This window comes from Chenopodium quinoa, unplaced genomic scaffold (genome assembly GCF_001683475.1).
Source record: "Chenopodium quinoa cultivar QQ74 unplaced genomic scaffold, ASM168347v1, whole genome shotgun sequence".
Lineage (NCBI taxonomy): Eukaryota > Viridiplantae > Streptophyta > Magnoliopsida > Caryophyllales > Amaranthaceae > Chenopodium > Chenopodium quinoa.
The window spans coordinates 1,686,496-1,758,584 of NW_018744745.1; the positions used below are offsets into that span (position 1 = coordinate 1,686,496).

The following is a 72,089-nucleotide window of genomic DNA, read 5'->3' on the forward strand; positions in this document are numbered from 1 at the left end:
GTAACCTTAACTGTAGAGTATCTTTAACAGCCGATTCTTGGGATAGTGGTTATAAATATCACTATTTATGTGTGACTTGCCATTGGGTAGATGATCAATGGATGTTACAAAAAAGAATAATACATTTCAAAATGCTGGAATACCCACACACCGGCATTAACATTGCTCACCATTTAATGCAAGCAATAGACGAATACAACCTTCGAGATAAAATGATGTCTATGACTTTTGATAATGCAACCTCTATGACATACACAGCTAATCTTATCAAACAAAACTTAACCGATGTACTATTAGACGGTGAAGCTCTTCATACTAGATGTGTTTGCCATGTACTTAACTTATGTGTACAGGATGGAGTTCGGGCAATTGGCCCATACTACAGCAAAATCAGAGATGCTATTATGTCTATTAATAACTCTAACATGAGATACCAAGAATGGAAGAGTTTTCTAAAACAACAAAAGATAAGGGTAATAAAAATTAGAACCGATTGCCCAACTAGGTGGAATTCCACCTATGACATGTTAACAAAGGCAATTGAGTACAAGGGCCCGTTAACATTATTTTACAACCAAAAATTTCCACAAAATGCTTTGTATGATGATGATTGGAAAAACTGTGAAAGATATATGCAATTTTTACAGTTATTATATAACATGACGTATTGTTTTTATACTGTTTACAATCCTTGTGCTCAAAACTTTCTTTCTAATGCATGCTTACTCGCCCAACTTTTCGCTGATCATCGCGATCAAAGTGATTATGATCAGTATCTTCCAGCAATGGAAAAAAAGTGGCGTAAATATTATAGTGAGATTCCTTTGATTTATATTTTTGCTTCCATATTAGATCCTAGGCAAAAGTATGAAAACACATTTATGTTAGTTGACATTTACTTTCAATGCATGTTTCTTGACGATGATGTAGAAAACTATAAGACTAATGTGAAGGATCAGTTTTTTTGCTTTATATAGAGTCTATGAAGCCAAATATGGCACCGTTCCTCGCTCAGGGCCTTCCCAACCATCCAAAAACGTAAGTAAGAAGGCCAAACATTTATTTTCACAAGCTACTAACTTGATTTCAAGGTTTTCAGGTGATTCATCAATCAGGAGAACGCAAAGCGACGTCTCGGAGTTGCAGATGTACCTGAGTTACGACTTCACCAAAGGCATGGACGACGATGAGATAAACAGCCTCGACCTCCTTGCATGGTGGAAACAACAAAGCTCGAAGCATCCAACTTTGGCGGCAATGGCACGAGACATTCTTGCTATCCAAGTTTCCTCCGTCGCCTCCGAACGAGCTTTCAGCGCATCCGGAAGGGTTTTAGACGATAGAAGAACAAGTCTAAAACCCGAAACACTAGAAATGTGCGTGTGTTTCAAAGATTGGTTGGATGCGGAAAATCGCTCACAAGACCGTTCTTACGACCACAACGACAACGAAGAAGGAACCTCCGCTTCCGGTTCGGGTTCGGCTAGTTCCCAATCTATGCAACTAGCCGATGACCTTGAAGGCGAAGGCGAAGACGAAGACGAAGACGAAGACGAGCAAGAAGAAGGAGAAGAAGAATAGACAATTATTGTATATTGTACGATTTTAAAAATATCAATTTTATCATTTTCCAATTTTTGTTTAATACCATCATTGTATGATTTTTATCATTGTTATCATTGTACAATTTTCTCAACTCAAGTAATAATAATATAAAGTACGCATTATTCACATCCAAAGTCCAATTTGACTTTTTTCCCCGTTTTGTTACAATTTGTAAATTCATATTAAAAAAAAAATAAAATTATACCAATTACTAATAAATCATAAACATTAAATTTTAAAGTAATAGTATAAAGTAAATATATAAATATAAATATTGAATATACAAATTATAAAACATAAATATTCAACTTATAATTATAAAATTCATAACTTAATAACTTATAACTTATAAGTTATAAACTTATAAGTTACCTTATAAAACTTATTATTATAATTTTATAACTTATATACATTATAAACTTATTAATTTATAATGTTGTCATAAAAAAAAAAAAAAAAAAAAAAAAAAAAAAAAATTGAAAACTGCACCAGCCCGCAGGCCGGCACGTGGCCGGCACGGCACGAGCCCGCCAGGCACGAGGGCCGTGCCGTGCCGTGGGCTGGCCTGTGAAAATGGCCGGCACGGCACGGCACAAAATCCTGGGCCCGCCGGCACGACCGGCACGGCACGAACCAGCCCGTGGCCCGCCAGGCACGGCCCGCGGCGGCCCGGCACGGCACGGTGCCCAGGATTAGTTGGCGCGAGTGGATGGGACACCGCGAGTATTAGAAAAAACTCGCTTCCATGGTTTGGTGAATTCAACATTCTCGGATGTACCCTTTGTTGCACGGAGCGTTCAATCAGGTAGATGGAGCATGAATTCCCAGAGGGTTATGTCCATATGTAGAACACATATGGGTTTTAGAAAAGTGAGAAAAAATTCAAAAAGGAAGTAGGATCGAGCAAACAATACGAAAAACTGGTCGAAATTAGAACGCATATTTCTGGCTCGGTATTGGGGGAGGTTGGCGCCAGCAATCAGAGACTGGCGCCAGTTTTTAACTATAGCGCCTGGCGCCAATACTGGCGTCTGGCGCTAAGGCTAAAAGTGTGGCGCCAAGCTCTGGCCCCTGGCGCTACTTCCCACATGCCTCAGCAACTGTCTGTGTTCGATAAAATTTTCCAGTTTCGCGCGGTGTTATTTCGGTCCTAGTTGTGAAAGATATTTCTCAAATTTCCTACGTGTAAAATCCTATGTTTTTAACTCATTACGGATGGTCTTTCCAATGAGATCTTTTTTATGCATATGACAATAATGTTAATCAAAATTACGCACATGAAATACTTAGAACGTTTCGAGTCTCATCCACTCATTCTAAATCATTGCCGAAACAAATTGAGGAATTAAAATAGAAATCCTCCCCAATAGAGTCGCCTAAAACTGTAGGGAATAATTTCAAGCATTAACCCCTAGCTTGAACCCCACTGTGATCATACACTAAAGTACAGTGGCGTTCAAAAGGGAAGAAGATAGAGCACAAGAGTCGCCAACAAGTTTTATGAACTTGTAAACCGTTCATAGGGTGAAGTTTACACCCCTTAACGATCCAAGAGATCGTCAACTCCATAAGGTCTAGAACCAAATAAGGGTTCGGGGATGAAGGTACAAATCCAACCTAAAAGAGATTGAACCTGCCCTAATAATAGGCCTCTACTTTATTCTGATCGTATTCATGTGCGCCTTCTGACTAACATGCAATCAATAGGATTACCCCTAAACCTGTTTATCTATGTTGGTTGCATTTGATGCACAAATAAATCTATTATTGGCGATCACTTGAATTATAATCAAATTAACCCTAAACAAGATTATTAATTATCTTATTAAGCGTGATTGCAAGTATTAATTCCCTTTAAACATGCATAAAAGGCGTGATCAAGCAATAAAAATAAATATATCAAGCAACATAATAATCATAATAATAATCATGAATAATAATTATAATAATCATAATTATCATAATCATAATAATAATAATAATAATAATAATAATAATAATAATAATAATAATAATAATAATAATAATAATAATAATAATAATAATAATAATATCATCATCATAGATAAAATAATCATCATCAAAATAATAATAATAATAATAATAATAATAATAATAATAATAATAATAATATTCATAATCATCATAAATTATAATCATTATAATCATAATCATGTTCATGTTAATATTAAAGCATAATAATAATAGCAAGATCCTAGGCATGATACTAACAAGATTAATAACAAACCCTAGCATGTCATTAAGCAATAAAAATCAAATCTTTAACCCTAACATGATACTCACAATCATAAATATTAGGAAGAACATAGGAAGCATCGCAGGAATCATAATAAGCATATTTGATATTATAACTTTTTCCCTAAACATGATACTAGGAATATCATAATAAGAATATAAACATGATTTCTACATAATAATATCAATCAAAACCATTAAAGTACTTACTTTGATGCCTCGTACCTCTTTCTAATAACAAAATACACACGTTAGTAACTTCAAGGAAATTAATAATCAAACAATTAAATTAAATAATTGAAATAGAGATTTAGGACCAAACCCTCAGATTTTAAACCTTTCACGTCTAGGGCGAAGGCAACTTCGAATATGGCTAGGTGTAGCTAGTTCTAATGTATGAGGAATTGTGTTTGAGAGAAATCTAGTTAAGAAGAGAGAGAGAGAGAGAGAGTAATCAAGAGAATCTTGATGAGAGTAAGTGAATTGAAATAAGAATTGATGAAATCTGGTTATCAAAAACGGAGTTTTAATACGTTATTTATAGAGAAAATCAACCAAAAATATAAAATTAACAAAACAGAGTCTGGCACACGCAAAACGAGATTGGCGCCAGCCATTGGCCATTGGCGCCAAGCGCCAATGTCAGCGCCAGGCGCCAATGCCTGGCGTGTGACGCCAATCCTGTTTTTGACGCGTTTTCCAAAATCAGATAAATTTTGTCGTACAGGAGGATAAAATCGTATCTTTTCCTCAAAAATGTTCTTTGATTTTAATTAAAACTTTGAAAAGTCAACAAAAGTCAATTTATCAATGCTAATTGAATTAGGAATGAAAAGAACCTTCTAGAAGAATCTAGAAGACTAAAACCATTTCTAATTGCATTAGGAATGATAAATCATATTAGGCCCTCCTCTAGATCATTGGGCCGCATATAAGGCTTAAACCAGGCCCAGTTTAGTAAATTGGCCATAACATCCAATATTCATCGGAATTGGGCTTATAATATATTGTTGGAAAGCTCTTGTCAAGCCCCATCCAACTACAATACTATTGGACCCATATCATGGACCAACCAAACTGGATTGGCTGTTTTCTTAAAATAAGTTTTTAAAAACAGAGAGAAGAGAAAAGAAATTAAAACTATCCGCAACACTAAATTTTCCACACTTTCGCTTCATTCGATTATGGTTTGACGCGAAAGGTACTCATCACCGGGTTTGGTTTTTGGGGAGACACAAATGGGTGTCTACAGTATGTTATCAATCGTATTATAACTCTTGTTGTTATATTAATTTAAAGTGCTTACGTAGTTGATGATTTGACTTCCAGTCCGTACCTTTGTATTAATTGGGTTTGCTTCCCCCAGCTATTATTGTTTTATTGAACCAATGGAGTGAATAAATTTCCTCTACCAAAGAATTGTACTTTTACATTTACCACAAGGGTGATATCACATTTACATTTTTGTTTGCATTTATCCAAACACATATCATAGCATCTAGCCAAATTTTTTTCCTTTCATTTCCTACGTATTTCACCATGGAAAACCAAAACAAAAACCCAAAAAACAATCACGGTTCATCATCTTCTTCCAAACCAAGACCTAAGAGACCCATGACCCGTCGATACACTTACGCTGAAAAGGGAAAGGCGAAAGTGGAAGACTTTGACGTATGCAAGGAACTTGAAAAACTGGGGAAATGGATGTGAAGAATACCATCGGCACAATTGTTCTCGAGAACCGATCAAAGAGTCTGATTCGGCCATATCAACTTGCCGTTTATAGTGGTAAAGGATCGGGTGCTATATGTGGTTTAAGATTTCATCCCGATTACCCTTACTTGTCACCACTACAACTAGGGCCACCTAGAGAGTTCAAGAAGGATGCATACTGTTTCTTATTTTACTTACTAGATGTGTACAATGTTGCTTTTATTTTATATGTGGTGAAATTGAAAAAAAATCCTTCCAAAATACATGCAAGAAAAACGTGCATATAAATGGATAGGTAAGTTCTTTGCCTTGTTTAAGCCAATATGAGGTTGGTTGGAAGATGTTCTTGAACATGTTGAGAACGATGTGCCGGAGTCGGGTAAGTGGGGTATGATAATTTTAGGTTGCAAATTCTCCAGAGAAAATGGAGTGGGTGTTCATGTTGCTGATAAGGTAAGCATCACTTATGAATGGGTGAACTTCTCCCACGACAATTTGAGGTACGAGCTTGCTTGAAAAAGACGAAGAGAACTTCCTCACGTTCAAAAACATGATGATGGAGGCTAACGGGATAGATGTCATGGAAAACATGGATATTCTACTCACTAATCCATACATGACCGATCTACACCCTCAAGATTATAAGAACCAGATGGATGTGGCGGTCAAGAAGCTTGCAGACCGGCTGTTTTGGGATATGGATTTAAGTTCAGATTCGGACTACACCACCACAGACGTTGACACGGATGGAAGTGAAGAGATCTGAAGCCGTAGTGTTGTGTGTTATTATTAACCCTAATTTAAGTACTCTAAACCATCCACCATAAAGATGGTATAGACTATAAAGAAAAAAAAACGTACTACCTTCTAGTGTGATGGTATCACTAGTCTTTCTACAGGTTCTTTTGGTTTTTTGGCTAACTTTTTAAGTATTTTCCTTGTAGTTCTCGTTGTTATGGTTAAGCCTTAGTGGTAGTAGGTAGTAATATGTTGTTATGGTTAAGACTTAGTAATAGTAGCTACTAATATTTGTTGTTTGAAATTAATTCGTTACATGCTAATTTTATGGCATGTTTTATGGATCCAATCAACAATATGCACACGTAATATAATTTAATAAACTCACGTAAAACTTATCAAAATCTAAGTAACAATCTAAAATGATGACACAGGCCAACAGGTTAGATGTCATGCAAAACATAGATATTTTACTCACCAATCCAAACATCACCGATCTCCACCCTCAGAATTACAAGAACCAGATGGATTTGGCGCTTAAGAACATTGTGGACCGGCTCTTATGGGATATGGATTTAAGTTCTAAATCGGAGTACACCACCACGGATCCTCACACGGATGGAGGTGAGGAGATATGACGGTGTTGTATTGAAGCCCTAGTTATAACCACTAATACCATTACTTAAAGGATGGTTGTACCATCCTAATTCGTATTGGTATAAGAAAATTCAAATTGATACCATTACATGTTTAAACAGGTACTGTCTATAGGCATTATGGTATCAGTAGTCTTGCTATGGATTGTGTGGTCATTTGGTTAACTTGTTGTCTTAAGTAAGTGAACTACCTGTCTTAAATACTTTATTGGTGTTAAGAGTAGGTTTGGTAGTTCTTAAATACTTTATTGGTGTTAAGAGTAGGTTCGGTAGTTGGTTGTTTATGTAGTTGTAGTCGTGTGTAGTAATAAGTAACTTGTTTGTTGACAACGTTAACTATGTATGAACTCCCGTTTAAGTGGTTATTTATGAAATTGTTTTATTAATAGTAATCGTAATTTGCGAATAATAACAATCTATCTAAAGACGATAAACATAACATCCGGCTTTATTAATATGCACCTAATTACAACCAACTACATAGTGCATGTAAATTTGCCCAAAAAAAATCACCAATTTAATAGTATATTGTCCTGTTGACAATTGGTATTAGTCAATTCGAAATGAATACCAACGGTCTTATGGCCAGTGTGTCTATTGAAACCGTGTAAAATACAAATAAATATGTAAATTACAACATTGGTATCTTTAACTTACAGACAGTCATTACACCTTACACCTAAATTTGTACTTTCAAATTCCCTTCATTTACTAGCTTTTACTCATCCCAGTTAGTTCTACTACTCTGCTTCCCTTTATTTATAAAATCCTTTGCTTCCCTTTTATCTAGTACTTGTACTACCAAGTTCTACTTTCCTTTCCTTTTTTCATAAACCCTAAAACTTCAAATAAACACTATAATAATAACCAACCATGGAAAATAAGAAAAACTTTGAAGGGGAATCTTCACATGGATTGCAAACAAGATCGATTTCTCGACGTTATACATACGCCGAAAAGGGAAAGGCAAAGATGGACGACTTTGATCTTTTTGAAGAATTGGATGAACCCGGTGAACGAGATGTTAAGGACACCATTGGCTCCTTAGCTCTCGAAATGAGATCAAAGAGTTTAATCATCCCATTTCAGCAAGCCCTTCTAAGTGGTAAGCGTTTGAGAGCCATTCACGGGATACGTTGGCATCCAACGTACCCGTATTTGACACTTCTTGAACTTGGGCCACCAAATGCGTTCAAAAAGGAGGCTTACTGCTTATTGTTTTACCTGCTAGATGTGTACAAGATGGCTTTCATCTTTGACATGGTGAAGTTGAAGGAAACACTTGTTAAATGCATGATATACAAGCGTCGGTACATATGGCTTAAAAATTTCTTCTGCATGTTTAAGTCATTAAAGGCTTGGTGGCAGGATGTAGATGGCCATCTTGAGACCATTGTCCCACAGTCAGGCCAATGGGGTATTCTCACTTTGGGCCGAAACTTCTCCGAAGAGAGTGGAATAGGGGTTCAAGTTGCCGACAAGGTGAACATCACATACGAATGGGTGAATTTCTCTCCATACAATGTGAGACATGATTTCGAGTGGCAGCTAGATGACGACAAATACCTCGAGTTCAAGGACATGATGATGGAGGCTAACGATGTTGATGTTATGACCAACATGGATATCCTCCTTACGAACCCGTACTTAATATCTCTACACCCCGAACAGTACAGGATTCGTTTGGATGATGCGGTGGCTAAATACCAACAGCGGCCATTCGGATACGGATTCAACAACCTCAGACACCAGCTTCTGCACAACCAGCGATACGGATGGTAGTGAAGATATATAACATGGTACCGTCATCTTCCCATGGTCCATTATGATAGTATCAATCGCAATTAATTTAGTATTGTAGCTGAGTGATATGTCGTATTTAATTTTTTAAAAAAAAATATCAGTTTATTCATGATTGTAATGATGCTAATCTTGTTCTTCTTTGTATGCTTTATTTCTGGATGTTTTAAACAATCTCATTTTCCATTCCTAATGATTCATTACATACCTCCAATACTACAACACATAAATCCAATACTACAATACATAACATAACTCCAATACTACAACACATAAATCCAATACTACACTACATAACATAACTCTAATACTACAACACATAAATCCAATACTACACTACATATCACTACTTCCATTAACAAGTAAAATAGTATCAACTGACACAATTTTAGTACCAACAAAGTCTAGCATTGGAAGCGTATCAAGATTCCAACCTCGTGCTTGTTATGCTGAATGGACACCGCCTGCCTTATAGTGACATGTTTGTACTCTTTAACACCGTCAATTCTCGATACCATGATTTTGTGTTAATGTCATACTGGTGGGAAATAAACATTTTGTTCCGAATCAAACTTTCCCACGAACTGCCAAGCGATGCCTTTATTTCTCCCCCCGAACTGTACGTGCTTAGGGCTTCCCGGCTACCGTTGTTGTCAAATACATCAATAGCCTCGTTAACCACTATAAACACAAGATTATACTTACTTGCTATTTCTTTAATTTTCCGTGCTACAGCCTGTAACATTCGTTTACGCTCCATAAAGCCATAATATGTGTTGTCGTGCTCATGCCTAAACAAATACGCTATTGAATAAAGAACAACAACCTTTGTGTTCCTACATCCTTCATGGGAGTTAATCACCATCAACTCCACTTGGTTAAGAACTAGAAATATCTGGTCAACATTATCAATTTTTTTAACGTGTACTAAGCTAAGTAGGTTTTCATCAATATTTTGGGAAGGACACAAATGCACACTAAGACTGTGTAGTCGTTGAGCCGGGAAAACCGGACATGCTTGTATGTATATCGATGATCCATAGAGACCACCATCCCCCGGATACAAAAGACACATCAACAGCATCTGCAAACAAATCTGAGTTTTGCCCACCCCGGATTCACCAAAAATTTCAGTGACTTCACCGGTACAAATTCCCCCTTCAAGCATAAAGTCTACTCTTTCACATTTGGTTCGACATTTTTGTTTCATTTTTTCAAAGATATAATCTTCTTTCAATGGAATAAGGTCCAATTTTATTTCATTGGCAATGAGTCCGTCAGTGTAAAAGCCCATTCAGTACGGTCTCATTTATTCCATTATTAGTCTTATTGATATATTGGTGGAACCCATAATGTCCCATCGTAACTGATATTGGGAGAACCCAAATCGACTGCTGGTACCATTGTACGTCTTAATGGTTTGCATTCAGGATATCATTCCCATTGGTAATGGTATCAAAATAAGATACCATATGATTCATTGGTATAAATGATAGCACAATGATACCATTCTGACACATATTGATACGTTAATATTCTACACAACACACAACTTTATATAACCAATTATATAGTACATCCAGCTATGTTTATTGTAAAAATTAATTAATAATTGAATGATTTAAATCCTGTTGCAAATGATGTACGGACATGTTAGTAGGGAACCCGCTGTTCAATACATGGCCGTGAAGGGGGAAATGTTGTTGCCCATGGTACGCATTGTTGGTGAAGTACCTAACTGCATCAGCGTACTCATTCATGTGAATTCCACCTACTAACATCCTTCCATTGAACGCTGACGGACCACTCCCATTACTTGCAACTGTATATTGGCCCTGTGAAAAAACACCCTACTATAAGGCTTGCAACTGTATTCAGAATACGAATACAGTAAACAATTAGTAGAAAGAATTACCTGCTGGTGATATACTTGATGTGGAAAATATTGACCACCAAACATATTAGGAGGAAATGGTACCTGCACCACAACCACAATCGCAGCAATAAGATAAGCAACCATACACTACTATAATCAGTACGCCCTAACCACACCAAAAATAGTACACTTACCTCGCTTTGCAAGCTCAATGTATGAACAGTCCCATTATCCACATCGGTCTCTTTTCCCATTACCCGTTTCTTCTTGCCTCCTCCTGTCTTGGCCTGCTTATTCGAACCCCCTTTTTCTATCGGTGACACAAACCGAGAGACTTTTGGTGTGCCTTTTCTATTATTCCCCCCTCCCCCCCCCCCCCGAGGTTCAGGATCTTTCACATTAGAATTCGGTGAATCATCTGGTTGAGTGCTGCCTTTGTTAACTGAGCAACTCGGAGTTTTTACAGTAGGAGGAACAGCCTATTGCACCATCTCAACAATTTCACCACTAGGCCTTTCATCACCGCCAGAACCTTGTCCTGAACCTTCAGCCAGCACTTTTAGTTCATCAAGCTTTATGTTCATAGACTGAATCATATCCATCAACAACTCAACAACTTCTTCAGATGTTGAACCTCGCATAATAATAGGTTCAACAACAAGCATCAAATTATCGTATCTCATCATATCTTCCGTTTTGGACGCATCATGGTAAGCAACTTTGGTAAGGGTATGTTTCCTAGTAATATCCTTTCTCCACCTATCTAGAATATACATGGGAGGGACCTCAGTAACACCATTCATGTCTAATACCTTAATGATGTGTCTACATACAATCCCATGACATTCAAATTGCTGACAATCACAATATGCCTCTTTTTTCTCCTTGTTGTACAACACTGTATACTCCTTCAACCTATTTTGGCCCAATTTTAGTAGGGGGACTTCTCTCCTCCTTTTCTTGCAATATATCCAAACAGGATTTGAAAAAATATTCTCTTCCTTAGTAGGTGACACCATCTTCTTTGGCCCAACATGGGTCACATACGCCACTCGGTTGCACTGATTTTGAACCTCCACAAACTTTGCATCAATATACACTTTTTGAAATTTACGTTCCAACCTGAATTCCGACAGCAAAGGCCTTACATATCGGGTTGATGCTGTTGATGCTTTCAACCCTTTGAGTTGTTTGCATTCCTGCCCAAAACACATCCTTCACAAACGCGGGAATCCACATCTCCCTTTCCTCAAACAGGCCTACAACAACAAATATTTGTATTTCAGAAAACTTAGAACAATGCAACATAACACTGAGTAAAATACAATACCTTACAGAACAGTTTGGTACCATCAAATTTAAATTAAGTACCAACTAATCCCAACATGGTTCAGTACTTTCTCTTTTGCATCATTTAAGAAGTACCATCCAACTCCATGATGGTACCATCAAATGCCATGATGGTACCATCCAATGCCATGGATGGTACTCCAATGCCAACATACAACATTGCCAGGAAGCATAATACATAAACCAGTACATCAGGCATTAGGCAGAATAGAGGTAGGAGAGAACATAACCAACAAAAATTAACCAATATAAGAAATAACAGCAAGCATGGACTATGAACATCAGTTATTAAAGTACCAAAACACTGACCTTCAAGCCTTTCATAACAATCATATTGTTCGAGCTTGAACTTTTTTATAACTTCCCACCAAGAATCAACAAACTCCTCCAGGGTAATGCTGTTGTAGATCACATTCTGCAACTCTTCTTTCACATCCGGATAGTTAGACAAACCACCAAGTTTCTGCCCAAACTTCTTCATGATATGCCACATACACCACCGATGGCGTGTTTGAGGCATGGGGAAAACAGCTCTAATCGCCTTCCTCATCGCTGCACACTGATCTGTCATGATCGCTGTCGGGGCCTTACCTCTCATGCAAGACATCCAAGTCTTGAATAACCACTCAAAGGTCTTCGCATTCTCATGAGAAACCAACGCACATCCAAGAAGAATAGTCTGACCATGGTGATTAACCCCAACAAAATTCGAAAATGGAAGTTTATACTCATTTGTTAGGTACGTCGAATCAAAACATACGACATCCCTAAAATAGTTTAATGCCTCCCTACTTCGAGCATCAACCCACATTATGTCTTTCAACCTCCCCTTTTCATCAACACGGTTCATGTGAAAAAAAATTTGATAATCGGCACTCATCCTATCAAAATAGTCCAACATAGCCGACGCATCACCATTTTTAAACTTCAACCTCCTCTTTCTATTCACCAAGTTGTGCATATCTTTTTTAGTGAATCCCATATTCCTAACACCATTTCTTTGGCTAGCCATATTGTTGTAAATCTGCCCAATTGGTGCACCAGAGCCATGATCATTTTCAATCCTATTCTCCAAGTGCTTTGTAATATTCTCCTTCCTATACATAGCTATGTGTTTGGTCAACTCGGGACTCACTAGATGATTATGCTCATTCACAACCTTCTTTACCAACCAACCACCTTCATCATTACCTTGCCCATACATCATAACCGGACAATCACATTTTTTAGTCTTCTTCTTCACCATTGGTTCTTCCTTAACCACAACCCTCTTACCATTAACCTTCCTTCGGTATGCTGTCTTCCCATAGCACTCACACTTCCATACATAAGTGCGATATGAAGTTGACTTCCCAGCATTATTAGAGGATGGCTTCCCACCACCTATACCCACAACACCAAACCCTTCTTGCCTCCCATACCCACGATAATACTTATTCATTTCATCCCAGGTACCAAAAACCATTCCCACTTCTGGTTGAGGTAATACACTACCTGTACCACTGTCTAACTCCCTCTCTAAACCAACATTACAATCTTCATTCAAGTTAATAAAGTCCCTATTGATAATAACATAATGAACACCCTCAGATGGAGGCTCCTTATTCAGGTCAAAAGCCTCCCATCCATCATCGTTCTCAACACTTTTAGGAAATTCATCACAGTCTGAGCTATCTAAACTACTATCTGAGCTATCACAATCATTCTGCTTAATATGGGAACAGAACCAGATCAGAAATTAGGGAGGGAATTACAAGAACTGGGAACAGAACCAGATTAGAAATTAGGGAGGGAATTACAAGAACTGGGAACAGATTCAAATCAGCAATTAGGGAGGAAAATACAAGAACTATATACATCACAAGGGCTCAACACATGAACAGATCCAAACACATTACACCACACGATAAGAATGCATAATAAATAACACATTACGCCACAATTTACACCACGCGATTTCTCCATTTCAATTGTGCCAAAACAGTAAACACAGATATACAGCAATTGCATGCCCAGTTTAACCAATTATTCTTCAATATTTTCAATTTTAAAATTAAATTAACTAAACACAATAACAAATGTGAATTAATACACCTAAAATTCTGAATTACTGAGATCTTACCTTAATTATTTCAATTTCTCTATTCACACAATCACCACCATCATCCCTTTTGTCGACAACCTACTAAGGGAGTGAAGTATAAGAGTGGGTACTTAACTTTGACAAAAGTTGCAGATTGAGTACTCAACTTTCATTTGTTGCAGATAGAGTACTAAACTTTGTAATCAACCTAATTGACTTGTTATAGCCGGTAATCAACAGCTAATAAATGCAAATATGAATATATTTTTTTTCATTCCCTTGAAGCCTGTGAAGCTGAATAATTGTCAGAGTACATATTTAAACCAGGAAAATGAGAAATGTAACTGTATTTCAAAAAATGTAGCCGTTACAAATGAAAGAGCTAAGGCTAAATAATATATAAGAGTACTTCTAAGCCTTAGTTTCTTCACAACTTGGTTTGTGAAATTTTTCCCCAAAAAATAGTGATGCTGCTGGGTGAATCTGCAAGTATTAGGAATAAGGGAAATCAGTCACCATGTCAAGATTAAGTTCAGGTTTTAGCTCAAGCCCAAGTAGGTGTCATTGTGGTTTGCTTGTGTCTAGGACAAGGGCTTGGACAAAGGATAACCCTGGAAGAAGATTTCTTGCATGTCCAGATTATGATGCAGACACTGAAAGAAGAGGGTGCAAGTTCTTCAAGTGGACAGATGTTGAAGCACCAACAGATTGGCAGACTGATGTTATATTGGGTTTGATGGAGGAGAAGGACAGGTTGAAACATGAGATGGTGGGCATGAGGAAGCAGCTTTGTGAAGCTAATGAATATGCAAGGAAGATGAAGGCAGAAAACACATTGATGAAATTCAAAAGGGGTGTTAGATTGAATTTGAGTTGGAAACTGTGGGGCTTTATAGTAGCTGCAGCATTGGGGATTTACTTTTATGTAAGGCATATTTAAAATTAAAATGTAAGCAGTTGTAGGTAGTATGTTACCTTAGTTGTTCTTGCTAGTTCTTCTCTTCTTTGCTAGGTCCTGTAAAAGTTCAAAATGTACTCAGATGATGCTATTTGGCAAAGGAAATGAATAAAAGTTTTTGTATTAACCCACCTATAGTGCTTGTGATGTTATAGTTGTTGGATCATGGTGGCTTTGTTGTGATGAAGGGGGGTATTCTTGACTGCAAGAATACACAGTCTGCTCCCCATCATAGTCAGAGTAAAATGTCCTTTGAACATGTTGTGTTGTTGGTGCAGGAACATGATTTTGGTGGTTTAAACTACCTTGCATCTAATTAAAAAAAAGGTTAACATTTGACTGTAATATTAGTGACAATAAAACTCAAATTTGTAAATTTCTTGCTGTTACAACTCTCTGAAACCCATTTGGGTAAGTGTAGATCCCCACTTCCCTCATATGCATGGGTAGTTGAGGTTCATGTGTTGCTGTTGTTGCAGAAGTGGAGTTTTCAGTGTTTCTGGTGTTGATGTTGCTTCTGTCTCCTGCAGCAACATTTTTGCAGCCCCTTGCATTATGGCCTTGGACACCACAAAGTCTGCAAGTGATTACACCACCTTTCCTCTTGAGCTTCCCTACTGCAGTTACTTCTGCTGCCAGCATTCTTCTCTTTGTTTTTGGCCTGTGATTAATTTTCTTGAGCTTTGGTGGCAAAACAAGGTCATTAGATAATGGCCATTCCTGAGGTCCATTTAAAGGCTCTAACAAGTGCTGATATGCTTTTAGGTAAGTGGATTTTGTGAAATATTCATTGACATATGGCTCAGGATGGTCTGACTTGTTCCACACTACAACTACAACATGTTTGCAGGGGATGCCACTAATTTGCCAAGCTCTGCAACTACAAGTTCTTTGAGAAAGGTTCACAACAAATTTTTCTCGAGTAGCACCTTCTCTGACCCCATAACAAAACCCACCATCCCAATATGCATTCCAACCCCTAGCCCAAACCTTGCATGTTTCCAACTTTTGTTGGATCCTAGGGCATAAAACCATTTCCTTGTTGGCAATCTGATCCCTTTTCTTATGAAGCCTCTCCATTACACCTTCCCTTATGTCTTCCAACATGGTGATTATTGGTTTATGCCTTGAGTTGAGAATGTAAGCATTAAACACCTCACTCATGTTGTTATCAACACTGTCACAACATGAGAGTGGGGTGTAAAATGCCCTGCACCATTTTTTGTAGTTTCTGTTCATGAGATCCTCAGCAGCATCTTCTGAAATAGCTCTCATTAACTCAATGTTTGCATTGAATTCATTCTCAGTTGTACTTTTGGCTATCTTCCAAAACTGCTTTCTGAATTCCACCCCCCCCCCCCAAAGACTGATCTGAAATTACAATATACATGTCTTGCACACACCCTAGTCTCAGCTTTAGGGAATGTGTTTGCAACAGCAGCAAGCAGACCCTTCTGTTGGTCTGACATAAATGTGTACCCTGCCCCACCATAAGTACCTAAATCAGAACCTAAAAGCTCTAAGAACTAAGTCCAAGAATCTGTACTCTCTACCTCCACTACTGACCATGCTATTGGGAACATTTGGTTGTTCCCATCCCTCCCTACAACAACTAATAGCTGACCACCAAAAGGCCCCTTCAAAAAGCATCCATCCAAGGAAATGATCCTCCTGCATCCATCAAGGAATCCCTTTTTAAGAGCTTCAAAACACAAGTAAATTCTTTCTAACACATTGGCATTCAATTTAAGCTTTACTGTATTTCACCTGTTACTTCTCAAAATTTCAGCTGCATATCTAGGAAGCAAACCAATTTGGTCCTCATACTCACCAACAATGAGTTTCTGTCCCAATTTTCTAGCTCTGAAAGCTAAGTACCTACTAACTTTCAACCCCTTTTCAAGCCATACAGTCTCTATGATATCATGCACCTTCATGTATGGGTTAACTTTGAATTTTCTTTGAAAAAACCTAGCTACCCATGAAGCTGTTACTCTCTTGCTTGTTGGTTCCCTACCACAAGTATGCTCACCAACATGAGTTTTAACCATGAAATTTCTTTTCCCTTTCTCCCAAGATGCCCATATCCTCCAAGGACAACCTTTGTCTTTGCTCTTGCAATGCCCACCAACCCCATTTTTGTCATTTCTACTGAAATGGATGTCTCTACCAGTCTGAATACAGTAGTCAGTAACAACTTTTTTGAATGTCACTGAATTATCAAATGACTGACCAACAAAAAACTTGCTAGAACTCCCTTCAGACCCTCCTTTTACAGTATTCTTTCTGTTACCCACAAGTTGTACCAGGTACCCATAGTCATCCTCATCAGATGACTCATAAGGGCTGTCTGTCCCACTTAGTCCATCAGAATCACATGCATATCTTGATGGATCTGTTCCCTTTGATTCTGCTAGCTTTCTCAGCATGACCAATTCATCCTCATATGATTGCTCTTTCTGTTTCTCTTCATTCAACCTTGTTCTAACATTCACAATCTCTGCATCATCCTCATCTGACCTCTCAGTATCATAGTCTATAAATGGATCAGTACTCCTAAGCACACCACTATTAAGAAGTTCAACAAAGGAGCCATGTCCACCTACTCCAATACCTATGTGTGGAGGTACATGTGCATGTTCATTTTCTGTATATACTTCAATAACCCTAAACTCCAACAACAGTGAAAGGCAGGGGTCACAGGAACTATTTTCAAACCCCAAAAACCTTATACCACATTGAAAATCCTTTCTGGGATCCAAGAAATGCACTTTGACTATATCTTTATACCCTAGACTGTCAATAACTTGTTTCACATACACAGAGTCAACATCTTCTGGTATGTCATCAAAGGTGTTGACTCTTCCCCCATTGTATATAAGTTGACCTTCATCTTGATCCCATTCCCCACCATGATGAACTATTATGCAAGGTTTCAAATGCATCTGTTCTGTTATACAAACATGGCCAAATTGTTCATCAGTTGATTGTCTTAATATGTCAATTGAGTATATGTATCCACATATATATATGTGCATACAACATAAATAAACTAAGTAAAGCTGCAAATATTGACACAAGTTCATACATAATTACTAATTTCATTCATTTCATAAAATATGTCCATTACATCCATACAAAAGGTAGGCTCACCTACATCCTACAATTAGCAATATTACTCCTCTGTCATGGCATAGTGTCAAGCAACATCTTATAACTTGTCACAAAAACCTACTTCATCCACAAAAACCTACATATGCCATGACAGAAGAAACATCTAAAACCACTACATCAGAACAAAGTTAATTTTTCTTACATCAGAAAAAAAAAAACACATAAAAGCTTATACAAGCAGCATCCCCCAAAAAAGCGTTAACATGCTGCACCTAAGACACCCCCGCCCTCTTGCAACTACTCCTCCTTGAACAAGAGTGGGAACCCGTCAAAGTAGACGGTCATGTCCTTGTTAACCCACGCATGGAGGTCGCGCCATCATTGAACAACACATCGTGGAGGTTCCAATCCTGAATTGAAGCCCTAGGGCCATGGGAAAGGGTAGATGAAGGCCATGTGACGAAGGCGCCACCAGACCCGCCACTTCTTGCAGGTCCTCTCCACACTTTCCTGGTCCTCCTAGAGCAGGCGGTTGAAGATGTGTGTCACCAACACATCCTGCTGGCTGAAGAGAGGGTGTGCATCAGCAAGGGCGTCCATACCTAAAGTCCAACATTTTTTTTACCAAAAGTTACTGAGGTGTACTTAAACTAAGCCTCTCTTCAACATACAACCCACAAACCTTACTTTCTCCATTTTTTAATAACAAATTCAACACTGTAATCAATATTCTAATCTTTGTTTAAGCTAAGTCACACTTTACAACAAAATAAGCAACAAAAAACATATGTTATTCATGCGAAAAAGACAAACATTCACTTTTAAGAGCAACAATACAACCAACAAGTACCAAATTCAATAACATAAAGACAAAGAATGAGAATATACCTTCTCCAGAGGTTCTTTTTGCAAGTTTCCTATCTCGTTCGTTCTTCAGCGAGATCAACGGCTGGCCAAGTCATTCGCTCCTAAAAATTGCAACTTTCTTCTTTTGGACTTCTTTTAATGGAGTAAATGATGAAGGTCCCCCCCCCCCCTTTCTACTTGCTTTTATAGGGAAAAGGGAGACAAAAGCTTGTCTGAAATAAGGAGGGAGGGGTAATCTTGGGAAGCTTGCCAAAGAAGCTTCGTGAAGAATAGTTTCCCGCCACAAGTTCCTCAGCTTTGATACAAGAGAAAGCATCTTCGCACATTTACCAACGAATGTCATCATTACTCTGTTTTTCAAAATTTACAAAAAAAAATAAAAAAAAAAAAAAAAATGCTAAACCGGTTGAAACCGGATACAACAAGTTACTCGCCGGAATATTCCCTCCGATTAGTACTCTCCCAAAGTTAAGTACCCAATTTTCCACTTTTGAAAGTTGAGTACCTTATTTGTAACTTTTGTCAAAATTGAGTACCCACTCTTATACTTCACTCCCTACTAAGGCTACTAAGCTCGCCACCAACTCGTCTCTTAATCAGGTCCAAGCTCTCCACCAACTCGTCTCTTTCAGCTGCAGATCAGGTCCAACCTCACTCCCCACCTTAACTCCCAGCAATCAGGTCTAAGCTTCAATTATTAAATTTGGGAAAATTTCGATCTTCTCTTAATTCAATTGCAGCGTAGGAATCAGTGTAAATGGGGAATAAAATTGCAATTACGATTATTATTGTGGAACAAAAATGGGGAAAAAAATTAAGCAATTATTGTTTGGTGTACAAAAATGGGAGGGAAAATTTTAATGAGATTTTGGGGAAAAATTTTGGTGAAAAAATTTTGGGGAAGATATTCTCCCCGTCATTAATTTAGGAAAATTGTTCATCCTCACACTAAAAAAATGAGTTTTAAATTAGGAAAATTGTTCATCCTCACCTCAAACTTTTTAAATGTGCTTTAGTGACTCATGAGGCCCACATGTACTACACACTCTTTATTGATTTCAGAAATATTAATTTTATTTTATTTTATTATTATTATTTTTTTTTTATCTTAGTTGAGGATGAGAATTTCTCCTAAATAAAGAGTATATCAGATCAATCATTGAATTTGGCACACTTGCGGATTCCATAGAAAACATAAATCCTATCTCCGATGCTGCCAGAATTATGGGAATTCTTATTTCCAGGCAACACCCAAATGTTTTAGCTCCCCAAAACAACGAACAAATAAACAAATGTACTAGTATTTACAATTCACTACTTTCTAATCAATCAACTTCAATCTAAATTTCAAATTTTACCACAATCAAATATCAACATCACCAAACCCAATTTCTCTGATTTTCATTTTTATCATCAAAATTGTGAATATGAATTATGTTGCCCACCAAATGTTCGATGAAATACCTCTTTGAGTAAATTCCCAATTCTTCAGTTTATTGCGAATTGTGTACCCTTTTTCATACTGTCGAATTAGGTAACATTGATATTTTTAGGCTAAATTAGAAAATAACACCTGTTAAAAGACCTAATTTTGTTTTTAACACCTTAAGATTTCAAAGTTTAATTATAACACCTGTTAAAAAATAAAAATTTTGCTTTCACCACCAGATAACAGAAACTGTGACGGAAATTTTTGGTGGGGCCCACATAGTCGTTTACCCTCCAAATTCCATCCCCTTCAATTCGAATTTATCTTCTCTGTCATTTATTACCACCCAACTAATTTTGCTTCATTGAATTTCGTCTGCAAATCTTGAACAACCAAAATTACTGCGAACATTCAAACCCTATACTGATTGTTGTGATTGAGAAATTGAGTTGGAAGAGGAGGTGTCAATATTGGAGCGAAACAAATCAGCGAGATTCCGTCAGCCATTTCCAACATCCAAAAAGCTTGGACTTTTTCGTGGATTCTGACAGCAACAGGAGTAAGATTCCAATATAGGTACCTTTCGAACCCTTTAAAGTAGTTTTCAACAAGTACTGTGTGCTGCATTATGCCATTTGTGTGGGTGTAGTAGGGTAATTTGGGAAAAAAAATTAGGAACCCTAAGAACAGTAAAATGGGTTAATTTGTAATTAAAGTTGAATTTGATTAAATTAAGTATGATTTGGTGTAATGTGTGAATTATTTAGTTTAAATCATTGATTTTATTGACTGTTGACTGGTTTGTCATTGTGTTGGTTTAAATATGTTTGATTTTGTTGATTAAAGTATTGCGGTTGACTGTGTAATGAGGTTAGCTATGTTGGGTTTTATTGATTTGCTATGCATTTGTTTATTAGGTAGAAAAATGGCCGACAACGAAGATGGATTAATTGATATATTATTTAGAGTAGGGGGTGCTTTTGTTACTAAACAAGTGTCAAAATCAAAGCATTTGCTTTGTTGGTGTGGTGGGTTATGTTATTGGAGGAGGGATGTGGTAGTGGATAAGATAGATTTGCATTATTTGAGGGTAGCTGCTGTGCATGGGTTTGTGAACTTTAATGTCCATGTCCCACCTAACTACAGACTTTGGTATAAAGAAAGAGGTAGGACCTTTAACACAGGGAGAAGGGAGTTAGTAAATGAAGAGGAAGTGAAGGGGCTGCTGGAGACAGTGAATGGGGAAGGGTATGTTGAAGTATTTGTGACTGCTAATGAAACATTAAGGCCCATACATGAGATCCAGGCCCAGTCCACTCCAGTAAAGGCTGAGAGAAAGGGGAAGAAAAGTTCAGGTAAGCCTGCTGTAGTTAGGAAGAGCCCAAGAATTAACAAAAATGAGCCTAAGGTGAGGGAGGGTGAAGAATCTCCTAAACCTAGATCTAGACAGGGGATAGAAAGGGTTGAAGGGGTTTCTGCTGAGATTAAGGGGGTTCCTGGTAAAGGGAAGTTGTTGAGTAAGGGGAAACAAAAGGGTAAAGCTAAGCTTGAAAGGGGTTCTGGCAGTGTGAAGGTGTTGGATAAGGGAAAGGGAAAAAAAATCTGTAGGCAAAGGATTGATTTTTTAGGATAGTAGTGAGGGCAGTGAGACTGGGAGGGAAGATGATTTTTCTTCAAGTGATGGGAGTGAGATTGACATAACTTGGGAGCCTGGAGAGGAGGAGTATGACAGTGGGGATGAGAGGTGGTTTGTGCAGAATTCTGAAGAAATTTTAGCTAAGGTAACAAGAAGTCTTGGGAAGCAGTTTGATGTACATGATGAGGGGGTTTCCAAGGATCCAAAGGCAAGGTTGACAGATAATTTGGATGTGAATGAGGTACAACTACAAGAAGAAATTGAGGGAGAATCAGATGACCTAAGGAGCTTGGATGGTTCATTTGATGAAGAGGACAAAAGTCCATGGTTTAATGACAAATCTGACTTCTCAAAGCCTGTTGTACTTGTTCATAGGCTTAGGTTTAGCAATGCTACAGTGTTGAGGAAAGCTTTAAGAGTGCATGCCATACAGAATAGGTATGAGTACTATTTTTTACACAATGATAGTACTAGGATTACTATTCAGTGTAGGAATAGGTGTGGGTGCAAGTTTGACACAAAGACAAGTAGGATGCCTTTGTGTATATGCAGGGGTGGAGTGAAGTGTAGTTTCAAGATCCATGCTACTAAGTTAAAAAGACAACAGACTTGGCAAATAAAAACCATGAAGTTGGAGCATAAATGTGTGAGAAGCAGGGAGAACAAGAAGGTCACAGCAGAGTTCATTGCTGAGAGGTATCTTGAGGAGTTCAGAACTAACCCATCATGGAAGGTTAAGCAAATCAAGGATAGGGTGCTTCATGACTTGGGGGTAGAGGTGACCTACTACAGGGCTTGGATGGCAAGATGTAGAGCTAAGTTGATCATTTTTGGTTCAGCAAGAGAGCAATATGCTAGGGTATGGGATTATGGGAAGGTTGTACTGAAATACAACCCTGGGTCTAGTTGTAATGTTGTGATTGATGGCATTGAAAAGCCTGAGCCTCCCTTGTTTATGAGGATGTTTATTTGTTTAAGGCCTTTGAAGGATGGGTTCTTGAAGGGTTGTAGGCCAATTATAGGGGTAGATGGTTGCCACTTGAAAGGAGGTTATCCAGGCCAGATTTTAGTTGCAGTCTCCAAGGATGGGAACAACAGCATTTACCCCATTGCTTGGGCAACTTGTGAGGTTGAAAACAGGGAGACTTGGGTATGGTTTCTGGAATCCTTGATGCAATGCATTGGAAGTGCAGATGGGGCAGGCTTCACCTTCATGTCAGACAGGCAGAAGGTAATATTTTGTTTTGATTATTGTAGTCTTATTTTCTGTCCTGTTCTTTATTGTTTGAAGTGTGACAAGTAATTGTTGATATGTTAAATAGGGACTGGTTGAAGCTCTGTCTGAAGTTGTGCCTAATGCAGAGACTAGGTTCTGTGTTAGGCACATTTGGGCAAATTTCAAGTTGAAGTTCACTGGATCAGTTTTCAAAGAGCTCTTTTGGAGTGCTGCAAGAGCAACAACATTTGTAAGTCTCTAGGTGACCTTAAATTATTTTGAATAAGTAAATGCATGATATTGTTCCTGTTCATGTACCTACTTCATGTAATAATGTTCCTGTTGTGTATAAAAGCAAAATAAGAGCAACAACAGCTGTGTATGTTATTCTTTCATGATAATGTTCCTGTTGTGGTTGTAGGTTGAGTTTCAGATAGCCATGCAACAGATTAGGGAGCTTGATGAGGATGCTTACAATTATTTGGAGAACATCCCCACTCATCACTGGTGCAGACATGCATTCAGTGACAGTTGCAGGTCCAACATGTTACTAAACAACATGTGTGAGACTTTCAACTCTGTTATCAGAGATGCAAGAGACAAACCTATCCTCACCCAAATGGAATGGATGAGGAGGTACATGATGAGGAGAAATAATGAGAAGTGGGAGGACTCCAAGGAAATCACAACCAAGATCACTCCATATGTGCATAAGCTATTTCAGAGGATGAGCTATGTGGCTAGGAATTGCATAATTGAAGCTGCCAGGGATGACACTTATGAAGTGCAGCTGAATGATGACCAGGTTCTAGTTGACTTGCCAAATTGGTCTTGTTCCTGCAATCACTGGCAATTAACAGGCATCCCATGTATTCATGCATTTGCATGCATAATGGATCAGAGGGTTGATGCTGAGCAGTTTGTCCACCCCTATTACACTATGGACACTTACAGAGCAGCATATGAGCCTACAATTCAACCTATGCCAGGCCCAAAGCATTGGGAGAGAGTGAACATGAGAGAGCCTCATCCACCAGCATTCAAACAGCAGCCTGGAAGACCTAAACAGAAGAAGAGGAAGCTGGAACCTGGGGAGGGAACATCTGCAACAGGAGGGGAGCAGGGAAGAAAGAGGAGGAAAAGTCAGTGTAGGATTTGTGGTGGATTTGGCCACTATCCCAAGACTTGCAAGGGCCCACATGAACCTGAACCAACTGAGCAGAGAACTGCAGGAAGACCTCCTTTAAATTCACCTTGGGTAGTTGAGCAAAGGAAGAAGAGGGAGATCAAAGCTGCTAAGAAGGTATGCTGTTGGATTTGTAACTTTTCTTTTAAAATTTGTGATGAAATTGGATGTTGATACTTGTTTATTGGTATTTGTGTTTAATAAACAGAGTGCAATAGGGGCTGGTCCAAACAGCATTGGGAATAGGACTTTTCCCCAAGAGCAACCTGGCTGTGAACCATTGAGTAAGAGGAAAGGTTCACACAGTCAACAAGGGCAGCCACAAGCCAAGCATCACACCACCCCCTCTTCCAGCCAACCTGAACCCAATGCTACTGGAGTGCAGACAAGGAGGGCTAAGCTGCTGACTTCCAGAAAAGGAGGGCTGACACAATGATGTTTGAATTGTTTTTCTGAACTTTAGTTGTTGGTTGTATTTTCTGAACAATCAGTTGCAATATTTGTAGCTTTACTTTTGGGTTTAGGACAAGGATCCTGTTTTGTTAAAATAATACTTTGCTTTAAGGCTTTACCAGCCAATTTTGTTAGGCACTGCAACAACAAATTTGATCAACAACTTAAATGCAATATCAACTACTTAGGTACTTACTTAATTCATTGCTTTCATAATTGTGTACATTATTTTGCTTGCAATAGTGGTTCACTGCCACTTATAAATCATTACATTACCATATTACTGTTTCATGCAATTACTAGCATTACAAGTTATACTTAATGCATTACAAACCCCCTAATAAGAAGGATCACTAATATGACCAAACTAATCCCAACAGCAAGACTAAGAACAGAGTGATCCGATCTAGCATTCCTTCCATGCATCTCTCTGTTCATCTTGTTCCTGTCAGAGTTTAAAGCCTTGCATTTCATTTTCAACCTGTCCACTTCATTCAGCAAACACCTCAACTGTCCACCAAGATCATCAACTTCCCTCTTGTAATCACTAATTTCCCCCTTCAACAGTTTCTTATCTAACAACAAATTGTTGATCACCTCTGTTTGCCAGGCTGTCCCATCTTGTTCATCCACCCATTCAAATGCTTTACAACCTTTGCTCTCAGTTACAGGATCGTAGAACTTGCATGTTCTGAACTTACGACCAGGGTTCTCCCTTGTCCAACTGGTAAGCTTTGCAAAGGGAACACCACATTTGCACTTCTTCTCCTTTGAAGGTGAGAAACTTGTAGAAGACATTTCCTGCACCAATTTGCCATCCATAATAAGCAAAACCATTCGTACTATGAAAAAAATACAATTAAACCAAGGGAATTAAACAATCACTCCTACAAATCAAAACCCCCAAATTATTTCTACAATGAACCCTAATTTCATTTTCTCGCAAATTACAGCACAATTAACACACAATGAACCCTAACTATTTACGAATTACATGACTATTGCCAGATACGACCTGAATTATGCATTTAAGTCAACAACATATAGATTAATTTACGCCTTATTTTTGAAAGATAAATTAGGGTTTCTAAAGTGCTATTGACGCAATTACCTGATTTGATATCTACGTCCCCCAAACAATGATGGTAAAATCAAACAATTTCGCCAATTTGTTAGTCAGAATTCGCAAAATGTGAAGCAATTTTGTGTAATCAGCTCATCAATTCTACATTAGTGAAGGATGTCGTAACTATATAAAGCAGTTTGGAAAAAATAGCCGTTATTGTGGGCCCAGCTAACAGATCCTCTAACGTTGTTCCAATTTAGGTGGTGAAAGCAAAATTTTTATTTTTTAACAGGTGTTATAATTAAACTTCGAAATCTTAAGGTGTTCAAAACAAAATTAGGTCTTTTAACAGGTGTTTTTTTTCTAATTTAGCCATATTTTTATTAAATTATCATGCTTGAATTATATGATTAGTGATAAGATTTCCTGCATTTTTATTAAATCTTCAAATGCTTGAATTATATGATTAGTTATAAAATTTCCTGCACAATTTAATACTAACAAGGTGAATTGCTACATTTGTCTCTGCTCATTTAACTTTAGGATGTCTGCAAGTTGAAAGTTTTACATACCCAATTTCTTGAATCAAATTTAACTATTTTCCTTTACTTAATCTGCTATAAGTAGATTTTTTTGCTGTTTTTTGTTGTCCATTTTTATGTGAAATTCATTATCTTTTTGTATGACTGCTTACAGGATTACTGGTTGATAACTTGGCCTGTTTCGTTTCAGCAACCCGAAATTTTGGGTCTTATTTGTTAATCCAGCATGAGTTGTGTACAAGTATGTCTCATCCTGTACTCTTTTTCCTGTTGTTTGTAATATCGAGTATCGAGCATTGCTACATTCAGTGCCTGTCAATCTGTCATCTTATATTTTTTTATTCTTACCAATTTGCAGGACTCTGATGAAAATATTGAGCAGACTGATATTGGTAATATGCAGGACTCTGATGAAAATACTGAGCAGATTAATATTGGTATGAACAATGATTGTCTTTATTATTATTAATTTTTGTTTCCAGTTGTAAAATCACTTGCATGCTGCGAGTAGACGAGTAGTGATGGTTACATTGCTCGAGTTAGAATGTAATATTTCTCCAGGACAGTGTAAAAACAATACTGTTTGATATGACACTATGAAATTTGCCTTTTCCTGGCTGTACAACTCCACTTGCTAAGCACCAGAACTAGATACCATCACCCTTAGACGGACTTCCGTTTTCAATTCTTTTTAGTATAGACTCCAAAATGGAATCAGGCTTCTTCTGTTGTGATTGTACAAATAAAGATTCAAACCTGCAATGTACAAATAAAGAGGCAAGAAAATAACGGAAACAGTATTTTTATTGATGATTTTTGGGTTACAACTCTTATTGATATCTTGATTCCTCTCTTCAAGGGCTTGATTTATTGGGGTCTTATCTACTTATTCCGATTATATCTACAATGTTTGATATTAGGGAGGAGATGGGTTATTGTGACTTATTCCATCTCAGCCTCTTAAACCCTAGAAACAACCCTGTTTATGTAGGGAGTCCTAAGTTAGAGAATTATATGTTTATCATATTTTTTCTGAGATCTTGAAGATATTATCACTTTTGTTCCATTTTTTTTTTTTTTTTGTAACATTATCTCCTTATTACATAAATTTGACCACATAAATTTGACAACTATAAATTGATAAAATTTCGATGTCCACAGAGTTATTTGTATGAGGTCCTTCCTAGAAGTTTCATCTACTACACTTAGAAATGTGGATGTATCCATCCTTTTATGAGCAATATATCATTGTATGTTAGGAAATTAGGGTGTAATTGTGTTTGATTAACGCAGAACAAGCCAATGAAATTAAGAACGAGAAAAGCAATAAAGAAGATAAACAAAGAACACAAGGATTTACGTGGTTCGGTCAAAATAGACCTACATCCACGGGTGGGGGATTCGAGAGCTTCTTCACTATAATGGAGAAAGAAACAAGAGAATAATGCAAGGAGTCCTAAATCTAATGGCTCAAAAGGTATGATCTAATTGATCAACTAAAGGGTCCTTTTATAGCACAAGGAAACCCTAATAAAACCCTAACATTGTTCCCCAAGTATACTCAAATAGCCGTCATAGAAAAGATATAATTTTAGGAAATATTCCATAAATTATCTTAGAATAACCTAACTACCGAGCTATAGCTCGGCAGCTAGCTCATGCCTGCCGCAAGTCCTCATAGGGCCGAGTTATAGCTCACTCGCATAGAGCTATAGCTCGCAGCCTCGTTGCAAATTTCCAACTTCGTCAGATTTTTGTAAAACGGTCATAGGTTTCTCGTTTCTTATCGGAATTGGGCATATGACCTGTCGTTGGAAAGCTCTTGAACCAAGCTATCACCTCCAACTTTAATCACCTCAAAATCAGTTGTAGTTTGAGAGATATAAGCATTCAAAGTCAGCCCTACTAGATTTCGAGTCACAATTTAACATTGTAATTACCAAACGTAGTCCCTTGATCTCATTATCCATGAAGAATGAACTTTTTCTGGCAGAGAAAGTTGCTTGTCAAAGCTGATTGGAATCTCCGTTGTCGTTTTCATATTTAGCTTTTTTATACTAGATTAAACTCCTTTATGAACTAGCTGCAATGAAACACTAGTGATGTTATTGTGAGTTTGTGACGAATAGTTACTGCAATGCATCTTGCTATAGTTACGAGTTGACTAACATCCTACGTTCTTCCAAGTTAAATGGTGTTGGTTCTGAACTACGTCACATTTGTTCATTTTGCAGGTGCAGCAATCAGAAAAGGAAGAGAAATTCTTCTTCAGGTACTTCCACTATTCTCTCTTGCTATTTTACAAGAGGAAGATGTTTTCTGCTTCTTTCCATTTCTACATTGTACTCCCTTGATCACAATTATAAAACTTAAGGTAGGCAGCTAGTTGTACATATCTTTAAGTGATCACAAATTTTCTCAAAAACTGACTAGAGCCCCTTTACGTTTGTTTATTCTAGTTAAGAAAATCTGACTGTCAACATTGGTTTGCTAAATTCATGCAAATTTTAAGCTTCAAATATAAGAAAGTCAGTCATTTGGAAATTTCTCACTTTGATGACTAGAGGAAGCACTCAAAAGAGCAAGTGGTCAATTCCTGTGACCCGTTCTTATCTTTGACTAGAGAAAGTACTCATAAGAGCAAATGGCCAATTCCCATGTCAAAAACCTTTAAAGTAATTTGTCCTTTACCCATTCGATGCTTATGGATGTTAATAATCTTTTTGTTGTCGTTGATTTATTATATGGTTGACAGGCTTTCAATTGGGAGTCTCACAAATTAGACTGGTGGAGGAACTTAGAGGAAAAGATGCCTGATATAGCTAAATCTAGGTTCACATCTGTATGGTTGCCACCTGCATCTCAATCTTTGTCTCCTGAAGGTGAGAGGATATGAAACTGGCCATCAATATATAATATTCCACGTATCCATGCTGTAAATTTTTTTATTGCTTGTGTATCCATCTGCAATTATTCTTCTATCTGTAGGTTACCTTCCACAGAATCTCTATTCGCTAAATTCTGCATATGGTTCTGAGAACCTACTGAAAGCTTTGCTACAGAAAATGGAGCAGTACAAAGTCAGATCCATGGCTGACATAGTAATCAATCATCGTGTTGGGACTACCAAGGGCCATGGGGGGATGTACAACCGCTATGATGGAATTTCATTAGCATGGGATGAACATGCTGTTACATCATGTACTGGTGGTTTGGTAATTTATCCTTAAGTCAATTGCTCCTGTAGATTTGCTATGAAACCTCGTACTCCTTTGTGCTGCACACTTTAAGAACAGTTGTTTTGCTGGATGGAAATTTGCATTTTATGTAGTGCATGTTTCTATTACAGCTTGGTTAAGATTTAAGAGAACTTTCATAGTTAGACCTCATCATTGAATTAGAAAAGAAATATCCTACTTTCAAATAAGAGAGACTACTTTTACAAGCAACAAGCTTTCCCCTTTGTAAGAATCATGACAACCCTCCAGTATGCGTCCCAGGCTAATAAAAAACAATTGAGGAAAAGTTAATCAAATTTGACTGGATTTTGTAATTAAATGAAGGTGTCTTGCTAGTGAGGTCGGTTTGAAAATACATGAATTGCTAATGATAGAGTTTTCATTCTATAAGCGATGGTGTAGTTATGGTTCACCTGACCTGCTTATATGGTGGATAGAAGAATTGATCATGGCCTAGGCTATTGTTTCTCCAAATCATGCATCAATGAATATCATAAAGGATGAACCAATCTTTGCCAAATTGTTCTAATTTATATAGCTCTTGGGCTGGTTTACTCTTAATGAAAGAAAAGAAAGTCAAATATACTGTTAAATTTTTGGTCTAAACTATGCCACAGTTCTTTTGATGTTGAATTCAGATATGCTGTTACATTAAGCACTGATTTCACATGTCTAATTTCAGGGCAATCAAAGTACTGGTGACAATTTTGATGGTGTTCCAAACATTGATCATACACAGCCCTTTGTGAGAAAAGATATTACAGAATGGCTGAGGTGGCTGCGAAACAAGGTTGGCTTCCAAGATTTCCGCTTTGATTTTGCAAGAGGGTAACTAGTCATCTTGGAACTGTACACATTTATCTGTCACTTTTTTTTTTTTTTTTTTTTTTTTTTTTTTTTTTTGTCAACAAAATTAGCAAACATTTTCTAATGTTGGCTGATTACTTAGTTATGCAGCAAAATATGTGAAGGAGTACATTGAAGGTGCAAAACCAGTGTTCTGTGTTGGAGAATACTGGGATTCTTGTGATTACCATAATGGTCATTTGGCCTACGACCAAGGTACATATATGTTGAATCTCTATATAAATAAACTCTAATTTGCAGGACTATTAGAAGAGCTCTAGCATCATAATTATCTATATTACTGTGACTATATTGTTATGTGATTTTTGTTATAAAAAAAGCTATTTATCTATAATGCTGGGAAGATTCTGTGGACTATATTGAAAAATAGTGAAAGAAAAAAAAAATAACTCCACGACAATAATATATGGAACTATGGAAGAAGAAAAAAAAATTGGTGTGTAGCTGTAGTAAGTGGAAGTTGCAAGTGAGAAGACATATGAGTCTTAAGATACAAAACCTTAACTCATGTCGGAAGGACCATCTTATAGGACAGAAGCTACCAATTAGCAGTGAAAATTCATTCAGGTAATTCAGGAACCCAGTCAATTGCCGAAACATAAATGTTTTGACTTACAAATAGGAATTCTGAAGACAGGAAAATGCAAGAAGTGTTACCCTGATTGTTGTCTTCCTAATGGAAGCTTTGTACAAAGTATTGGGAATTGAACCTTCTAGCGATAAGAAAGACATTGAAGACACATGCATATACTATGTGTATAAATAGTCACCTCTACTTGCCTCACTGCCAAACTAGTTTTTGATGGGAAAAGTGTCCTTCCCAGATTCAGCAAACAGTTCTAACTGCTTGCTTATGCCTACTGGAATGCCTTACAAAAGAACTAACGAGTTGTGTTGATTAATCAAAACGCGCTGATTTCCCAAAACATTAATTATGTTATAATTTATAACTTTATATTGAATAAAGCTTGAATAATCTTCAGCTCTAGGAAGACATGTAGATATTGATATTGAAGTATAACAGAAGTTGACATGTTTGGTTGGCCTCTGCCATTTTATGTCACAGATGTACTGTATTGAGCATTTTTTGATATTAATGGTCAATATGCACATCATATTAATCTTAAGGAGACAAGAACTAGGCATGTTAGATGATTTCCCACATAGGACAGCATTTTAGAAAAATCAGACACATAACGCATGAAGATGAAAGAGTGGGAAGCTTAACAGATTCTGAGTTAGAAATCTGCAGGAATTAGCATGGTTTCTGACCAGATTACAGCTCTAAATATGGCAGAAATTAGGGAAGAATAATGATGATTATATTGATAATAGGTGAATTACACTAATAGAAGGATAATTCCACTTTTGAGAGGTGGATTCTCTCCTAATATGAGCTTTCGAGAGGCTCACTCTCTCCCAATAACATAACCTCAACAATATTCAACATGATGATTATTCCTCCTAATGAGGCCTATTTATAGAAAAACTCTCATAACAAACTCTAACTTATTCCCCAAGCTACTACTAATAGGCTATGACTAACATACCCTTCCCCTAATATTGATTCCTTGCAAAATCCTAGCTGGAGTTTCTTGTATGCCAAATCCAGCAACAATTAGTGACATTACTACAGAATGAATTTACTATTAGTTTCTTGGGAGAGAGCATCTCTCTCATTTCAGTGCAGTGTCACTTGGCATGTACAAATTTGTGCCTTTGAGAGTTTATGTTGCCCAAGAGATCTTCAAGTAGTCACTATTATTCTAAAATAGCTTCATGCTACATTTCCTTGAGGATTATTTCAGCATCTTCATTTTCTTATTTCTACAGACAGTCATAGACAACGAATCATCAATTGGATTGATGCTACAGGACAACTTGCCACTGCGTTTGACTTCACAACAAAAGGAATTTTGCAGGTGTAGACAAAGTCTTTTGTATTCCGTGTTTTTGTATTTCCTTAATGCTGAACAGCTAGGCATGTCTCTTTCTGAGGGAAGACCTAGACATCAAAATCTAGTTTGTCATTTATCTTGCCTGCTATCATAGTAAATTGACAAAATCATACCAACATTTAGATCATTACACCTTATTTCTGCCTTGTGTAAAAAAATTCCTTTGTGTACTTTGACGCAATTAAGGAAGCTGAATCCTATTTATTTTGAATAATAGGAAGCTGTTAAGGGAGAATACTCTCGCCTTCGAGATTCCCAGGGGAAGCCACCTGGTGTATTGGGTTTGTGGCCTTCAAGAGCTGTTACATTTCTTGATAACCATGACACTGGCTCAACGCAGGTACTCCACTGATAGTGATGTAACAATAAGTCAAATGTTTATGCAAGTCTGAAAAGTAAGTCATGCTTGTTGCTTACTTGAAGTAGGACCATTGATAGAATAATTTGTGAAGGACATGCCAGAAAATAAGATTCATACGATTATGAAGAATTTTTTATTTGAACATATATCATCAATGTTTACTTAAGTTGAATTTATAGTCTATCTAACTCGAGTAGTTTTTGCTTGATTTTCTTTTCCATTTAGAATACTCTGTTTGTGCTGGGAACTAAGAGTACACATAAGCATATATTGTGAACAGTATTTCCTTTTGGAAACAAAGATAGTTGCAACTTTGACTTTTAAGTAGTTTCGCCAGTGGGAAGCTAATTATGGGAGAGAGGGTTGGGGGGGGGGGCGATAGAGTGAAGATTACAAATTGGACTAAGCCTTAGTAAAGAGGTTGAATATATGTGTCTTGTATTCTAGGAACTTAATAAATTATGTATGAATAAACCTGTGCTCCCTTTATATATCTGGTCCTGCTACTAGGCAATGTGATGTACCAGTTTCTTGTAATTGAAATGACACTAATTAAACACAATTAAGGGAAAGCTTGAGTACTTTGATTGATTAATTAAGTGGAAAGTTGACAAGGTTACAAGAATAATTAATAGCTTGAGTCTATCAATCTCATGGTAGCTTTAGGCTACTACTCTCAAGGGGTTCTAACTCAATTTCTCGATGCCTTCACTAATACATTCACCTCCTACTTATACTCAATCTATCTAAGACAACAATGACTTAAAATGAACACATGTGACCATTAACCAAAATAGCAAAACCAATTAAGACAAGGTTGACACTTAGGGGCCGTTTGGTTGGGGGTATTCAGGAAAGGGAATGAGAATCAATCACCCCGATTCCCTTTGTTGTTGTTTGTTAAGTACTTTCTTTCATTCCCCCAAATCCCTCTAACTTCATTCCCCACCCCCCCTAGGTATTTCCATTCCCATTCCCTACCCACCTTCACACCACCACATCACCACCTTCACACCTACCAACACCACCGGAAACCAGCCCACCCGACCACCGCCGCCCCTCCCCCGACTACCGCCGCCCCTCCCCCGACCCTCGCCGCCTTCCCCTCCCCTGCAAAACATCCCACAGCCCACGCAAAACCCCTCCCTATCCCCGTAAAACCGCCGTCCAGCCCTCCCACCACCCTCGCCGACCCTTGCCGACCCTTCCCCGACCCTCACCGCTTGTCCCCTTCCCCGCAAAAACATTCCTTCGCCACTTCCTAAACCCCTCGTCGATCTAGGGTTTTTTCGGGGCTGTGGAAGGTTTTGCGAGGGGCGGGGATGGCCGGAGAAGGGAGGCGAAGGGTGAGGGAGGTGCGGCGACTGGTTTGGTGGTGGGAACGTTGGAGAATGAATGTTACTGGTGGTTGTGTGGTGGTGGTGTGGTGGTGGGACTGTTGGGTCTCATTCCCTTTGTTTTTAAAACTAACAACACCCCAAATTTTAGGTATTTTCATTTCATTCCTTCTCTTTCCCTTTGTTCATTCCATTCCGATTATCCCGTGCGAACCAAACGGCCCCTTAGTTGCTTGCTTTCCTTAATGCCTTCTTAATAAGTTTTGTCTCTTGCCCTTTGTTGTGTTTGACTCATCCTGGTGTCCCTTTCATTGACCCTCCTTGCTGACCGTTAGTGTGGATTGTTTCCTCCTGTTGACTGTTGCTTCTTCCTCTTGGCTTGGGCCTCCGTGTATACACTTTGATGGGTTGATCCGTACCCTCAATTGGGTCCATAACAGGCAATTTGTGCATACTTTCAGCAATTTCTTTTCAGAGGAGCATACTAGGAATTTTCGGGTCAGAGTCCTTTAAAACATAAATTTAAGTATTGGAGTTCAGCTGACCTCTCTTACCCGTATATATCAACTTGCTGGTGCCTTTATGACCAAAACCTATTCATTATGTTTTTCTCTTGCTTTCTGATAAAGCTTCTGTTAATGAAGTACAAAATATTTACTCATTTGTAGAAATCAGATAATAGTTTAATACTATATTTCCATAGAGTATTAGACTATTTTGGTTATCAAAAAGAAAATCTTACTCTGTTAAACTATTTTGTTTTTCCCCTTACTTGCATTCACAATTTCCTGCTGCAGGCTCACTGGCCCTTCCCAGAAGATCACATTATGGAGGTATCCATCTTATTTTCTTTATCTAGTCCAGCAAATGCAGCTAATACTTTTTGGATTGCCAATTTGCCATAGAGTCTGGTCTGATTTTTTCCCCTTGTATCATAATTTGGGCTGCCCATTTGAACATTCACCTCTTCAAAATTTTGGCTCAAGCAAAGGGCATAATGGATTTAATAGTATGCCTTGTGTTGATGCATGAAATTTATGCATGTTAATTATCTTAAACCAAAACAGAACTTTGCTATGCGTTTCATTTTCATCTTGTCTTGCCTACATTTGTTCACCATGGTGCTATTCAACTACTGATTCTGATTAAGATACTTCGTTGAGGACTGCCATTTCAATATTCTGAGAAAATTCATTACGGAATTTATGTAGTTTTTTTAACACCTTGTAATTTGCTACAGGGCTATGTATATATCCTCACACATCCGGGGATACCGTCTGTGTTCTATGACCATTTCTATGACTGGGACACCTCATACCATGACCAAATTGTGAAGCTGGTATGATGCTACTTTTCAGCCGGTTTGAACATTGTATTTGGGGAAATTATTTATTCACGTGTAACATTATGAATCTGCTTGTACAGATCAACATTCGAAAGCAACAAGATATACATAGTAGGTCTTCTATTAGGATACTTGAAGCTCAACCAAATCTCTACTCTGCCATCATAGGGGATAAGATAAGCATGAAGATTGGAGACGGTTCATGGTCTCCAGAAGGCAAAGAGTGGATACTGGCAACATCTGGTCATAGATATGCTGTGTGGCACAAGGAAAACTAACTGGATAATCAACATGAATAATTTTACCTTTTGAACACCTTAAATCAATCTCACCTTTAAGCTTACTCAAATAACCATTTGACAAGTAAGCAAGTTGGTAGATCAAAATGAATAACGAGTACATTTTAACTTCTAATATAAAGATATGTTGCTCATTTACCATTTATTAAAACTTAATGTTCATTTCATATATTCTCTTCATATAGAAAAATTGATTCTAATGATTCAACTTTTATGCAATTTGCTAAAATATTTCACATATTAGTTTTTTTTTTTTTTTTTTTTTTTTTTTTTTTTGTCCCAAATTTTCATCACTCCTTTGACACAGAGGGAGAAAACTAGGTAAAGAGAGGAGGTGTTGGATGAGATGACTTTCTAAGAAAGTTGTAGTGGTGGCGAAAAGGAAGTGAATGGTGGTTTCATCACAGAGAGAGAAAGAAGTCGAGACTTGAGAGAGATAGAGTGAGAGTAAAGGGAAGGGAAGTAAATCAATTGCCCTTAAATATTTTTGGGTCCCTATGCGTTCTAGTTGTGCATGTTAATATTTAACTCAATATACATTGTTGATGGATTTTTGCTAGTAATTTTGAAGACATACATAAATATGAAGATCATACGCTTTGGTGGGAACTCTACAATAAAACAAAACTACCTACTAGTAATGAAAAGTAAAAACTTTACAACCGAATGTTTCAATATAAATATTTTATTCTACCCATCAAAAAGAAATCCATAAACTAATTTTATGAAGATGCAACAAGATCAAAACTCAAAATTTACCTTATTGCCAATCTCAAACCAACTCAACTCAACCCCAAATTGACTTGACCAAACATGACTAGAATCGAATCAACTCCTACCCAAAATGATAAGCGACTTGGTTGCTCTTGAATTCATGTATTTATCGATCTAAATTGATTAAAATAATGAAAATATTGACCTAATATTATCTTTTGACATGATTTGACCCGTTCATAACCAATCTAAACCTCAACCACACAACTAATTTGATAATTCTTAGGAAGTCCTCTCCTTATAAACAAACGGGAAAAAAATATTCAAAGGTAAGAGCAAAGTCATCAATTGCCTTAAGCATTGTCATCCGTTGCCCAAAAAGACTGGGCATGAGGGGAGAGATTGTAAAAGAATATTAAAAAAATAAAAATAAATATATTATTTTAAGAGACAGAAAAGCATTGTCAGGTCATGTCCATGACCATGACCTTAGAGCAAACACAATGGTTGCCCACAACCATTGTGGTTATTGCTTATTTTATTAATTACTACATCTTCCACCTCACTTATAACCACTCTTATACTCATTTAATAACCAATGTCTCCCAATAGTTAACCACATTTTTTTTGTTATACATTTTCTCTCTCCTACTTTTATCCAACCCCACCACACAATATCTCTATTAAATCCTATCATATATAACTAATGCACTTGGTAATAATCAATTAAAACTAATAATTGTTATTAGCATACATTAATTAAATAAAATGACTTATGTTTAAAATTGATGCATTATATTATTTAATTAGTAAGTAATTAGTCGTTAATTAAGAAATACATAATAATTAAAAAATACACAATAATTGCAACTTTACTAAATTCAATAATAATAAAAATAATACATATTCTATCAAATGACAACAATCTTTAAAAGATGAAAACGAACCATGCTTGAGTACAAATACAATAATTTAATGTTACAATTATACAACTATTAATGCAAATCATTTTGCCTACTGTTAACACCGAATTTGAGCCACATATGCTCAACTAAGTCTTTCTTCAAGGCTTTATGCATAACTTTATCATGAACACGAACTCTATTAGACATATAAATTTCCAAACTTGCAATTCGGTTGTTGCTATTTTCGAACTGAAAAGGCTCTTTAGTGTTTTTATTACTTGAAGACGCGTTTGTAGCTTGATCATATTCATTTGAATCGTAATACGATTTATACGTATCTCTTTCGTCCTCAACGATCATATTGTGCATAATGATACATGCTATCATTATTTTTCCTAACATTGATGCGTCACGAGCTAGCGCAGGATTCCGTATTATTGCAAAACGAGCTTGTAATACTCCAAAAGCACGCTCAACATCCTTTCGTCTAGCTTCTTATAATTTGGCAAAAAGACCTTCTTTTTCATTTTGTGGTAGTGATATTGTAGGAATAAATGCTACCCATTTAGGATATATACCATCAATGAGATAATACCCCATATTATATTGATGGTCATTCACAACATAGTTAATAGAAGGTGCACGACCTTCAAAAACATCGTTAAACAAAGGGGATCTATCAAGAACGTTAATATCATTACGACTACCTGGTGTCCCAAAAAAAGCATGTCAGATCCAAGGATCATATGATGCCACAGCTTCCAATATTAATGTGGGCTTACCTGGTCTTCCAAAAAACATACCTTTTAATCGAAGTGGACAATTTTTCCACCGCCAATGCATGCAATCAATAGAACCTAGCATGCCTAGAAATCCTCGACATTCACCAATTCTTAGTGTCTTACCAGATCTTCTTCATTGGGATTTCTAAGGTATTCATCAATAAAGTAAGAGATACTTCCTTCCACAAAATGTTGTAGTGAATCTCTTGCAAGAGATGCACTAATTCGAATGTATCCATTTACAGAATCAGCAGAGGTGCCATAAGCTATTAGCCTCATAGCAGTTGTGCATTTTTGTAATCCGGAGGCACCAAATCTTCCTGTAGCATCTTGTCTTTGTTGAAAGAAGGGATGAAGTTCTTCTAAAGTTTTCTTTATTCGGAGAAATATATGTTTGTTCATGCGAAATCTTCGACGAAATAACTGTGGGGGAAACACAGGATGGTCAGCAAAGTAGTCATTCCAAAAACGATTGTGTCCATCCTCATGATCCCTTGGAATGGGGATCCTTGGTGCCCTTGGAACTTGATTTAACATTTGATATACTTCAATTGGATTGGACATAAAAACTTCATCCATCATTCGATTAACAAGACGATTGGCTTGCCTTCGTCTTTCATATCGTTGTGTTTGGCTATTTTCTGAACTGGATGAAGAATTAGAAGAGTTGGAGGTTTCCTCGGATGACATGTTATTAAAACCTGTAGACACCAAATTTTGATCCCCTATTTTCCATATTTTTTTTTTACTTTCAATTCACTAATAAATTTTGTGTTACTTCATAATTATAATAATAAGATCTGATTTTGCTAACGACAACCGCAATAATTAGACATAAGAGACAAATTCAAGTAGTGTTTATTTATAATTTTGGAGTATACAAAACTCTTACAAATGTACTCCTAATTTACGAACAAAATACGAGATTAATTCGAAGCATAACTCGAACCTTGTACACTCCGTACCGGGAACTTCAAGTCGTCATTTATTCATGATTATGAAAATCATTAACGCCATTAGTAGCACCACTAACGCCATGATCAAAGCTAAATATAAATTTAGCACTCGAAAATTCTCGTCGAACGGAGATGGAGCTTGTCGATTTTGGTTGCCGGGAGCCATGGAAACCGAAGAGGAATAGGCAAGGGGTGTGTTTTTTGAGTAAAGGGTGATTTCGGATAAGGGAAATCTCCCTTTTATAAGGGATAAATCTTATCCGTATTTTTGTCGTATCCCAATTGTATAATCGTTTAGTCTAATAATAGTAGTAAGTGTATCTTTTAAAAATAACATAAAATAAAAACAATGTTGTTACCAGTGACATATATAATAATCATGTCGTTTGACATATCCTGGTCAATAGTATCAAATTTTGACCCTTTAGTCTGTACATTTTTAAAACCGTGACCATTTCTAAAGTATTACTTTCTAACCCCTAATAAATTTTTAGTACTACTGATTCTTTTTTATCCTATTGTTATTATAATTATTCTACTATTTTTATATTATAAGTGGGTTCATCATATGTTATGTAAATAATTGTTACATTGTTGTTGGATTTTGTTTCACGATATGCCTAACCCATTGACATATTCATGGCTTTTGTTCCTTTATAATTTTATTATTTAAAAAAAAAAAGGAAAAATACAAATCATAAAGGACAAATTAGCATATTTTGTTTATGTAAAAGAATGCAAAGCATGCATGCATTACACTAAGCTATTACCAATGCTAACAAAGTCACGGTTTCCCCCCCTCCCCAACTTATCATTTTTATTTTTTTATGGTGTAATTTAATTTTTTTTTTTCACTCATAAAATGCATTTTTGTTAGATTTCACTTTGTTAATAACGTAATGCTACTACCTTATATTTCATCTTCTTCCTTCCTATTCAACTTCCCACCAAAACACCATTACCACTTACCTTCATGAGTCATCTTTTCTCTGTTTCACACACTCAGAAATAACAAGTGTAAGTATGCATGCTATTTCTCTTCCGGGTTATTGCAATGACGACAATATTTGACAGTAAAAGAGTGGCTCCAAGCAAAGATACCCCTGCCATTACCACTCATTTGATATGTCAAATCTCTACAGAAAAAGAAAATGGTAAGCCATGGTTGTAATTTAACAACGAGAATCAGAAAATGGTGTGACATGACAATACGTTGTATCACTGAGCTGTGTTTCTTCCCAAACGATTAGGTGATATGACTATCCACAATCAATGGCAAACAACTTTTTTTTCTTGTTATTTTCTGATAAGTAGGTGGTGTAATAGTCGTATTTTGCTATGGTAAGTTTAATATACGAAGAGTAAGTACACTCTTCAAAGGAAAGTAGTACCAATTAACCATTGTATTCAAATTATATTAGTACTTTTAATTATTTTTAGTCATTAATAATATTGTATTTTGTTCAGTCAATAGTAATTAAGTTTTACATAAAGTAGTAGGCTATTCTATTTGTCCTCTACCTCATTAAGACGATTTTTGGTTATAATTTCTACCTAACTCTTGTATTCGTACATATTTATTTCGTATAAAAGTATATTCTCTGTATTTTATATTTTAGCTCCCATTTGCTCCCATATATATACCACCCCACTCTTCACGAAAGGGGGGGAAAAATATCGAAGAGAATAGTTAAGAAAGGAGCTAAAAAAAAACTCATAAAAGAAGTTTAAATTATTTCAGCACTATAATTAGATAAAAACAAAAAAAAAAAAAAAGGTAATCAAAATTTTTATTTTCAGTAAAAAAAAAAAAGAATATAAAAAAAATTGTAGAAGGACTTGGCCTAAAAAAAAAATTAAATCGATCATTTTGACACTACCTTGACTAATTCCTCAAGATAGCTACTCAAAGCCAAAGGTAATATCTTCTTTCATTTCATTTGTGATTTCATATTATTTTTTACATACTTTTACTAACTTTTCTACTTTTGTGTGTTCCATAACCTCCTAGGGCACTATACGTGTCGGTTTCCTAATTTGGAAACCAAGTAGAATTTGAACGACCGCAAGCGAGTTTGAAAGTGAGTATATATGGTTTGTTTGATTTTTTTCTTGTATGTATCATCCTTATATAGAGTATGAAATGGAAGCAATGATAATTGTACAAAATGCATAAGGAAGCTCCAAAGAATGAATGATGGAATTCTAGCAAGATAGCATTTTCGACTACTTTTTTTTTATTATGTAAAAAATCGTTTTTCATCATAAAATTAAAAAGTAAATTTTTTACAGTAAGCTTATGTATTTAGGAGTGTATGAGACTTGGAATTTTATAAAAATAAATTTTAAACAACTCACAAAAAATCAGACATGAAGACATAGTAACACCACAAATTTCTTACTACAGGTTTATCTATTTGCCAATTTTCGAACTATATCTTTTTTTAATAATAAAATTTTAATTGAATATCTAAAAATAAGATCCCTTAAGCTTTGTAGTTTGGGGTCACACGTTCCCATAGGGTAAATACTCTATTTTTTATGATTTTTACAAAACAAGGTATCAAAATGATAAACTGATTTGAGGCTGTTTTCCCCAACCAAGCATACTCTTTTTATTTGGCATATCAAATGACTTCTAAAAAGGGGGAATTTTCTACAGAGAATTTATACGCTTGTCCTTAACATACCATTAAAAGGATCATGCCAATTTCGAAATACTTTGACCATTATCACCCAATTCCCCATGAACGTCCCAAACCGGAGTGTTTTTTAAAGAAAAATCATTATCTTTCATTTCAACAGCTAGATATTGGTCAAATCCGACTGTTAGAACATGAGTTATGGTGTCCGAAATATTAGAGACACTTTAAACCCTTAAGCTTTTTAAGGAAAAATGGAATGAACATTATTATATAATTTGTGTCACCCTATCATGTATACCTCTGGTTTTTTTTTTTAGTCATTTGAGGAAGTTATAAATTACTCATGCCTCAAGTTGATATTAATCCAAAAAAGAGACACATTTGTATCACTTTAAGACTAGCACTTTTTTTATTTAAAAAAAAAAAAGTCTTCTTCATTCTATGGCTATATGAAAGGAGCATTATAAATAATTCATTTAGTTTGGAATAGAATGTCTTATAATTTTTAAATAAATCTTGTTTAAGTTTTAATTCCATCATCGTTCGGAAGAGCAAAATTTCCTTATGCATTTCTTAATAAAGAGACAACTAACTTTTAATTAAGCAAAATCTGGCCTTGCATGCTTGTATCATTTCATTAATAAAATAAATCTTTCGAGTTATGGTTTATGGCTTATATTTAAATAAGAGGGTAAAGTTGAATATTCAATCATGATAGGTTATAAGATGATCTATTTGCCGCAGAGAATTATGCTTTTAAAGTTTTATTATCTCTGATAGATCGCTTACTTAATCTAACATGATTAAGGTTTTCACATATACTACCTATCATTTAGATTTAAGCCATATAGAATGTCCATTCTGCGTAAGTCAATTTCATACAATCTAAACACATTTCCTTCATATTCTTCTCAAATTCATACCAAATAAAATTCCTTTTTTAGCACACTCAAATAAGCCCACACAATCTCTTTCTGGAAGTTGTTCAACCCTAAATAAAGTCGTTAATTGAAACGCATTTTACAAACAAAATCATTCTCCTCAAAGAAACTCCTATGGTGTCGCTGATTCTAGTGACTTCCTCAACCTTGATAAATTGACCTCCACCTTAAAAGCAAGATTGCTCAACCTCATTCAAATGACCCTATATGGATCGACCACCTCTCCTAAAATAAATAATATAAACTTTCTTGAAATCTCGTATGAAATTTTGACCATGTATAAATGGACGTTCGTAAGAACTACGTAGGGTTTTGATCCGGTAGTGGATTCAAATCCCACAATGAATGGTACGTAGTGCAACTTTAATGCTCAAACCCACCATATATCGTAAGGTTTAATTCACTTTTATTTTACATTTGAGTGTGATTGACAATGTGGAAATCTTCATGTTTTTATGCATTAGTTTAAGGAAAAGTATGTGAATAATCATAACCAATTAACAACGTATTAGTAAGAGCCTGTTCGTTAGAACAAAGGAAGAGACGAGTTCTAAACGTTCGATCTTCCTAACTTATACCCCGTACCTAGATTTTTGATTTTCCTAAGACTATACTTATATAGTGCCTCATCTAATGGAGTCAATGTCGTTTTCTATTTGAAAACGATCATAAACAAAAGACCGTCTCTATTCGGGCAAAAATAGAGTGGCGACTCTAATTTTTATTTTTTTTTTTAGTCAAATTATCGACTTACGTGGGATTTTGACTTCTAGTTTTAATTAGTCAGAAAATGGGTACCACAGGCTCGCGACTCCACTGGGGAATTTTTTTAAAATTCTAAGAGGTATAAACCTGAAAATACGTTGCCTAAATAAGAAAGCATATATACACATATATATAAACATATATGTTATATAATGCTATTGATTATGGTTATTCGCATGAAGTGTTTGTTTTTTGACATCATGATTTATGTGAAAATATGTGTCTTTATTTGTGTATTCTTATGTGTTCTACGTCCGCACACGGGCACCGAATTTGTCGTAACCTAAGCTCTGAGCTGCTAATTTGCGGTGTTCAGAGAGTTTAGATAATTTATAATGAATTAAGGATGTAAACCTGTATCCGTGCGTTAATTACAATCGGCTATGCGGGAACGTTCAACCTCGAAATAGGCCATGTGGTTAATTGTTACCTTAAATGAATAATCCTCTTAAATAGTGTGTTAGGACACACGGACAAATGCATGCTTGATTTTATAACATGTTCCTTCGTTTGTGATTATTATGATTCTTGCATGTCAAATCATTTTCATAAGTTTTTTTTATGAGTACTAGTTTTCATCTCCTACTTTGATTACCATCTCTTTAAAAGCATTACTTGCTTTCTTTGCATCCCATGCTCAATTTTTTTAGTCATTTTCTTTCTTTTTTTTAATCTGACCATTTTATCTTTCTTATCCTTTTCCTATTAAAACCACAATAAAATTAACTTAATTTAACTGGAAAATCACTAAAATCCCGAGTGCTTGGCTAGGCTATGAAACCTTAGAAGATAAGTCTTTCAAGTCCCTAAACCGCAGGGGTAAAAGAAGAATAATTTCAATAATTCCCAATTCGACATTTTTGTGAACCTTTGTGGTCCTTCTTAGCGTCACCCGCCTTCAATTAATTGCGAATTTCTATAATCATGAAAAAGTCTTTCATTGTTATCCTTTCTTTCCAAAAAAAAAATAATAATAAAATGAAAGGAACAATTTTTTTACGTAAGAGATACTTTTTCATTTCCCGCTAATTTTTATTATATGTTTATCACCACTCAAACTATTGATACTGATAATGCTCTTATATGAAATGACAGGTATATATATTTTCATTTCAAACAATATGGGATTCAATGCACCACGGAACAAGCATGGAATTAATGGAGGGCGATGGACATCAATTAACCCCATTTTCTTTGAAAAATGTGAATCTATGAAGGATATGTACTATCGTCTCAAGACACAAGGGTTCATTGAAGCAAAACATTATAATTGTATTTTGCCATCTCTCAAAGTAAACATGGGGAAATATTGCTCTTACTGCCATGACTACGGGCATGACATAGAAGGTTGCTTCGATGTGACACATGTGGTGCAACAACTAATTGATGACGGAAAGATCTCAATCCCAAAAGGATGGATCCCACCTATATTGTCCTTCACTAATGCCGATTTACCAAGGGTCATCAATTTTAGCCAACCCTTGTGTGTTACTTTGGGGTGTAATTATCGCCGGATTTCAGGCATTTTGGTTGATAACAAATCGAATTTTAACATTTGCTCTAAAGAGTCCTTATGTAAGTTAAGACAAAAAAGTGTGCCTTTGGGAATTTCTAATGCAATCATAATTACACATGATCACCTCCCGAGAAAGGCAATAGGGACCATTAATATGCAACTACGACATGAAGATTGGTTATGTGATGTAGAGTTTCAAGTGGTTGAAGCTCCTATCAACTTTCCTCTTATTTTGGGAAAACCATGGCTCCACGACACTCAAGCTATTGCTTCTGCTCTTCATCAAAAAGTAAAATTTTCAACACCGAAAGGAGTGATGGTTATCCATGGTGATATACCAACGACAAGGATACCCCCAGTATACTGTAACGTGGTCAGGTCAATAGAAAACCCAACACTTCAACATAATCAGTTGAAATCTCGAAACAGGGGCAATGCGATGTCATTATGGGAGTTGATCTCTGACTCACCAACTCATCGAGATGCACTCATTCGTCAATTAAAGACAATCACCATTGATCTATTTGAGGAATCAACCAACACCAAAGCATTTATGTCCAAGGACATACTATGCAATCGAGAATACACTCTTTCGGTAATTGAGCTAGATTTTGCTATCCTAAAGGCAAAAACATCAAAAGATGAGAAGGATTGTCCTAAAGTATCTGCTATTGGTAATTCAGGAATGGGTCGCAACCATTTTGATCTCCACCGACCATATTCTGATCAATTGGTTGATTCATTTGACACCATACTACCCGAACATGAATCTTATGCTGGTGTTCTATGTCAGGGGAATAGGCTGAGTGAATCTTCAATGATTCTCCAACTTGAAACCAATCATCAAGAATGGACATTCACCAAAGCTGATTTACCCCCAAACCCATGGCATACGCGAGAACTACACATCACGCTAAGACATGGACGAACCTACATAAATCACATATTGGTCGACAATGGGTCTGCATTAGACATATGCTCTCGAGAATTCCTTTATAGGTTGGGATACACGGATTCTTTTATCAATCCTTTGTCTTACACAATCCTTGGTTTTGATGATACTCCACGAGAAGTAACTGGGTACATCATTTTGCCTTTAAGTTATGAGACCATGGTTTTCTATGTCAGATTTATGGTCATCAATTGTCCGACTTCATATAACCTACTCTTAGGACGACCTTGGCTACACGAGTATAAAGGGGTCGCATCGACTCTCCATCAAAAAGTAAAGTTGGTAACGCCACTTGGAGTAATTACCATTCCCGGAGACTTTACAAACGAAGCGTATAGTTGAGGATGGATCAAACCTCAAAGGTATAGTGTGGGAAATATCTTCATTTTGATGGAAAGTAAGCAACCCAATCTGTATGACAAGATGCAAAGGGATTCTACAATGACATCAAGCGAAACAAGGGTTTACCACATCGAAATTACAAGCCTTGAAATAAAAAATAAAAAAAACGCCATCGACGGACTATTTTATGTATTATGTATTTATTTTCCAGTTAAAAAAAAATGTATGATTAGAAGTAAGAGAACCAGAAAAAATATATATATATAATAGTAATGAAGAATAATAACATGTTTCCTAGAGCTACGTTTGGGCCTGATTCCCGAAGAACATCCTTGTTTCGGGATACGTAGGCAGCCTTCGGGCGCGACCTTTGCACTTATCGATTTTTTGTTGTTATAGGATTCGCGGTGCTAAAGCTTTGACAATTGACGTTACCATCCTAATAAAGTCTTCATATGTAACAGGGACACAGGCCCTATTTCTATTTCCGTCTCTCTTTATAAATACTTTTTCCAAAGCGGGAAATGAAAAAGTAGAAAGAACTTTTTAACAATGATTAAGTAATTCGCGATTGTACCCCATTGTTGAACCAATCCTCTTTTTTTTAATAAAAAAAAGTCTTTAGGATGGCCAAACCCGTACTTAATTTAGATAATTTATTTACGTAAAATGAAATTCTTTATTCACTCATTATTGACCAAAGTACATGTGTTAAGTGGACCAAAAGCTAATAAGGACCAATTAGAATTTTAGTGGAGGGAGGAATTTTAAACTCTTCATGATGACCCCAGGGGAATCTTTGACAGTACTCAGCAAGAAATAAAGCCCCTTTTAGATCCTCCTGCAAGAAATGTCGTATACTAATATCCCAATCACGTGAGCACATCATTTGGAGTATGTCGCATAACATTAACTCAACCTCTGTGGTGGAGATGTCTAAACTAGCTAAGACTAGATTATAAATGCCAACATCTACCAGCACTTCCAAATGCTTCACTCGTAGTAGGCGAGCCTTTTTTAAACCTTGTTGTAGTAATGATAAGACAAAGAGTGATAGGCCAGGTCCTTTAACTTTAGAACCGAACCCGACCATCCAGTTCTCCTCAGCATTCCGTAATGTGAACCCACCCCTACTTTTGAATGCACCATCAGAGATAGCTGCAAAGGAGAGTGTGTAAGGTTTTGAGTGCACCCAAGGATCAGTTATTCGTGCCCTTGAAAATATGTCCATTAAAGAAAAAAGACCCCTTTGGCCTATTGTCCATAATGTTTCGGGAATCACGAATGAAGGAATTCTGGATTCCGGTACTTTTTGGAGGAAACTTTCTTAAAACGCAAATAGCTCAATGGCCCACCCATTGCTGCCTTTAAGCGATCATGAGAAGCAAAATCCGATAAATTTAACCAGGCCTGGCTAGCTGAACTTTGGCTCGGACCCTTCCCTTCTCGTAATAGAACCTCTGAGGAAGTCCTACGATGCGAAACATAGGCAGATAAACTTATTGAATCTGCAGTCACTTGGTTCATAGAAAAGAAACATGTTTCGCCCCATAAGAATAATATTGGTGGGAGAGAGCCGGACCCGCGAAAGACTGAGTATGTTCGAATACCAAAACCCTTAGCCACCTTTTCGCCTATTCTAGGGTCCGAAAGAAGAAGCACAAAACAAGTAGGTTGGTATGTTTTGACTAGCGTGAGGAGATGACCGGGAAGTCGAGTCATAGGTTGATCTCGAACATCCCACAATAACAACCTAAGTGCCCTAGGACTCGTAAGGTTTACGGGTAATGGGGATGTAGATCTAGAACTCTCTCCGGAGTTATGAGGAAAAGGGAGTGTTTTGTGACTTATGATGGCCAAAATAGAGTAAGTCAAGCTTAAAGGAAATTGTAGACTTAGAGACATGGCTAAAACCGCAGTGTCTGCCACAATTAGAACTAAGGTCTATGAAGGATCACTCATACGAAACGTTTGAGAGAAATTACCTACCAACACAGGCCTCACCAAAGGGGTAGGAGAAGTAGTTGTGGGGAGAATTTGGTTAGAAAATCCCGTAGGAGAATCAACGACTAAGCGGTCCTCCAGCGACATGGAAGCAAGAGCTGCTTCATTTTCCCTATCCCTTAAGTTTTGAAGAGAAGGAGTAGGGTCTTCTGAGAAAAATTGGATTAACCTCCTCACACGGGATGAACGAGAACTTTGAGGAGGAAAGTTGAGATCCATGGGAAATATTCCTATATAATAAAAAAGGTTTTTTTTGTATGAGTTCTTTTTTATCGTGTAGGAGAGATAAGGTTACATTATGTGTAAGGTAAGTGATGAACTTATATATAGGCTAGAGTTTGTACTAGACCCACCGATAGCGTGTCACGAAATTCAAGACATAAGGAGATAACAAACAAAATCTCCAAACTTCTAACACAAGCTAGAGGAAAACCTATGAATCCTGACAAAACTTCTTTTTTTAGGAAAAGGGGAATCTTTTCAAACAAGTTTATATAATCATATTAATTGGTATTTTAGGTGTTCATCTCTCAGTTAAATATTCATTAGTCGTATTTTTTTTAATGTTTATTTGTTACAATCATGAATACTAACATCTTTCCTTTTTTCCTTTCTTATCACATTATCATGTCATTTTCGTTAACAGGAGTTCTATATGGACCTGTGCTGGATCTAGACTTGTTCACCAAGCCCCTTTTAATTGTAGAAGATACCTTTCTGCAGAGTTCTCCCCTTGCCTGATATCAGTCATATTCTCCTCTCCCAGATGTGGTAGCATGGCTGGAACTTCAAACAATGAGCAACAAAATTCAAGCTTCAGCTTAGATCCTTTCGTGGAACTTAAGGGGATGATGCAAGCCATAATCAAAAGACAAGATACTGTAGAGCAAACTGTGGTGAATTTCATAAAACAAAACACACAGATGCATCCTAATGTGCCAGAATCGGAAGTAGCCTCACCATTCCCACTGGAAGTTGGAAACAATGACAGGGAAATTCCCACCAAGATTGAAGAGGAAATGACCAGGATGAAAGAAGTGTTGAAAGGTATCACTCAGGCCGAACCATGGATGGACATCCATGGGCTAACTCTCTTTCCTAAAGCGCGCCTCCCATATGGTTTTAAGATGTATTTTCTTTCACACTTTGACGGAATAGGAAGTCCTACCAACTTCTTAAAACTCTATGTTGGCGCTATGAGCCCTTGGGGTGTAAATGAACCATTGATGGCTTAGTTATTTCAACAATATCTTGATGGAGCTGCTTCACATTGGTTTTTGAATCTGGAAAATTCAAAGAAATCCACTTGGGCCGACATAGTGAGAGAGTTTTCCAACCAATATAAATACAATGAGGAAATTGATATCACGAGAAGGGATTTGGAGACAACTGCACAGAATATTAATGAAACATTTTCTTCCTTCGTTACTAGATGGAGAAATAAAGCAGCTAAAATGATAAATAGGCCGAATGAAGAAGAGCAATTGCAGATGATTGTGAAAAATCTCCTTCCTGTATATCAAAAGCAGATGGCATATCAATACTTCCCCTCTTTTAAAGCTCTTATCTCAACTGGGTCATTGGTTGAAGACGCCATAAAGAAGGGAGAGATCAAGAAGGAAGACTTTAACAATGGCAACTCATATAGTTCAAGGTTCGGGGCTAATAAAAAGATCACCAATAATGTTGCATCTGCTTCAAAGCCTACGAACATGATATACAACATTGGGGCAACCTCGGCATTTCAACTCCGACCCCAAAGACAATTCACTCCTTTAAATATGACAGATACCCAGGCATTCTCCAAACTAAAAAAGGCCAATCTCATCCAACCTTTGAACCCAAGACCTCCACCAAGGAACCCACCACCAACGTACAACCCAAACAAACATTGTGAATTTCATCAAGGAGCCGGGCACGACATTGAAAGTTGTACGGCATTCAAGCATCGACTACAAGACTTGATAGATGGTGGAAGGCTCTCTGTTGGAACCTTAGCCAAAAAAACAAATAACACGCAACCCAGCATCACAAATAACCCCCTTCCAAATCACAAACCCCTACCTCCATAAATGCCATCTCTACCTACACAAATGATTTTGACCCAACCCAATTGATCACTAGAAATGAATTTTGTGAATGTGAAGCATCAGTGACTGAAATAGGCAGGTGTCTAGATAATGAACTTGCTTCCCATAGAATCATCAAGATAAGAGGACACAACTATACCCTCCGCAAGGATCCTTTTGCTATGATGTGTGGGGCTATAGATTACGACAATGCATACTTTATATTGGACCATGAGGAAGATGAAGATGATGCATCTGTAATGGCTATTGTTGAAAGAAACACGGGAGCTTATTTCTCCACTCCAAACAACTATAGTCACCCTATATGCCTTGATGACCTTAGTGATGATGAAGTAGTGGAAGTATCCCATTTAACTCGAGCAGGTCGACACTTCAAGCCCTCTTACCTTGAAGAAGATAATCCATTAGATGCTTTACGAAGAAAAGAAAAAGGGAAAGAACTAATGGTAGATGAAGTCAACATAGAAGATGATGCTATCAAGCAAATGAAGGAGGTCAATGCTCATATTTCTATATGGAAGTTGCTTATGCACTCGCAACCTCATCGAAGCGCGGTCCTTAAGCATTTGAATGAAGCTTCGGTTGACCCCTCTATTACTCTAGATCAGATTGTAGGCCTTATTCATGGTGTAGACCGTACTCTCATGTTCACAGACGAAGATCTCCCTGAAGTTTCAAACCATAATAATTCATTACACATCACTGTTCGATGCAATGGATGGAAGATACCTAGAGTCCTTGTGGATAACGGATCTGCAATCAATGTATGTCCCTATTGAGTGCTCACTAAGCTTGGTCATTTAAAAGATGATTTGGCACCATCAAGCCAAGTGGTTCGAGCCTATGACAACGCCTCTAGAGAAGTTTTGGGTTCCATCGAATTACTTATAGAATATGGCCCAATGGCTAGGAAAGTAGACTTCACAGTGATTGACATCAAAGCATGCTTTAACTTCTTGCTAGGAAGACCTTGGTTACATGAAAACAAGGTTGTAGCCTCAACGTTACATCAAAAAGTGAAATTAATGACCGATAAAGGAGCGGTAACCATCCCCGGAGATCCAGATATCATGAACATCTCACCTATCAGAAAATTTGTGCTACACCTAGATGAAGAAGAAGGGAGTCGCTTGGATGGTTTTAATGTCTTTTGCTTTCAAAGTGGTGGGTGGATAGAGGTATCTGATAAGGATAGTAATGAAGAACCAGAGGACCCAATTAAGATCCCAGAAGAAGGCGATGAACCTCTGTATCAAGAAAAGGAAGAAGAACCTAGAACCCTAGAGGATAGAATTAACAATGAGCAACAAGAGCGAGAAGGAGAGTCGTGGACTAGCAGCGATAGTCGTGCAAATAGCAATGACGCACGCTGTTTTGGGTGTTTTTGTCCCTCGGGAGAGTTACGACACGAAGACTGGTCTGGGGTGAGCTGTACCTACAAAACAAACGGAGACACCAGATGGGTGATGCTCCGCCTCCGACGCACAAGTTAGAAACTTGAAGGGAGAAAAAGGTGCGGAAATTTAGGTAGGGATCTGCTCGGATTCCAAGCTCGAGATGTCTCTATCAAAGAGTAAATGTGTAATAAATGATCAAAAAACGTGTCCCCAAAAAGGGGGGTCATCTCCCTATTTATAGGGTCTTTGGGATTTGTGCCCCTGATTAGGTCACTGTACCCTAGTCAGTGGTGGGCTGCGCCGCTTTGCGGCTTTCTCGGGATTTGGGCCTGAAGGCCGCTTTTCCCCTTATTTTCTGAAGTGACACGTGTCAAGTAGAGATTGGTCCACTTTGGGCTATCCTGAGGCTGACACGTGTCACCCTCTGATTGGACCACGTGGTGGGGTAAAATTACCCTAAACACACGCGATGACTTTGATTTAGATTTTGATGTTCCAATGTTTAGAGTGCCAATTTGCCCAGAAAAATTAATTTTGTTTCCGGGCTATAAACATAAGATCTACCAAAGTTAGAAAAATTTGATGGCGCAGGTGACCCAATGATCCATCTCTGTAAGTTCGTTAATGTCCTTGCTCCCTTGGATGTCCCAAAAGAACACCTCCCTACATTATTTGATCGTAGCTTGGAAGGCACAGCGTTATCTTGGTATTACAGTTTTGAACGCATTGGTGAAGCAACTTGGAATGAGATCTCACAAGCTTTTTTTAATTGGGCTTATAATTTTAGTCAAACGGACCCTCAAAAATTGGTCTTAGTCACAACCCTACAGACAAATCAAGAAACTTTCTCTCACTTCTGCTCTCGATGTTCTGTTGTACGATCCAAGCTCCGAAATCCTATCACAGATAAAGAGTTTATGCTCATCATGCTTAAGAACCTTAATGATTTCTATTACCGTCAAATGGTTACAATGAGATACAATATTCTTGGGCATATGGAACAACATGGGTTCGATATCGATACATATAAATTACTAGACCATAAACCAAGGGTCAATCCATGTGCCGAAACATCTAACAGAAGATCATTTACAGAAATTAATGAGCCTCTAAGTGCAGTGTATCGTCGTTTTCACAGGCAAGGCCTTATAAGAACAAAGGGATATGTATGTGCAATCCCGCCACTGAAGTAAATATGAAGAGATACTGTAGTTATTGCAGTCAGTTTGGCCATACAACTGATTCATGTTATGATCTTCGATGCTCTATCCAAGACCTCATTGATCGTAGGATAATCGACCCAATCCACACAAGGCCTAGGACTGGACATAATCTTGTGCGACGTTTTTCATCGCAACAATGGTCATCTCAATCTGCAATATTTCGAGGATTACTCGATGAAGGCGCTATTAAACCACTTCCTCGACGAACTGGAGCAAGCCCTATAGGAGTAGACCTCCACAAATATTGTCATTATCACCTTCACGGTCACGACACCGATGGATGTCACGCTCTTCGCTTGCGCATCAAACATATCACCAAGATATCACATTTGAGTCGTAAAAGGTCAATATCCATTAATGTCTTATCAACTTCTAATGATGAAGAAGACCCTACGAGTCTCATGACATACGATCCTCTAAGTGAAGAAATGGAACGGATGAATGTGAATGAACGGTTATCTCCAGCACCACAATCTGATGGATCATCCAGTGATGAAGAACCCTTTTGGATGAAAGATGAGGAATTTGTCGTGACTGCGGATGGAGAAGATACACCCGCAACAAAAGTAGCTTCTATTCAATCAATCATGGAGCCACATATCTTTCTAAGACGGATCGACAATGAAACCAAGAAAGCATGTACTCAAGTATGTAAAGCATGGGCTAGATGGTTGTATAAAATGAAGCAGGATGGTTATGATGAAGAACCTAGCGAAGGTTCAGGACATTAACAAAGAAATAATCATGATCCACACTTCTGTTCATTCTTAGCCAACCTCGTTTAAACGCAACTTCTAGAAAAAAAAAAAAAAAAAAAAAAAAAAAAAAAAACCCACAAAAAATAGAAAAACCCACAAAAAAACCAAAAAAATAGAAAAACCCACAAAAAACCAAAAAAATAAAAAAAAAATCCACAAAAATGTCTCCTTTTACTACCCTAAGAACTACGTACAGCTTGATCCCCCATGGCACACTATAACACTGAAACTCCTATAATCACCATACCCTTCATTACTTCCTTTTCTCACCACGCCATTGGGGGTACGTAGGCAACTCAGGCATGAGTTCAGCTGCTCAAACACAAAACCAACCTTCCACTTTATATGTGTATTGCAAACAAAATAGATATTATGCAGAATTTAGACTCGTACAAGGTACAAGGAGATACGCAAGAACGTAAGAAAATTGTTGAATTTCTTGACATCCGCCGAAGAAAATTATTAAAGGGATACAGGCCCATGTTCTACATCTTTGTCCTTTATTTTATTTTTTTCAAAGTTGGTATAACATGAGAGATGGACACCTATAAACTCTTTTGTTAACTCAGATCACTTCCCCTTATTGATTAATCATAATAAGTCTCCGTGTTTACATACCAAAATGGTTTCAGTAGCATGGCTAAATGTCAAACAATGAGCGAGTTCTAACATCTTGGGTACCTTGTATGTAAAGAAGCATCTAATCTAACACCTTAATCAACGGCCCTTACTGACCTTTTCTTTCCTTTATCAAAACGTCATTTACTTTTTTTCCAAACAAAAAATTCATATATATGCATTTCTTAAGTTTCTTTTTTTTTTAAAAAAAAAATCTTATTTGGCATATGAATTTGCATGATTCATACATATCTTTTATTTCCAACTTTGGTTGACTTTAATACCCCTTGTATAGGTAACCACCTTGGATAAACAGACGTCTGATTTGGAAGCCTTCTCTTTACAAATATGACCAATCCCTCTCAACAAACCAACCTTTCAGGCCGACTAGAAAATCCCATCCTAAAAAACCAAGGTTTGATGCCCCAGCAACTTACTAAGGGTCTACAATTAATGATGAAAATGGGTTATATACCTGGTCAAAGTTTAGGTCGAAACAATGAAGGAAGGAGGGACCCTATCCCCATCATTGACAAGAAGAATCGCCATGGTTTAGGATATGATCCTAGCCACGACTTTCACACTCACTAAAGATCATCTTTAACACTCAATGGACAGTTCGTTTTACATAATGATACCGAACCATACCATGAATTCCCTGAGCCATGGTATGACTTTGCCTCACAAAAAATACTCCCTGGACTGGAAATCTTCTTCGCTGAGGCTAGTGATAAGTGGCATTTATGCCACTATTTAGATCCTCTAATCGCGGTATTATTCTACGTTTGTCCCTTGTTTGTACCCCTTTTGCTCCGTTTATCTCTTTATTATGTTTTTGTGCTTTTCCTCGTGTTTTGTAGGCTTTTGGAGTTGATTTTAATAGAATGAAGAGCTTGGAGAATTGGAGTTCATTTGAAGAGCTACAAAGGAAGTTAAGGAGCAAGCAAGCAAGGCCATGCGGACAGCGCGGGTCGCGCTTTCAGAATGGCGCGGGCGCGCCAAACCCAGCGCGGGCGTGCCTAACATTGGGGTCGAAAATATTGAAGGAGGCAGAATGTAGGCGCGATTTGGGCGCGGCTTAGGCGCGGGCGCGCCTAAGATAGGCGCGGGAGCGCAAGGGCCTGAACTCCAAAACTGACCTTTGTTCACTCTTTTATCCATAACTTTTGATCTACACATCGGATTGAGGTGATTAAAATTGCGTTGGAAACTAGACTTAAAGATATTTCCAACGATAGGTCGCACGCCACAAGAAGCCTCCTAGAACAGAATTTATGGATATTTGAATTTGAATGTCGCTGCCAGGCCGAAACCCAGATTGGCGCGGGCGCGCCATTCTACTGCGGTTCTATTTTTTAGCCCGATTCTCTCCTATTTTTGGGGAAGTTTTGATGATGGGTTTCTTTGGGGTTTTCTCTCTCCTATTTGAGGGGTTAAACCCTAACATCTCTCCATCAATCTTCACATAAATTAGGCTTAGATTTAGTTTTAATCTTTGTTTTTATACTTTGTAATGTAGATTAAGAGTAATTTAGGGTATTTTAGAGAGAGAAAGTGAAGAGCTTCAATGGTGGATTGAAGAAGATGAAGATGCAAAGTGACATTGTTTTGGATTCCTTTTCAATACTTCAATGAGCATTCTAAACTCTATCTCATTTATTGTTCTTTCTTAATTTCTTGCTTGATTAGAGTAGTTGTTTAGTTTAATTGCTTCTCTTTGTTCTTCTTGTTGGGTTTTGTGTTAGTTGTTCATGATTAGTGAGTAATTCCCTTTACTAAGGGATTGGTGATAGCATGTGGTGAATCTTGAATGTATTAGGCTAGACAAATGTTGGTTATATGTGATTAAATATACCATGTAACCATGTTTTACTAATTACTCCATGTGAATGGCCAATCATGTGTTATAATTGGGTGGATTGAACTAAGTTATGACGATAGTGTAACTTAGGGATATCCATTAGGTGATCGATTCTATGCAAAAACCTTAACTTTCATAGCTTATGACGATAGTATGAGCATGTGTTAAGTTGGGAAAGCCTTTGACCCCGATAGGTGGTTAGATGGTATTGTTGGTATTGCCTTATATGAGATATTTGGTTTGCATGTAAACTCATTTCCATTGCCTAACTTTATTGAAGATCATTGTCATGTTTGACCCTCTCCCTTGGTGTTAGTTTAACTTAATATTAATCTCATTTTGTTTATTGTTCTATCCATCCTATCTCTTTGACCTAGATTAATTGGTGGTGGTGTTGATAGTGTTTATGTCGTCTCCGTGGTTTGACCCTCTACTTACCACTAAATTTGTTTAGTGTAGGTGTAGGTTTATAAATATTGTTTGGTTGAGGGTAGTTAGTCCAACGACCTAATTATCCTTCACCAGCTAGAGACGAGGATGTGGTAGAAAAGTGGTTTTATGAGAAGCCTAAACAAAAGGAATACATTGATTGGATAGAGTACTTGAAGCATGGTGTTCTGAGAAATTTATTTTCTACAAAATTTGGAGATATTGAAGACATAGATCCATTATAACTCATAGTACCAGTTGAGGGTGATGTTCAACTCCAAATGAAAACCGAAAAGACCCAAAACCAACCCTACCTAAAATACCCTTCCCTTAAAAAAATTTCAAAAATGAATGAGATTCATTTCTCCCACTCAGATGGCTATGAAACGGAGAGTTCTTCATCCAGCCAACTTTCCCTTCACACACAATCTGACTTTTCTGATCATGAAGACTTTGAAGCTCTTGTAGAATCTAAACATGTTTGTATGCAAGAAATTAATGTTGATTATCATGAGTTATCTTACAATGAATCTTTCAATGAGCCTAAATCATGCATGACACCTATAGAAGAGTCCATAGTCATAGATATAGGCATAGAAGGTGACATAAGAGAGGTTAAATTAGGATCTTCCCTCTCCCCTGAAGAACAAGTTGCATTCATTTCATTACTTAAAGACTATGTAGATGTGTTTGCATGGTCATACGCCGATATGCCAGGTGTGGACCGTAACATAGCTGAACATTGTATTCCTCTCTATCCAGACAGCAAGCCAAAACAACAAAAGTTGCGAAGAATGAAGCCAGAAGTCAGTCTTAAGGTCAAAGAGGAGATCCAGAAGCAGCAAATTCATTCGACCAATTAAACACCCCGAATGGTTGGCTAATGTGGTGATAGTTCCCAAAAAGGAAGGAAAGGTTCGAGTATGCATAGACTTCAGAGATTTAAATGCAGCATCGCCAAAAGATTATTTCCCACTGCCCCACATAGATGTCTTGGTGGATAGTACTGCGGGACATGCAATGTTCTCATTCATGGATGGTTTTTCAGGATATAATCAAATACTGATGGCGATGGAAGATACACCAAAAACATCGTTTATTACCCCATGGGGTACATTTTGCTACCAAGCGATGCCCTTCGGACTAAAAAATGCTGGGGCTACTTATCAACGTGCTGCAACAACCATCCTACATGACCTCATTCATGACACTGTTGAGTGTATGTGGATGATATGATTGTTAAAAGCCATGACCGTATGGAACACATATCGGCATTGAAGTCTTTCTTCGATAGAATTCGGAAATACAACTTAAGATTAAACCCCCAGAAATGTGTGTTTAGGGTAACTTCCGGAAAACTTCTAGGATTTATTGTAAGTCAAGAAGGAATCAAGGTTGATTCAGATAAGGTTAAGGCCATTAAGGAATTGCCACCTCCAAAAAATGAAAAAGAAATAAGAGGTTTTTTGGGAAGAATTCAGTACATCAGCAGGTTCATATCACAACTTACAACTAGATGTGAACCAATCTTCAAACTTCTTCGGAAAAATGTGCCAAAAAAGTGGAATGATGAGTGTCAAGCTTCATTTGATTCAATGAAAAATTATCTTTCTAATCCTTCAGTTTTGATGCCACCCAAGCCTGGGGAACCTTTGCTCTTGTACCTTACAGTGACAGAAACTGCCATGGGTGGATTGTTGGCGCAATATCAAGAAGGTACCAAGAAAGAAATTGCTATTTATTATCTAAGCAAAAAGTTCTTAGAATATGAGACTAGATATACTCCCTTAGAAAGGGCATGCATCACTCTAATCTACGCGACAAAAAAAGCTCCGGCATTATCTACAAGCTCATACAACATTCCTTATCTCAAGATTAGACCCTATCAAATATATCTTTGAGAAACCTATTCTGAGTGAAAGATTTGCGAGATGGCATGCTATTCTCTCATAATTCGATATTCAATGTGTTAGTCAAAAATCTGTTAAAAGGAGAGCCATATCTGAAGCGTTAGCTGATGGGCCTATATCAGGAGATGAATTCGATAATGACTTTCCTGATGAACATTTATTCAATATCAATACATCACAATGGAAGATGTACTTTGATGGAGCATCTAATAGAAGGGGGAATGGTGCAGGTGTGTTACTTATTGATCCACATGGAGTTCATATTCCCTTTTCAATAAAACTTAGTTTTCCAACAACCAATAACACCGCTGAATATGAAGCTTGCATCTACGGTGTAAAGGCAGCCTTAGCAGCAGGGGCAAGAAATCTTATAGTGTATGGTGATTCAAACCTCATTATATCTCAGACAATTGGAGTGTGGAGGGTTCGAGATGAAAGGTTGCAAATGTATACTGACCATCTCCAACAACTTATCCCCTGCTTTGAGGAAATCGATTTCAAACATCTCCCTCAAGAACAAAATAGTTTTACTGACGCGCTAGCAAATCTGGCAGTAAATTTAACCTGGGAAGATAACGTTAAAGTTCGGTCTGTAACTGTAAAAGAAAAAAGTTCCCCAGTGATCATGGATGAAGAAATAATCGCATCATTAACTGTATGGGACGAAGAGGACGCTTGGTATAGCGACATAAAAAATTTCTTGGCCAATCGGGAATATCTCGAAGGGAGTCATAAAAAAGATCAACTTGCAATTCGAAGGCTAGCCGCTCACTTTGTGATATTAAAAGATCAATTGTATCATAAAGGTTTTGATGGAACCTTGCAACTATGTATTCATGGTGAACAAGTCCGAAAGGTCATGGGAGAAATCCATGGAGGAGAATGCGGACCACATATGAACGGACGAATGTTGGCTCGTAAGATTTTGCGAGCCGGGTATTATTGGAACACCTTGGAGACAGATTGCATACACTTTGTAAGGACATGTAAGAAGTGTCAAATCTTTGCAAATCTCAACCATATGCCACCCGTCTCACTACATAATCTCACTTCACCATGGCCATTCTCAAGTTGGGGCATCGACATCATTGGACAAATTCATCTGAAAGCTTCAAATGGGCATCAATACATTTTAGTAGCGATTGATTATTTTTCAAAATGGATTGAAGCAGCATCATTTTCCAAGTTAGGTGCAAAACAAGTCTCGAAATTCGTGATAAACAACATTATTTGTCGCTATGGAGTACCTTTTGAAATGATTTCGGACAATGGATCGCAATTCGAGGGGCAATTGAAAGAAACTCTTGAAAAGTATAAAGTTAGACATCATCAATCTTCTCCTTATCGCCCTCAAACCAATGGAGCAGTTGAAGCAGCCAATAAGACCATTCGAACAATAATCGCAAGAATGACTGAAAAAACAAGGGAATGGCCTAACAAGTTTCCGTATGCTCTTTGGGGGTATAGAATCACTATTCGAACCCCAACAGGAACTACTCCTTACTCCTTGGTGTATGGGATGGAGCCTATCCTTCCCATAGAAATCGAAATTCAATCCTTACGGGTCATGAATGAAAGTGAAATCTCTAAAGATCAATGGCTCAAACTTCGGAATGATGAACTTGCCTTAGCAAATGAACGAAGGTTACAGGCTCTTCACAATACCCAACTTTACCAACGACGCATTGCTCGAGCCATCAACAAAAAAGTTCGAGATAGAGACATCCAGGAGGGTGATTTGGTGCTAAAAGAAAATCGTGCTCCTCTTCATGATCCTCGGGGCAAATTTAAACCAAATTGGTCAGGACCATTCTTGGTCAAACATATCACTCCTGCCGGGGCAGTACAGTTAGTCGATATGAATGGTGATACTTTCCTTCACTTCACCAATATTGATCAGCTCAAAAAGTGTTACGATTAGTATCCATACCCAAGTCAATACGGATAAAAAAAATAAAAAAAAAAAAAAAAAAAAAAAGATCTTCGCACGTACTTTGGTCAATAAAACGGGAAATTACTTGTCAATGTATGACGTTCGATCAACTCTAAGGGTTGCATACGAATTACAATCTTTATAATCTCGTCTCCTTTAGATTTATCGATTGTATATTTAGGCTTTAATGTCATTGTCTAAACTTTGGACCTCCATTTTCGGTTAAAATACATGATTGGGCTCATAAAATGGAATATTCTAAATCATGATCTCGTGATCATAAACTTTAAATTTCAAGTAACAAATGTCAATGTTTAGAGCAACAATTGAGTTGACTTTTAAAGAAAAATTTCATTCTAATGAGAAATTCCAACCTTAAAAACACAATGTTACATAAGATGACATTCAATCCTAATTCGACACTTCAAATGCCCATAGTGCTAAAGAAACACTAGACTTATTGCGTTAAAGGTTCAAGGGCAAAAAAAAAAAAAACGGGGGGCATTTGAATCTTTCCGTTCTTGACTTTATCATTTCTCTTCCTTAATCCTCTTCCAATTGCTTATCGAGGGTTCATCCTCTATCTTCGGCCTTTTAAAAGAACCCACATCTTTGAGAAGCCACCCTTCATAATAAACATCAATAGTCGGATCTCTTAAGACCGGGAGAAATGGAATTTTCTTAACCCGTTCCCAAACTTTGAACAGATCCCTCAACATGTTGGTATCTATCCAATGAGTAGTACATTCATCGGTGGGAAGATCCTTTAGGAAGGTTTGTCGCTGCCCGAGCTGTCGAAGACACCTCCACGGATAATAAAAAGTGATCTTGTTGATACTTGGAAGCACTACACCCCTTTTGTTAGCAGTACTATATATGACTTCTTTGATCCCCAAATGAGAGGTTACTCATTGGATTTCACCTTCAAGGGTAAAGCTCCAAGCATTAATTTTCTTTACCTTATGATATAAGGGTGAACAACCCCTACTAAGGATAATCTTAGGATGGTACTTGATTTCGTTAAAAGGTTTCACCAACTTAAACTTCTCCATCAGCCACAAGAGAAGAACTAGTGGGCTCCCCTTCATGAAGGTGTATGGATGTTCCTTTTGATGATCAAGATTAAGGACCAATTCTCCCAAGATCAATGGCCCTAATAGGCCCCCATAAACCATTTGTAGTACATAGCTAGATACATTGTTATGACACAACCCAAGATCTTCCTTGAACAACAAAAGACCCATGAGGGCAATCAAGCATTCTCGACTTCGTGCCGAGCCATATGAAATATCAAGTTTAAGACTGGTACCTTTTGCTTTAAAAGGTTCGAGGACAAAATTGATAAGGATGGAATATTCATTATGGAAAGTCATACCATCATGATAAGATATGCCTAAAGCCTCATGTAAATAACCACTAGTAGAAGTACACTTTCTTGTTGTAACCAACGGTCCACTCATGGAAAAACCCAAGAGGCCTTCAATTTCTTCTACCATTGGCACCATCTCCCCACCTTTAAACCTAAAAACATGCTTTTTCTCATCCCAGTATTTAGTAGAAGCATAAATAAGGTCATAGCAAAGTGGAAGTTTGAGAAGAGGAAGAAGGGAATCAAAGAAGATTTTTGCATAACTTTTCTCTCCTAAAGCAACCTCTACCCCCATGGAAAATAAAGTGTTTTTATAGTCTACTTCATTGATTTCATTCAAGAAGTTGGGTTCTTTTCCTTTCATATCCATAATTTAGAAAGAAAATTTGAGGAAAAGGAGGAAAGGAAAACAAGAAAGACTAAGTATTCTTGTTTCAAAGGAGAATAGAAGTAGATGATTATGATCACCCAAACTCATGTCTTATATAGGCAAGAAAAAACCCCACCTTACATTGAAACACCTATAAGCTTTCATGCATTTAGTCCCCCCCACAACATGCCATTTTTCCTCATGCAAACTTTACTTACATGCATGTGTTATGACAACAATCAATTTTTTTTTACTCCATATTCTCATGGTTAAAGTACCCGTGAAACTTGCCTTTTTGTACATGAATAGGATAGTCAAACATAATCAAATTAATCCTATGAATGTCTTTTTAGCTAATTTTACGGTTGCACTTTGATATGCCGCAAGCTGTTTATTATCTCCGTCCTATTTGGAATCTTTCAAGCCGTTTTTTTTTACCGTAAGTGATGAACGATTAAGTTCTTTATCGAAGTTTCCAAAGCTGGTTTTTCAACCACGACTGATCAATGGATCAAAATTTTCAAGCCGGTTTTTCAACCGCAACCAAGACTACCAAAGCTGGTTTTTCAACCACACTTGATCATTGGTTAATCGACCAAGACTTTTTAAGCCGGTTTTTTAACCGCCATTGAGATTTATCAAAGCTGGTTTTTCAACCACAACTGATTATTAATCAATTATTCATTTTTTTTAGCCAGTTTTTCAACTGCAAATAATTGGCGATTAAGTTTTAACCACAGTCAATACGTTGTATTTGACCGCAAATATTCTTACGCCACATTTCAGCATATGCTTGATGATTATTAGCATTTTGTTTTATTTTACTCTAGTTTCTTTATAAGTTCTATTTAAGGATCAATTTACTATCTTTTTCTAATCATTGATCATCGTTTGTTCCAAACTCGATCAATGAGGGGCATTCTGTAGACACCAAATTTTGATCCCCTATTTTCCATATTTTTTTTACTTTCAATTCACTAATAAATTTTGTGTTATTTCATAATTATAATAATAAGATCTGATTTTGCTAACGACAACCGCAATAATTAGACATAAGAGACAAATTCAAGTAGTGTTTATTTATAATTTTGGAGTATACAAAACTCTTACAATTTGTACTCTTAATTTACGAACAAAATACAAGATTAATTCGAAGCATAACTCGAACCTTGTACACTCCGTACCGAGAACTTCAAGTCGTCATTTATTCATGATTATGAAAATCATTAACGCCATTAGTAGCACCACTAACGCCATGATCAAAGCTAAATATAAATTTAGCACTCGAAAATGCTCGTCGAACGGAGATGGAGCTTGACGATTTTGGTTGCCGGGAGCCATGGAAACCGAAGAGGAAAAGGCAAGGGGTGTGTTTTTTGAGTAAAGGGTGATTTCGGATAAGGGAAATCTCCCTTTTATAAGGGATAAATCTTATCCGTATTTTTGCCGTATCCCAATTGTATAATCGTTTAGTCTAATAATAGTAGTAAGTGTATCTTTTACAAATAACATAAAATAAAAACAATGTTGTTACCAGTGACATATGTAATAATCATGACGTTTGACATCTCCTGGTCAATAGTATCAAATTTTGACCCTTTAGTCTGTACATTTTTAAAACCGTGACCATTTCTAAAGTATCACTTTCTAACCCCTAATAAATTTTTAGTACTACTGATTCTTTTTTATCCTATTGTTATTATAATTATTCTTCTATTTTTATATTATAAGTGGGTTCATCATATGTTATGTAAATAATGGTTACATTGTTGTTGGATTTTGTTTCACGATATGCCTAACCCATTAACATATTCATGGCTTTTGTTCCTTTATAATTTTATTATTTAAAAAAAAAGGAAAAATACAAATCATAAAGGACAAATTAGCATATTTTGATTATGTAAAAGAATGCAAAGCATGCATGCATTACACTAAGCTATTACCAATGCTAACAAAGTCACGGTTTTCCCCCCTCCCCAACTTATCATTTTTATTTTTTTATTGTGTAATTTAATTTTTTTTATTTTTCACTCATAAAATGCATTTTTGTTAGATTTCACTTTGTTAATAACGTAATGCTACTACCTTATATTTCATCTTCTTCCTTCCTATTCAACTTCCCACCAAAACACCATTACCACTTACCTTCATGAGTCATCTTTTCTCTGTTTCACACACTCAGAAATAACAAGTGTAAGTATGAATGCTATTTCTCTTCCGGGTTAATGCAATGACGACAATATTTGACAGTAAAAGAGTGGCTCCAAGCAAAGATACCTCTGCCATTATCACTCATTTGATATGTCAAATCTCTACAGAAAAAGAAAATGGTAAGCCATGGTTGTAATTTAGCAACGAGAATCAGAAAATGGTGTGATATGACAATACGGTGTATCACTGAGTTGTGTTTCTTCCCAAACGGTAAGGTGATATGACTATCCACAATCAATGGCAAACAACTTTTTTTTCTTGTTTATTTTCTGATAAGTAGGTGGTGTAATAGTCGTATTTTGCTATGGTAAGTTTAATATACGAAGAGTAAGTACACTCTTCAAAAGAAAGTAGTACCAATTAACCATTGTATTCAAATTATATTAGTACTTTTAATTATTTTTAGTCATTAATAATATTGTATTTTGTTCAGTCAATAGTAATTAAGTTTAACATAAAGTAGTAGGCTATTCTATTTGTCCTCTACCTCATTAAGACGATTTTTGGTTATAATTTCTACCTAACTCTTGTATTCGTACATATTTATTTTGTATAACAGTATATTCTCTGTATTTTGTATTTTAGCTCCCATTTGCTCCCATATATATACCACCCCACTCTTCACGAAAGGGGGGGAAAATATCGAAGAGAATAGTTAAGAAAGGAGCTAAAAAAAACTCATGAAAAAAGTCTAAATTATTTCAGCACTATAATTAGATAAAAAAAAAAGGTAATCAAAACTTTTATTTTCAATAAAAAAAAAGAATATAAAAAAAATTGTAGAAGGACTTGGCCTAAAAAAAAATTAAATCGATCATTTTGACACTACCTTGACTAATTCCTCAAGATAGCTACTCAAAGCCAAAGGTAATATCTTCTTTCATTTCATTTGTGATTTCATATTATTTTTTACATACATTTACTAACTTTTCTACTTTTGTGTGTTCCATAACCTCCTAGGGCACTATACGTGTCGGTTTCCTAATTTGGAAACCAAGTAGAATTTGACCGACCGCGAGCGAGTTTGAGAGTGAGTATATATGGTTTGTTTGATTTTTTTTCTTTTATGTATCATCCTTATGTAGAGTATGAAATGGAAGCAATGATAATTGTACAAAATGCATAAGGAAGCTCCAAAGAATGAATGATGGAATTCTAGCAAGATAGCATTTTCGACTACTTTATTTTTTATTATGTAAAAAATCGTTTTTCACCATAAAATTAAAAAGTAAATTTTTTAAAGTAAGCTTATGTATTTAGGAGTGTATGAGACTTGGAATTTTATAAAAATAAATTTTAACCAACTTACAAAAAATCAGACATGAAGACATAGTAACACCACAAATTTCTTACTACAGGTCTGTCTATTTGCCAATTTTCAACCAATATCCTTTTTTAATAATAAAATTTTAATTGAATATCTAGAAATAAGATCCCTTAAGATTTGTAATTTGGGGTCACACGTTCCCATAGGATAAATACTCTATTTTTTATGATTTTTACAAAACAAGGTATCAAAATGATAAACAGATTTGAGGCTGTTTTCCCCAACCAAGCATACTCTTTTTATTTGGCATATCAAATGACTTCTAAAAAGGGGGAATTTTCTACAGAGAATTTATACGCTTGTCCTTAACATACCATTAAAAGGATCATGCCAATTTCGAAGTACTTTGACCATTATCACCCAATTCCCCATGAACGTCCCAAACCGGAGTGTTTTTTTAAAGAAAATTCATTATCTTTCATTTCAACAGCTAGATGAATCCCAATTTTTGATATGTTATATAAGACTTATAGAAATTTCCAAAGACCTATCATATGCGCAAATCCGACTGTTAGAACATGAGTTATGGTGTCCGAAATATTAGAGACACTTTAAACCTTTAAGCTTTTTAAGGAAAAATGGAATGAACATTATTATATAATTTGTGTCACCCTATCATGTATACCTCTGGTTTTTTTTTTAGTCATTTGAGGAAGTTATAAATTACTCATGCCTCAAGTTGATATTAATCCAAAAAAGAGACACATTTGTATCACTTTAAGACTAACACTTTTTTTTATTTAAAAAAAAAAAAAGTCTTCTTCAGTCTATGGCTATATGAAAGGAGCATTATAAATAATTCATTTAGTTTGGAATAGAATGTCTTATAATTTTTAAATAAATCTTGTTTAAGTTTTAATTCCATCATCGTTTGGAAGAGCAAAATTTCCTTATGCATTTCTTAATAAAGAGACAACTAACTTTTAATTAAGCAAAATATGGCCTTGCGTGCTTGTATCATTTCATTAATAAAATAAATCTTTCGAGTTATGGTTTATGGCTTATATTTAAATAAGAGGGTAAAGTTGAATATTCAATCATGATAGGTTATAAGATGATCTATTTGCCGCAGAGAATTATGCTTTTAAAGTTTTATTATCTCTGATAGATCGCTTACATAATCTAACATGATTAAGGTTTCCACATATTCTACCTATCATTTAGATTTAAACCATATAGAATGTCCATTCTGCGTAAGTCAATTTCATACAATCTAAACACATTTCCTTCATATTCTTCTCAAATTCATACCAAATAAAATTCCTTTTTTAGCACACTCAAATAAGCCCACACAATCTCTTTCTGGAAGTTGGTCAACCCTAAATAAAGTCGTTAATTGAAACGCATTTTACAAACAAAATCATTCTCCACAAAGAAACTCCTATGGTGTCGCTGATTCTAGTGACTTCCTCAACCTTGATAAATTGACCTCCACCTTGAAAGCAAGATTGCTCAACCTCATTCAAATGACCCTATATGGATCGACCACCTCTCCTAAAACAAGTAATATAAACTTTCTTGAAACCTCGTATGAAATTTCGACCATGTATAAATGGACGTTCGTAAGAACTACGTAGGGTTTTGATCCGGGAGTGGATTCAAATCCCACAATGAACGGTACGTAGTGCAACTTTAATGCTCAAACCCACCATATATCGTAAGGTTTAATTCACTTTTATTTTACATTTGAGTGTGATTGACAATGTGGAAATATTCATGTTTTTATGCATTAGTTTAAGGAAAAGTATGTGAATAATCATAACCAATTAACAACGTATTAGTAAGAGCCTGTTCGTTGGAACAAAGGAAGAGACGAGTTCCAAACGTTCGATCCTCCTAACTTATACCCCGTACCTAGATTTTTGATTTTCCTAAGACCATACTTATATAGTGCCTCATCTAATGGAGTCAATGTCGTTTTCTATTTGAAAACGATCATAAACAAAAGACAGTCTCTATTCGGGCAAAAATAGAGTGGCGACTCTAATTTGTTTTTTTTTTTTAGTCAAATTATCAACTTACGTGGGATTTTGACTTCTAGTTTTAATTAGTCAAAAAATGGGTACCACAAAACCAAGTTGATATGAGAATGGAAGGTAGAAGTTTTTTAGGGGAAAAGATGGATGGTTAATCAAGTGAAATGTATTTCATCCATTGTATAGAACAAATGTGTTGGGTATGTAGTCATTTTTATTGTCTTATATGATGAACTTGAAGTCTTGCATGCATGCATTGATTCAGAAAAAAATTAATAATTTTTCAGTAATGTAGATGCATGCATTTGTATTGTCAATATCACCTTAGCATTGTTATGTAAATAAAAGCAATGTAATGTTACTATTACCTTTTCAGTGTTATGTACATCAGTGTACAGTGTTTATCACTATTACTTTTTCAGTGTTAAGTACATCAGTGTGCAGTGTTTATCACTATTACCTTTTCAGTGTTAAGTACATCAGTGTCTAGTATCTAATATTTGTTTTTCAAGTTTGGATACATCAATTCTTTTTTAGTGTAATGTAAATCAATGTACATCTTTTGCTGTGAAATATCAAAGTGAATTGATGGGTTTAGTCAGATCAACAATAATAATATATATAAAGCGTATCGTTTAATACGATTTTAATACTAGATATGTAATAAACTTGTTTTTTTATATTAATAATAACATTATAATATAACATTAATTCATATCCTAAATCAACAACACATTAAAAATTGCCAAAATAAAAATCGAACCTTAGTACATAAAACAGAAAACTAAAAAACAAATTATTTGAAATTAAGCAACATTTAAACTATGATTAACCATACACCTAGTACATCAGTCTGAGGGGAAAAACTTCTTCAATAAATTGTTCCTTAGTTCTTGATCTTCCGAAGATAGGTTTGGCTTTGAATCGAGGTGTTTAAATAACTCCATATTAATCTTTCTTTGCTTCCTTGCTTCTTTCTCCCTTTCTAGTTGCAACCTTGTAAGTTCCACTTGATTTTCTGATTGCCTTATAAGGTTCATGTTCTGGGCCATGTCCAACCATTGTTGCCATGCCCCAATTGGCATATTTTTCATCTTGCTCTTTCCTTTATTTTTGCTAGATTCGTTGCTGGAAGGCAAGCCTGAATATTCAATATCACCACTGGTTGGTGTTTCTTGGTTTGATGAAGATGAGTAGTTGCCAGCTTCATTGATACGTGATCTCTTTGAGTCACTTCCTTGATTAGATGTTTTTTTGCTTGCATTTTTGAAAAATATCTTCACTTTGTTTCCACGCATCATGTTGTATCAAAATGTCCCAAATATGCTTGTCCTGAAAGGTTTTAGATATCAATGATATCTTTGTTTTGTCAGCATCATATACACTATATGCTGCCTTCATAACATCTTCATCATTGTGACCACTTCCCTTTCTTGATTCAGCATGAGCATGTGAACCACAAAATTTAGAACATGAAGCATTGATCCTTCTCTAACTGTTTCTAAGTTACTCCGAACCCCTCATTTTCAACAAATCTTCTCGTATTACCCCGTCAGTACCTTCTTCGAAACGCCTTTGTTTGTATAATCTAACATTATTATACATTTCCTCAATTTTCCTCCAAAAACCATCCCTCTTTTGGTTAGTGTTAGTTTTTTTATTTTGACTAACCTCAAGCCAAGCCTTCACAAGAACCACTTCTTCAGCTTTTGACCAAAACTTTGTTTTTCTATCTTGATTGCCTTCTTCATGACCTATTTCATTGACTTCAACTTCTTCAACTTCTGGTTCATTGTCGTCATCTGATGCATTCGATGTGTATGAGCAATTCAAACTCGGAAATACACTATCATCACCTTGTGACATATTGGGACATAGGAAATGTTGGATCACCTTGCGAGATTTGAATATTCTCAAAAGATGGGATAACATTTTGAGAATATGAATAATTAGGATTTTGTGGTGGTTGAAAAGGAAAAGAAGTGAAAGTACTTGGATTTGAGAAATTGAGATTTTGTGAATCATAATTCGAAATTTGTTGAAAATTTGTATCTAAATCTGAGTTGAGATCAATTGGAATGTTAGAATAGTAAGGTTGAAGATTTAGATTATTTTGGGGTTGTGATGAGTTTTGAGATTTTGTGGGGTTTTTTTTCTATTAGATTTTGGAATATTCATCTCTTACACAATTTGATGATAAAGAGAGTAATATTCACTAAAAAAAATTGTTTCAAAATACCTCAATATTGGGCTCATTTTATAGAGAAAAATAAAAAAGAGTCGTTGGTGTTTTTTTTTTAGAATTGTATTTTAAAAATTATGGCCGTTACAAAATTACAACGGTAAAAAAAATCAGAGCAAATCTAAACCATTGATTAAATAAATAGGTGCCACAATCCTATTGTGCCACGTCATCTAGGGTTGTCATAAAAACCCACCCACTTGCAATATTTTATTGCATAACCAACCCCAAATAACCGGGTTATTGAAATATTCCCCCAACTTTTTCTCTCTCTTTAATTTTTTATTATTTTTTCACTTTATCTCTCCTAATAACCAACCTAATTGGTTAACCATTGGGCATGCTCTTAGGCTAAGGGCGGGCAAATGTTTAGAAAGCGCCACTTGTCACCATTTAATTGGACTAGTAGTTTTTACTTTTTTTGTTTGCAAATTTATTGTTTATGTGATAGTAAATGGTAAATGTTGTACAAAATTTTGATTAATACTTTTCATTAAACATTGCAATTGTAGTACTAATCACCTTTATTTAGATTATCATGTATTTTAATATCTAGTATTAATTTAGAATTTGTTATCATATTATACTATTATCACATCTTATGCTATCGTTTCACTAGCAGTTTTAACATTTAAAATTAATAGTTATTTTTAATTAATATTGATTACATGTTGTAGACACCAAATTTTGATCCTACCTTTTTAATTATCACTATTAATTATTTTTTATTACTATAATTATTGTTTTTTTTTTTTGCAAATAATAATTATTATTTTGCTAATTATTTTTATAAACTTAATTGTTTTATTACATAAAACGAAGGAAACGAGTAATAATAATGATTTTTATTCATAATTTCCAAAATACATGTTACAATTTGTACTTCTAAATTACTAAATTACAAAATATTGAAGTACAACTGACACTACATACATTTCTACCCTGCTCCACCGAAGTAATTTTCGGGTTTTTACTTATGGATTAACAAGTAAATTAATACATCCATTAGGAGGACCACTAGCCCCACAATGTACATGAAGTACATCCTTATCATCCTCATGTCTTCCTCAAAGGTGAAGACAGGTTGATCTTCCTGGTTTTCTTGAAACATGGTGGTTGAGTTTAATGGTGGTTTTTGTTTGATTTTTTCGGGTAAGGAGGAAGATGGAGGAAGATAAGAATTAAGTGGTGAGTGGAGATTTTGGATAAGGGTAATTTCTTTTTATAGTAAAAGTAAGTATTTTAGACCGTATTTTTATACGTATATGTATAATAATCGTATCGTATAAAGTACAATATTTTTTGTCTCGCCAGGGGGATATGTCCTTTTCCTTATAAACAAGTATCGTTTAACCCTTTAGAGTATAATAAGTATATTAATATGTTCACTTAGACTGTTAGAGTTTTTTTTTATTTGTGTACTACCCTATCATATGACCAATTTACCTAAGCCATAAAGTCCATTACTCTAAAGACTCATGTCCAACCAATATAGGGAAATGACAAATATATCCACATCTAAATGAGTACTACATGTTATAGTGCTAAAGGGGCCCCCTTTTATGTACGCTTGTTATAATATCTTTGTCCCGCAGTTAATACTTGATCTGATAAATATAGGTTCGGACCAAACCCATTGATATTTATCTAAGGATAATTGAGTATTATATGAATGACAATAAAAGAGGGATACGTATGGATGGATGTAAATGTATAATTGCACGTATATATGAATAGTGTTTGTTCCTAAAAAATAGGATCGTGCTTCATATCATTTCAATGATACTTGACTTTTTTTTGAGAATTCCTGTAGCTTGTGGTTTCTGACTTTCGCTTTTTTTTTTTTTTTTTTTTATGGTTTGTTTACTCAGTCTACTTTGTGTATTCTTTTGTTAGTTTTGAT

General features: G+C 36.4%; 6 protein-coding genes across 6 annotated transcripts; 2 read left to right on the forward strand and 4 right to left on the reverse strand.

Annotated features, from left to right (window-relative positions):
- Positions 1–9,237: 9,237 nt before the first annotated feature.
- LOC110703693 (DNA repair protein XRCC3 homolog) lies at positions 9,238–10,062 on the reverse strand. Its single transcript, XM_021881483.1, has one exon. It carries the CDS (start codon positions 10,060–10,062, stop codon positions 9,238–9,240), a length of 825 nt encoding a protein of 274 aa, XP_021737175.1.
- A 5,336-nt stretch (positions 10,063–15,398) lies between these two features.
- On the reverse strand, positions 15,399–16,310 carry LOC110703694. The gene has a single exon (XM_021881484.1). It carries the CDS (start codon positions 16,308–16,310, stop codon positions 15,399–15,401), a length of 912 nt encoding a protein of 303 aa, XP_021737176.1.
- Positions 16,311–21,370: 5,060 nt separating this feature from the next.
- On the forward strand, positions 21,371–24,919 carry LOC110703695. Its single transcript, XM_021881485.1, has 5 exons — positions 21,371–22,018; positions 22,074–23,312; positions 23,404–23,547; positions 23,719–24,600; positions 24,692–24,919. Exons 1-5 carry the CDS (start codon positions 21,371–21,373, stop codon positions 24,917–24,919), a joined length of 3,141 nt encoding a protein of 1,046 aa, XP_021737177.1.
- Positions 24,920–24,942: 23 nt separating this feature from the next.
- LOC110703696 lies at positions 24,943–25,773 on the reverse strand. Its single transcript, XM_021881487.1, has 2 exons — positions 25,300–25,773; positions 24,943–25,074 (listed from the first exon to the last, which is right to left on the reverse strand). Exons 1-2 carry the CDS (start codon positions 25,771–25,773, stop codon positions 24,943–24,945), a joined length of 606 nt encoding a protein of 201 aa, XP_021737179.1.
- Positions 25,774–29,243: 3,470 nt separating this feature from the next.
- On the forward strand, positions 29,244–36,159 carry LOC110703646 (probable alpha-amylase 2). Its single transcript, XM_021881436.1, has 9 exons — positions 29,244–29,426; positions 29,533–29,759; positions 30,466–30,611; positions 30,733–30,845; positions 32,484–32,572; positions 32,826–32,948; positions 35,104–35,139; positions 35,547–35,645; positions 35,732–36,159. The coding sequence occupies exons 1-9, from the start codon at positions 29,354–29,356 to the stop codon at positions 35,927–35,929; spliced, it is 1,104 nt and encodes a 367-aa protein (XP_021737128.1). The 5' UTR covers positions 29,244–29,353; the 3' UTR covers positions 35,930–36,159.
- Positions 36,160–38,064: 1,905 nt separating this feature from the next.
- Positions 38,065–39,041, reverse strand: LOC110703697. Its single transcript, XM_021881488.1, has 2 exons — positions 38,528–39,041; positions 38,065–38,276 (listed from the first exon to the last, which is right to left on the reverse strand). The coding sequence occupies exons 1-2, from the start codon at positions 39,039–39,041 to the stop codon at positions 38,065–38,067; spliced, it is 726 nt and encodes a 241-aa protein (XP_021737180.1).
- Positions 39,042–72,089: the final 33,048 nt, after the last annotated feature.

Coding starts and splice junctions, on each gene's coding strand:
- LOC110703693 (XM_021881483.1), bottom strand. CDS start 10,062: ATGGGCTTTTACACTGACGGACTCATTGCCAATGAAATAAAATTGGAC.
- LOC110703694 (XM_021881484.1), bottom strand. CDS start 16,310: ATGAGAGCTATTTCAGAAGATGCTGCTGAGGATCTCATGAACAGAAAC.
- LOC110703695 (XM_021881485.1), top strand. CDS start 21,371: ATGGCCGACAACGAAGATGGATTAATTGATATATTATTTAGAGTAGGG. Junction 23,313..23,403: donor TCATGTCAGACAGGCAGAAG/GTAATATTTTGT, acceptor TATGTTAAATAG/GGACTGGTTGAAGCTCTGTC. Junction 23,548..23,718: donor CTGCAAGAGCAACAACATTT/GTAAGTCTCTAG, acceptor TTGTGGTTGTAG/GTTGAGTTTCAGATAGCCAT.
- LOC110703696 (XM_021881487.1), bottom strand. CDS start 25,773: ATGGTTTTGCTTATTATGGATGGCAAATTGGTGCAGGAAATGTCTTCT. Junction 25,075..25,299: donor TTGCTGTTGGGATTAGTTTG/GTCATATTAGTG, acceptor TTGTTGTTGCAG/TGCCTAACAAAATTGGCTGG.
- LOC110703646 (XM_021881436.1), top strand. CDS start 29,354: ATGCCTGATATAGCTAAATCTAGGTTCACATCTGTATGGTTGCCACCT. Junction 29,760..30,465: donor CATCATGTACTGGTGGTTTG/GTAATTTATCCT, acceptor GTCTAATTTCAG/GGCAATCAAAGTACTGGTGA. Junction 35,140..35,546: donor CAGAAGATCACATTATGGAG/GTATCCATCTTA, acceptor AATTTGCTACAG/GGCTATGTATATATCCTCAC.
- LOC110703697 (XM_021881488.1), bottom strand. CDS start 39,041: ATGTCATCCGAGGAAACCTCCAACTCTTCTAATTCTTCATCCAGTTCA. Junction 38,277..38,527: donor ACAACATTTTGTGGAAGGAA/GTATCTCTTACT, acceptor TTGGGACACCAG/GTAGTCGTAATGATATTAAC.